The sequence below is a fragment of the Lutra lutra genome, chromosome 4, assembly GCF_902655055.1.
Source record: "Lutra lutra chromosome 4, mLutLut1.2, whole genome shotgun sequence".
Lineage (NCBI taxonomy): Eukaryota > Metazoa > Chordata > Mammalia > Carnivora > Mustelidae > Lutra > Lutra lutra.
Genome location: NC_062281.1, coordinates 79,791,336 through 79,863,424, shown reverse-complemented (window position 1 = coordinate 79,863,424; position 72,089 = coordinate 79,791,336). Strand labels below are relative to the sequence as shown.

General features: G+C 37.1%; 1 long non-coding RNA gene across 3 annotated transcripts; it reads left to right on the top strand.

Moving 5' to 3' along the window:
- The first annotated feature begins 23,388 nt into the window (after window positions 1-23,388).
- On the top strand, window positions 23,389-68,530 carry LOC125098036 (uncharacterized). Of its 3 annotated transcripts, XR_007126685.1 has the most exons (7): window positions 23,389-23,428; window positions 38,174-38,332; window positions 45,603-45,697; window positions 47,342-47,424; window positions 49,135-49,232; window positions 53,551-53,619; window positions 53,714-54,304. It is a non-coding gene; the product is annotated as an uncharacterized LOC125098036 (long non-coding RNA). The 3 variants fall into 3 exon arrangements; XR_007126687.1 differs by lacking the exons at window positions 53,551-53,619; window positions 53,714-54,304 and adding an exon at window positions 68,442-68,530; XR_007126686.1 differs by lacking the exon at window positions 47,342-47,424.
- Window positions 68,531-72,089: the final 3,559 nt, after the last annotated feature.

The window sequence follows — 72,089 nt, the reverse complement described above, 5'->3', positions numbered from 1 at the left end:
TACTATAATTTGCTCCAATATACTTTCTGCCCCTCTCTCTCTTTCTTCTTCTTCTGGAATCCCAATCATTCTAATATTGTTTTGTCTTATGGTATCAGTTATCTCTCGAATTCTCCCCTCGTGGTCCAGTAGTTGTTTGTCTCTCTTTTGCTCAGCTTCTTTATTCTCTGTCATTTGGTCTTCCATATCACTAATTCTGTCTTCTGCCTCATTTGTCATGAAGCAGTAAGAGCCTCCATTTTTTATTGCACATCATTAATAGCTTTTTTTATTTTAGCTTGGTTAGATTTTTAGTTCTTTCATTTCTCCAGAAAGGGCTTTTTTTTAAGATTTTATTTATTTATTTGACAGAGAGAGATCACAAGTAGACGGAGAGGCAGGCAGAGAGAGAGAGAGAGAGGGAAGCAGGCACCCTGCTGAGCAGGGAGCCTGACGTGGGACTCGATCCCAGGACCCTGAGATCATGACCTGAGCCGAAGGCAGTGGCTTAATCCACTTAGCCACCCAGGTGCCCCCCAGAAAGGACTTTTATTTCTCCAGAAAGTGTTTCTCTAATATCTTCCATGCCTTTTTCGAGCCCAGCTAGCACCTTGAGAATCGTCATTCTGAACTCTAGATATGCTCTATTACCAATGTCCGTATTGATTAGGTCCCTAGCCTTGAGTACTGCCTCTTGTTCTTTTTTTGTGGTGAGTTTTTCCACCTTGTCATTTTATCCAGATAAGAATATATGAAGGAGAGAATAAAATGCTAAAAGGGTGGCAAAGATCCCAGAAAAATGTGCTTTAACCAAATCAGAAGAGACCCCAAATTGTGGGGAGAAGAAAGGGGATAAAAAGGGGCACCTGGGTGACTCAGTGGGTTAAGCCTCTGCCTTTGGCTCAGGTCATGATCTCAGGGTCCTGGGATCAAGTCCCACATCGGGCTCTCTGCTCAGTGGAGAACCTGCTTCCTCCTCTATCTCTCTCTCTGCCTGCCTTTCTGCCTACTTGTGATCTCTCTCTGTGAAATAAATAAATAAAATCTTTTAAAAAAAAAAAGGGGGGATAAAAAGAAGTTCAAAAAAATTTTTAAAAAAAGAAAGAAAATGTAGTTATTAGACTGGTGAATAGAACAGAGGCACCCACTTAATTTGGGGAGTACTTTGGTCTCTTAGAAGAAACTACCTCCCTATATTTTAAAGAAAGAAATACATATACATATATGTATTTCTTTCTTTAAAATATATGTTTATATATATATATATTTGTATATATATATATAAATATATATATGTGTGTGTGTGTGTACATATATATACACAAAAATAAGGGTAACACAGTGAAGGGATGGAATATGACTGTAAAGATGAAAATTTTTTAAAAACTCTTAAAAAGGAGTTTAAGATAAGTTGGCTGAAAAAGAAAGAAAAAGAAAGTGGAGAGAATTTGCTCAGGCTGGAGATGAGAACAAAGCCCTATGCTAGATTTAGGGTATATTTTGATCTATTAGAAGAAGTTTTATCCCAAAATTTTTTAGAAGAAAAAACCCTATGTGTATACAAAAAATAAAGTTAGATACAATGAAGGATAAAATATGACTATAATAATGAAAGTTCAAAAACATTTTTTTGTGAAAGGTATTGTTAAGATTAACTAATTAAAAAACATCAAAATAGGAAAGAGTAAAAGTTAAAAAACTTAGAATAAGAAAAAAATAAAAATAAAATTTAAAAAAATTAACTAGCTTTGTAAGACTAAAGAATCATGCGGAGAAAGTCATGAATTCCATGCTTTGCTTTCTCCTCCTCTGGAATTCTGCTGTTCTCCTTGATAAGTGAGCTTGGTCTTGGCTGGATTTCTTGCTGATATTCTGGGGGAGGGGCCTGTTGTAGTGATTCTCAAGTGTCTTTGCCCCAGGCAGAATTGCACCGCCCTTGCCAGGGGCCGGGCTAAGTAATCTACTCTGGTTCACTCTTGGGAGCTTTTGTCCCCTGATCACTTTCCACAGAGCTCTGGAGGATGGGAATGAAAATGGCGGCTCCCAATGTCTGGCCTGGAGGAGCAGGGAGCTCAGAGCCCCACTCCTCAGTGCACCCTCAGAGAAAAGCACTTAATCACTCCCGTCTCCCTGGCCTCTGGCTGTGCCCTGAGTTCACCTGACCTGTGACCCAGCATCTCTGTCTTGGGCACACAGCTCTGCCTGGAGTCTCCAAATTGAGCAGATCCCTGCCACTCTTCCAGGGAGGTCTCCCCACTTGTAGGGTCTCTGCTCAAAGAGCAGTGGTCTGACGGCACCACGGATCACAGTTTAAGGTAATCCCGAGCTGAGAGATCACTCTTCAGCTCCATCTCTGTAGCAAGCTTACCTGCTCCAACACCTGCAAGCTCTGTGATACTCAGACATCCGTGATCCTTCAGTGACCCCATGGGACCTGAGACCACGCTGTCCCCATGACGTCTCCACCCCTGCTTAGCTTCTGGAGTGATGTCCCTCAGTGGAGCAGACTTTTAAAAGTTCAGATTTTGTGCTCCGTTGCTCCACCACTTACTGGGAGCTGGCCACTCCCCCATGGTCTATCTTCCCATTGCTTTGGATTCACTTCTCTGCAGGTCCTACCTTTCAGAAAGTGGTCGATTTTCTGTTTCTAGAATTGCTGCTCTTCTTTTCGATCTCCTGTTGGATTTGTAGGTGTTTGGAAAGGTTTGATAAACTATCTAGCTGATCCCCTACTACCTGATGTCATTTCAGACTGCTACTCCTCTGCTATCTTGACTCCTCTCTCCTGTTTCTGTTAATTTTGAAACTGAAGGTCTGAAATGTTACCCATTTGGCTGCATCATAAGGCCTACAAGTGAGAGAGATTTTAGTTACTCAGAATCTCTTGCATCTATTCCTCACACTCCAGGCCCCCACTAGGCTAATGTAATAAGATATCACTTGTGTATCACCATGTATGCAAATGTTCCATGCCACAGGAGGGGAGCTCTGGAATTGTGACACCCAAAGCTTTTATACAGTCACTTATAAGGGACAACAGGCACAGTTGCCCCTTCTTCTGGAGACAGATTAGAGAAATAGATAAATATATAAATAATTAGATTGACACTTCATATTTTACACAGAGAGATAAATAAATCTTATTTGGAGAAAGGAAGGGACTGTCCCTAGGTTTTTCAGGCTAGGTTCCAAGTTTTATTATACCTTAATTGGGAGCAGATAGTGGCTCTGAGGAAGAGGAGACATTATTTTTATAGTGTGTCAACTTCTTTTGCTCAGAAGCCTATACTGTGCAGAAGTATGAACATATTCATGAAGCATTGTTTCCTGACAGTTTTACTGCTTGATTCCACAGGGAATGACTTCTGGCAAATTTTTCAGTCTATATACCATCCCACCAGCTATTCTGAATAATCTGACAAAGGCTGGACCTATATTTGCCTGAAACATATCATGCAATTTTTAACTAAGACTATTAACAGAACTGAGAATACCAGGATGAGAGCAAGCTATAGTATTAATCTAGACCAATCTCTTTTTTTTTTTTTACCACTCCCTACCCCCACCTCAGTGTTCTGGATCTAATCAGCAAAATAAATTCTATCACATTCTTTATTAGAAAGTAAGGTGGCTTTCTACTTTAGATCCTAAATGGAAATTTTCACCTAGCCTGAGGCATAATCCAGGTTCAGCAGAATGTGTTCATACTCTACACAGATTTTCCTTGGCCCAGAGTGGAGGAAATTTCAGTCAATTCTGTCATAACAATCTGGCCAATGGATTGAGGCTGATTTGATTTGCAGGGCCTAGAGGTGTCATTGATTACTTCAGCTGGAGTCAAGGACAAATTTCAAACCACTTTTCCTAATTGAATGACTCTACTTATAAGTAAAATGCTCATATAATATGTGATTGAGAGCTTTTTAATTTCCTGGGGGTGCTTCCTTAAATACTTAAAAATTTCTTGTAACTATAACCACCCTTAGCTCATATCACAGTGTTTCTCCAAGAGAGATGTTAATACCTGCTTTTCAAACAAGAAGGCAGAATGTATAAAATGTGGAAATAAAGTGTTTATAGTTACAGTTGTCACTATCTCTTGCACCCCTGGTAAAAATACAACAGATAGAATGCACAGTTGTCAAGGGCCTTGAGTGGGCTTCCACCCTTATCCTTGGGGTACTTAGTTCAGGCTGAATACTTGAGCCTTGTTTTTAGAGGGACTGCTTAGGTTTAATTCACCCACTACATCTATCCACATATATTTTTCACAGCTCATATAAGAACTGAGGCCATTCTCTGCTGCCTTGTGGCCAGACCTGTCTATGGGGAGGTGACAGACTAATGTGTAGTTAAATTCAAAGTGCTCATAACAGTTTGGTAAAGCACCACCATGGCACTTTCTAATGGAAAAGTCTACAGAAGCAGTTCAGAAATACAGAGTATTAATGCATTATCTCTTGTACCTTCTGCATCTAAGGTATTCCCTCCTCAGGTGCTGGATGGCTGCTCTCTCTCCACTGCCACAAAACCTATGTGTCATTTTCCAGTAACTACATATATTGACTATATTTTCTTATTTTATATAATCCTCATGCTGCTCTGGCATTTGGGATCTTGTTGACTCTGGAGGGAATGCCCCTCCCAGGATTAGCCAATTCCTAGAGAAAACAAATGACTATCCTGTAAAAGTGTCTTTGGTATAGAAACAAACAAATCCAGAGTTCACACCCCCAACCATTTCTTTTATCAAGATTATTTAGGGTGATTACTCTAAATCACCATAGGGCCAGATAGGACACAACTAGAGACCATCCTAATATCCCATAATTTACCACAGTATAAAAACTCCAATCTTGGTCTCTTCAACAAATGATATTGGGAGAACTGGATAACCACATGTAGAAAACAAAATTGGACCCCTATCTTACACCACTCACAAAAATTAACTTGACATAGATTAAATACTTAAACATAAGGCCCACTACTATAAAACTAGAGAAAACAGAGAATAGTTCTTTAGCATTGGTCTTAGTAATGATTTTTTTAAATATGATACTGAAAGCACAAGCAACAAAAACAAAAATAAGCAAATAAGACTACATCAAACTAAAATGCTTCTGTAGAAGGAAATAAAAAGGTAGAAAAAAAAGAAAAGTCCACTACAGAATGGAAGAAAATATTTGCAAACCATACATCTGATAAGGAGTTAATATCCAAAATATATAAGGAACTCATAAAAACTCAATAACAATAGAAACAAGCAACCTGACTTTAAAAATGGGCAAAGGAACTGAAAACACGTTTTCAAAGAAGACATCTAAATAACCAACATATCACATGAAAAAATGCTCAGCATCACTAATTATGAGGGAAATGCAAATCATAAGCACAATGAGATATCACCTCACACTTGTTATTATGGCTATCATAATAACAAATGTGAAGAAAAGAAACCCTTGTGCAGTATGGGTGGAAATGAATATTGGTTCAGATACTATGAAAAACAGCATTGAGGTTCCTCAGAAAGTTAAAAATAGAACTACTATGTCATCCAGCATTTCCATCTCTGGGTGTATATCCAAAACACACAAAACAGTAATTCAAAGAGATGTATTCATTGCCCTATATTCATTGCCTCATTATTAAAAATAGCCAAGATATGAAAACAGCCTATGTCCATCAATAGATGAATGAATAAAGAAGTTGTGGATTATTATTCAACCATAAGAAAGAAGGAAATCCTGCCACTTGTAACAACCTTTTGTCCTTGACAAAATGGACCTTGAGGACATTTTGCTAAGTGAGATAAGTCAGACAGACAAGGACAAACACCATTGAAATCACTGACAGGTGGAATCTAAAAAAGCTGACTCATAAAACCGAAGAGTATAATGGTGTTTACCAGAGGCTGGGTAATAATTATCTTGAAGAAGTTCAACAATTTATAAGAGGACATAAATAAACAATTAAACAAAATCAGGAGAATGAGTCAGAGGAGCAAAAAGGAAAAAGACAATAAAGAAATGTGAAAAACCTAAGGGATTTATGAGACAACAAACAAGTGGACCAATATATGTATTACAGGAGTTCCAGAAGGGGGACAGAGAGAGAAAGAGACAAAGTGCTTACTGAGAGAAATATGACCCAAATTTTTCCAAATCTGAAGAAGATAATGGACAGCAAAATTTCAGGAGCCAAAGCAACTCCAGTGAGGAAAAGCCCAAGAGGTCCACACTAAGACACATTATAAATAAACTATAAAGAGCCAAAAATAAAGACAGAATCTTCAAAACAATAGGGAAAAGTGACTCATCACATACAGGGGAGCTCCTTTAAGAATATCAGTGGTTTTCTCAGAAGAAACCACACAAATGAGAAGAAGAATGTATTTAAAATACTGAAAGAAAAAAACTGCCAACTAAGAATACTGTATCTACAAAACTGTTCAAAAAGAAGGAGAAATAAAGACTTTCCCAGATAAGCAAAAACTGAGGGATTTCATGAACATTTGGAACTACCTTATGAAAAATGCCAAAGGGATTCCTGGAAGTTGAAATGAAAGTATACTAGACAGCAACATGAAAGCATATGAAAATTTAAATCTTGTTGGTAAAGGTAAATGTATAGGCAAACACAGAATGCTGTAGTACTGTAATAGTGGTGTGCAAAACACTTTTAATTCTGGAATAGAACTTAAAAGATAAAGCATAAAAATAACAACTGTAACTGTATATTAATGGACATGCAATATATAAAGATGCAATTGTGACATCAACATAAAGTGGGTATAAGGAATGTAGAATAAAGAAAATTTTTCATATAATGGAAGATAAGTGGTTTTCAGCTTAAAATAGACTGTCATAACAATAATATGGTTTATTTAAGCCTCATGGTAATGACAAGGAAATGGCTATATATATACAAAGAAAATGAGAAAGAAAGCAAAGCATGCCAATATGAAATAAACACAAAAGAAGGCAACGAGAGGAAAAGAGGGACAAAAGTGCTATAAGAGAGACAGAAAGCAGTTAGCCTGACAATAGCCAGTCCTTCCCTATCAGAAATTATTTTGAATGTAAATGAATTAAACCCTTAATGGAAAGACATGGGGTATCTGAAAGGATTAAAAAGACAAGATGCAATTATAGTTTGTCTACAGAAGACTCATCTTAGATGTAAAGTCACATATAGTTTCAAATGAATAAACAAAAAAAGACATTCCATGCAAATAGTAGGCAAAATAAAGTGGGTGGGCATTTTTATTTCAGAAAAAAATAGATTTTCGGGGACAATTGTCATAGGAGATGAAGGACATTATATAAGGCTCATTCACTAGGAGGATAAAACAATTATAAACATGTGTACACCTAATATCAGAGGATCAAAATGCATCAAACAAACAGAATTCAAGAGAGAGAAAAAAAAGAGTCTTACTAGACTAAGAAAAAAAAGAGAGAGATAACTCAAGAAAAATTTCAATACCTCATTTTCAGTAATGGACAGAATAACCAGATAGAAGATCAATAAGGAAACAGAAGACATGAACAACACCATAGACTAGTTAAATTTAACAGATGTATACAGAACACATCATCTAACAGCGGTAGGATATATTTTATTTTTAAACACAAATAGGAAATTCTCCAGATGACATGTTAGGGCACAAAACATGTCTTGACAAATTTAAGAATATTGAAAGCATATCAAGTATCTTTTCCAACCACAACAACACAACAACAACACAAGGGAATGAAATAAGAAATTAATAGAGTATGAAAATTGGAAAATTCACAAATATTTGTAAATTAAAGATTCTTGAACAACCAAAAGGAAAATATCTTGAGACAAATGAAAATGGAAACACAAAATACAAAAACTTTGGGGATACAGCAAAAACAGTACTAAGGGGAAAGTTCATGGCAGTAAATACTTATTTTTGAACAGAAGAAAGATCTCAAATAAGCAGCCTCACTCTATGCCTCAAAGACTAGGAAAAGAAAGACAAAACAAATCCAAATTGGTAGAAGAAAAGAAATAATAAAAATTAGAGCAAAAAATAAATGAAAGAGAACCAGAAAACAACAGAAAATGTTGACAAATCTAAGAATTTGTTTTTTGAAAAGATCAGCAAAATTTATAAACATTTACTAGACTAAGGAAAAAAAAAGATAAATAGTAAAAATAAATGAAAGGTGACATTACAATTTATACCATAGAAATAAAAAAGAATTATGAGTACTATGAACAACTTCATGGCAACAAATTAAAACACTGGAAGAAATTCATAAATTTCTAGAAACATACAATCAACCAAGGATGACTCATGATGAACAGAAAATTTGAACAGCCCTATAGCAAGTAAAAAGATTGAATTAATAATAATAATATTAACAACAACAACAACAACAACAGAAAAGACCAGAGCTAGATGATGTCACTGGAAGAATTCTACCAAATATTTAAAGAATCAATGCCAATTTTTTTCAAAGTCTTCAAAATATTAGAGGGGAAGGGATAATTTTATTAGAGGAGATCATTTTATGAGGCCAGCATTACTCTGATACTAAAGCCAAGCAAAAATACTGCAAGGAATATTGTAGACTGATACCCCTGATGGATACTGATGCAAAAATTCTGAACAAAATACCAGCAAACTGAATTCAACAGCATATCAAAAAGATAGGACGCCATAAGCAAGTGGAATTTATCTCTTGGATACAAGAATAGTACAATGTATGAAAACCTATAAATGTAATACACCACATTAACAGAATGAATAACATGATCATCGCAATTGGTGCAGAAAAAGCATTTGACAAAATCCAACATCTTTCATGGTAAAATAATAGAACAAACTATATACAAAATGGATCTATAGATGAAAGTTTGTATATAAAAAGCCACAGATATCATACTCAACATGAAAAATTGAAAGCTTGTCCTGTAAGTGTCAAACAAGAAAAAAATGCCCACTCTTACGACTTCTATTCAACATCTTACCGGAGATCTACTCAAAGCAATTAGGCAAAAATAATAAAGTAAAATAAAATGTAAATAAAAATAAAAAAAAAATAAAATGCATCTAAATCAGAAGTAAAATTATTTTTTTATTTCTTTTCAGTGTAACAGAATTCATTGTTTTTGCACCACACCCAGTGCTCCATGCAATACATGCCCTCCTTAATACCCACCACTGGTTCCCCCAACCTCCCACCCCCCCCACCCCTTCAAAACCCTCAGGTTGTTTTTCAGAGTCCATAGGCTCCATAGTTCACCGCCTCTTCCAATTTCCCTCAACCCAGTTCTCCTCTCCATCTCCCTATGTCCTCCATGTTATTTGTTATGCTTCACAAATAAGTGAAACCATATGATAATTGACTCTCTCTGCTTGACTTATTTCACTCAGCATAATCTCTTCCAGTCCCATCCATGTTGCTACAAAAGTTGGATATTCATCCTTTCTGATGGAGGCATAATACTCCATAGTATATATGGATCACATCTTCTTTATCCATTGGTCGTCTATTGAAGGGCATCTTGGTTCTTTCCATGGTTTGGCGGCCCTGGTCATTGCTGCTATAAACATTTGGGGTATGGATGGCCCTTCTTTTCACTACATCTGTATCTTTGCGGTAAATACCCAGTAGTGCAATTGCAGGGTCATAGGGAAGCTCTATTTTGAATTTCTTGAGGAATCTCCACACTGTTCTCCAAAGTGGCTGCACCAACTTGCATTCCCACCAACAGTGTAAGAGGGTTCCCTTTCTCCACATCCTCTCCAACACACATTATTTCCTGTCTTGCTAATTTTGGCCATTCTAACTGGTGTAAGGTGGTATCTCAATGTGGTTTTAATTTGAATCTCCCTGATGTCTAGTGATGATGAACGTTTTTACATGTGTCTGATAGCCATTTGTATGTCTTCATTGGAGAAGTGTCTGTTCATATCTTCTGCCCATTTTTATTGATTATCTGTTTTGTGTGTGTTGAGTTTGAGGAGTTCTTTATAGATCCTGGATATCAACCTTTTGCCTGTACTGTCATTTGCAAATATCTTCTCCCATTCCGTGGGATGCCTCTTTGTTTTGTTGACTGTTTCCTTTGCTGTGCAGAAGCTTTTGATCTTGATGAAGTCCCAAAAGTTCATCTTTGCTTTTGTTTCCTTTGCCTTTGGAGACATATCTTGAAAGAAGTTGCTGTGGCTGATATCAAAGACGTTACTGCCTATGTTCTCCTCTAGGATTCTGATGGATTCCTGTCTCACGTTGAGATCTTTTATCCATTTTGAGTTTATCTTTGTGTACAATATAAGAGAATGGTCAAGTTTCATTCTTCTGCATATAGCTGTCCAGTTTTTCCAGCACCATTTATTGAAGAGACCATCTTTTTTCCACTGTATATTTTTTCCTGTTTTGTCGAATATTAACTGACCATAGAATTGAGGGTCCATATCTGGGCTCTCTACTCCGTTCCACTGGTCTATGTGTCTGTTTTTATGCCAGTACCATGCTGTCTTGGTGATCACGGCATTGTAGTAAAGCTTGAAATCAGGTAACGTGATGCCCCCAGTTTTAGTTTTGTTTTTCAACATTTCCTTAGCGATTCAGGGTCTCTTCTGATTCCATACAAATTTTAGGATTATTTGCTCCAGCTCTTTGAAAAATACTGGTGGAATTTTGATTGGAATGGCATTAAAAGTATAGATTGCACTAGGCAGTATAGACATTTTAACAATGTTTATTTTTCCGCTCCAAGAGCATGGAACAGTCTTCCATCTTTTTGTGTCTTCTTCAATTTCTTTCATGAGTGTTCTGTAGTTCCTCGAGTACAGATCCTTTACCTCTTTGGTTAGGTTTATTCCCAGGTATCTTGTGGTTCTTGGTGCTATAGTAAATGGAATCGATTCTCTAATTTCCCTTTCTGTATTTTCATTGTTAGTGTATAAGAAAGCCACTGATTTCTGTACATCGACTTTGTATCCTGCCACATTACTGAATTGCTGTATGAGTTCTAGTAGTTTGGGGGTGGAGTCTTTTGGGTTTTCCATATAAAGAATCATGTCATCTGCGAAGAGAGAGAGTTTGACTTCTTCCTTGCCAATTTGGATACCTTTTATTTCTCTTTGTTGTCTGATTGCTGTTGCTAGGACTTCTAACACTATGTTGAACAAAGAGTGATGAGAGTGGGCATCCTTGTCGTGTTCCTGATCTCAATGGGAAGGCTGTGAGCTTTTTCCCATTGAGGATGATATTTTTTTTTTTAAAGATTTTATTTCTTTATTTGACAGAGAGAGATCACAAGTAGACGGAGAGGAAGGCAGAGAGAGAGAGAGAGAGGGAAGCAGGCTTCTTGGTGAGCAGAGAGCCCAATGTGGGACTCGATCCCAGGACCCTGAGATCATGACCCGAGCCGAAGGCAGTGGCTCAACCCACTGAGCCACCCAGGCGCCCCGAGGATGATATTTGCTGTGGGTCTTTCATAGACAGATTTTATGAAGTTCAGGAATGTTCCCTCTATCTCTATACTTTGAAGAGTTTTAATCAGGAACAGATGCTGGATTTTGTCAAATGCTTTTTCTGTATCAATTGAGAGGACCATGTGGTTCTTCTCTCTTCTCTTATGAATTTGTTCTACCACATTGATTGATTTGCGTATGTTGAATCATCCTTGTAACACGGGGATGAATCCCACCTGGTCATGGTGGATAATCTTTTTAATGTGCTGTTGGATACTGTTTGCTAGTTAAGAATCTTAGCATCCATATTCATCAGTGATTCTGGTCTGAAATTCTCCTTTTTGGTGTGGTCTTTGCCTGGTTTGGGGATCAGGGTAATGCTGGCATTATAAAAAGAGTCTGGAAGTTTTCCATCCGCTTCAATTTTTTGAAACAGCTTCAGGAGAATAGGTGTTATTTCTTCTTTGAGAGTTTGGGAGAATTCCCCAGGGAATCCATCTGGTCCTGGGCTCTTGTTTTTTGGGAGGTTTTTGATCACTGCTTCAATCTCATTCTAGATATCAGTCTATTCAGGTTGTCAGTTTCTTCCTGGTTCAATTTTGGGAGTTTATAGTTTTCCAGGAATGCATCCATTTCATCTAGGTTGCTTAACTTATTGGCATTTAACTGTTGATAACTTCTGATGAGTGTTTCTACTTCCTTGGTGTTAGTTGTGATCTCTCCCTTTTCATTCATAATTTTATTAATTTGAGCTTTCTCTCTTTTCTTTTGGATTAGTGTGGCCAATGGTTTATCGATCTAATTGATTCTTTCAAAAAACCAATTTCTAGTTTCATTGATATGTTCTACTGTATCTCTGGTTTCTACCTCATTGATCTCTGCTCCAATCTTGATGATTTCCCTTCTTATGTGTGGAGTTGGTTTGATTTGTTGTTGATTCTCCAGTTCTTTAAGGTGTAGAGACAGCTAGTGTATTCTGGATTTTTCAATTTTTTTGACAGAGGCTTGGATGACTATGTATTTCCCCCTTAGGACCGCCTTTGCTGTATCCCATAGGTTTTGGACCAAAGTGTCTTCATTCTCATTGGTTTCCATGAATAAGTTCTTTGATCTTTTGGTTGATCGAAGCATTCTTAAGTAAAGTGGTCTTTAGCTTCCAGGTGTTTGAGTTCCTTCCAAACTTTTCCTTGTGATTGAGCTCCAGTTTCAAAGCATTGTGATCTGAGAATATGCAGGGAATAATCTCAGTCTTTTGGTATCGGTTGAGTCCTGATTTGTGACCCAATATGTGGTCTATTCTGGAGAAGGTTCCATGTGCATTCAAGAAGAATGAGCATTCTGTTGTTTTAGGGTGGAATGTTCTGTATATATCTCTGAGGTCTATCTGGTCCAATGTGTCATTCAATGCTCTTGTTTCTTTATTGATTTTCTGCTTGGATGAACTGTCTTTTACTGATAGAGACATGTTAAGATCTCCTACTATTAATGTATTCATATCAATATGACTCTTTATCTTAATTAATGATTGTCTTATGGAATTGGCTGCTCCCATATTGGGGGCATAGATATTTACAATTGTTAGATCATCTTGATGGATAGTCCCTTTAAGAATTATGTAGTGTCCTTCTGTATCTCTGACTACAGTCTTTAGTTTAAAAATCTAATTTATCTGATATGAGAATCCCTACCCTGGCCTTCTTTTGAGGCCCATTGGCATGAAAGATGCTTCTCCATCCCTTCACTTTCAGTCTGGCTGTATCCTTAGGTTCAAAATGGGTCTTTTGTAGACAACATATGGATGGGTCCTGTCGTTCTAGCCAATCTGCAACCCTGTGTCGTTTTATGGGCACATTTAGGCCATTCACATTGAGAGTGATTATTGATAGATACGTTTTTATTGACATCGTGTTACCTTTAAAGTCTTTCTTTCTGTAGATTGTCTCTATATTTCTGTTCAATGATATTCTTAGGATTTTTCCTCTTTTATAGAACCCCCCTTAATATTTCCTGCAATGTCAGCTTGGTGGTTGCATACTCTTTTAAGCCTCGCTGGTCTTGGAAACTCTTTATCTCTCCATCCATTTGAATGTCAGTCTTGCTGGATAAAGTATTCTTGGCTGCATGTTCTTCTCATTTAGTGCTCTGAATATATCTTACCAGCCCTTTCTGGCTTACCAGGTTTCTGTGGACAGGCCTGACGTTATTCTGATGGGCTTTCCTCTGTACGTAAGGAACTTCTTTGTCCTAGCTGCCTTCAAGAGGGCCTGTCTACAATTATAATTGCTCATTCTTACTATCAGGTAATATCTCGAGGACTTTCGAGAATCTATAATCTTGGGGGGAGACCTTTCGGCCTTTAGTACATGAATGCTGGTTCCATTGGTGAGATTGGGAAAATTTTCATGGAGAACTTGTCCCACTATATCTTCTAGACTTCTTTCTTTCTCCTCCCCTTCAGGGACTCCAATAATTCTGATGTTGGAACGTTTCATGGCATCATTTATTTCCCTAATTCTGTTTTCGTGACTTCTAAGCTATTTGTTCCAGGCTTCCTCCTGATCCTTTCTCTCTATCTGTTTGTCTTCCAGGTCACTAATTCTATCTTCTGTCTCAGTTACCCTAGCTTTTAGAGAATTTAGATTAGATTGGAACTCATTGAAAGCATTGTGAACATCATTGCTAATGGCTTTCAGTTCTGCCCTAACATTGTGAACATCATCCCTGGTGGCTTTCAGTTCTGCCCTAATCAATTCCATTTTGTCATCCATGGCTTTCTCCATCCTAGCTATTGCCTGGATAATTGTTAGCCTGAATTCCCTTTCTGACATACTGTCTATGTCGATAGTTGTTAGCTCTGTTGCAGAAGGCCCATCCTCTGAATTTTTCTTCTGTTGGGCATTCCTCCTCCTAGTCATTTTGGTGAGAGATGGCTGAAAGAATGTAGCGGGATGTATTGACCAGGTGCAGTCAAGGTGCACCTGGAATTCTTCTGAGCAATCAAGAGTCCCCACCGAAATGAAAGATAAAAGAGAGAAAAAAGAAAAAAGAGAGAGAGAAAGACAGGAAAAAAAAGAAAGATAAAAGAGAAGGCTCAGCCCAAATGGGCCCCACGGTAAGATTTATGAAGTATACAAACAAAAACAGACAAACAAAAAGACTGATAAAAGTATATGACAAGAGAAAAATATATATATATATAAGCAAAACAAAACAACAAAACAAAACAAAAAGAACCTCGTAAAAAAGAACCCCAAGTATAAGATTTATATACAATCAGGACAAACACAAATACACAGAAACACTGGTGGACGAAAAAGATGGGAGAGTGATTATAAACTCTCACTGTGGGCGAGGAAGGTTATTTTGATTCTTCCTGGATGTATCTTGATATCTTTGTTAAAGGACTCAACTTTCCTAATATAAAGGTGGATTAAAAATTCGTTTACCTATAGGGGTAACATTGATTGGGATAAGGGGACTACCTTGAAGTTTAACTATATATGAATATTAAAAAATAAAAATAAAAAAAGAATAAACTAAACTAAAATAAAATAAAAATTTAAAAAAAATTTAAAAATAGAAAAGCAAAAGAAAAACAAGGGTATATGTATCAAAAAGTTCAGGTTAAAAGGTTATTATGGAATTTGATGTATTGGACATCTCACTGTGATGGTAAATAGGTTAAAAAAATTATCTATATAAAAAAATTAAAAATAAACCAGAATGGCGGGAATGAATTAAAAATAAAAATTGTATCTATGAAGTAGTCGTCGTTGTTCTCTTGTCTCCCCCCCCCCCCCCCGGGGTTGGCTTTCTGAGGGAAGGGCCTGCTGCGTGGGTTTTCAGGCAGTGTTCCCTGAGTTAAGTCCTCTCGCTCCCCTCAAGGGGGTGGGCTCTGAGGAAACCAGTTTTTCAGGCTTTTGTTCTCTGGAGGTTTTTATGTTTGTTTGTTCGTTTTTTTTTTTTCTCTTGCCTTGACAGTTTTTGATGGTTTTTGGAGGTTTAGAGGAAAGCAAACTGCACCCAGACCTCCCTCTCAGAGAGAAGCCTCAGTCTGTTCCCCTCTGGGTGCTCCAGAGCATATAAGGTCCCCCTTGGCCACTGGCAGAGCATGTTCTGAGTCGTGGTCCCTGGGACACAGGAACTCCTGCTTGTACCCAAAACCGCTACAGCAGCAGCTGTCTGGGTAGTTCCTGACCACCAGAGAGGTCCCAAGCAGCAATCGCACACTGAGATTTTCCCACTGGCCCAGGCTGGGAGTTCCTAGACTTTCCGGGTCCGAGAGCGCCGGGCTGGCGCCTGCGCATATCTCTCTCAGGGGAGGGTGTGGGGTGCGACCCAGGCTCTGATAGCATGGCATGGCACATGCATGGGGACTGCAAAAAGGCTGTGCTTCTGCTGGCTGGCGAGGCTCCCAGCCCCTCACAGGAGCCAAACCCCACATGCTCTCAGACGTGCTCGCAGCTCAGGGACCAAGACCTGGTTTCTTCACCGCACTCTCTCTGGCTCAGCATCAGGGGTGGCTGTCCTGGGTCCGGGGACTTAAGCCCCTGCCCCTAACCACCCCGATTCCCACAATTTCCCCCCACAATCCTTTGCTCTTTTTGAGTGCTTTCAACCAGACTCCAAGTTAATGCTGGTCCCCAGTCGCAGGGCACTCTCATATTGGGGTGTTACTTTCCAATGGGTCGCTTCTGGTGGCTCCCTCCCCCTTTTGTTTATCTTCTGATATCAGTCCAACATTCCCACTCTGCTTTACCTCCCCACTGGCGTCTTTGGCCCCTGTAGAGATCCAGACGTGTATAATTTTAATCTCAGGCTGATTTCATGGGTGATCAGAGTTCTTTGATAGGTAATCAGCTCACTTTAGGGTATGAGTTGAAACGGCGCCTCCTCCTACTTCCCCTCCATCTTGTCTCCCCCCCAGAAGTAAAATTATTTCTGTTCATAGGTGACATGATCTTTTTTTAGGATTTTATTTATTTATTTATTTGAGAAAGTGTGTGCATGCACTTGTGTCCTCAAGAGAGCACAAGCAGGGGAAGCAACAGAGGTAGAAGTAAAGGTGGAAGCAGGCTCCTGACTGAGCAGGAAACCCAACTTGGGGCTCCATCCAAGGACCCTGGGATCATGACCCCAGATGAAAGCAGATGCTTAACCACCTGAGCCACCCACACACCCCACAGATGACATTACCTTATATGTAGAAAACCCTGAAGGTGGGGTGCCTGGATGGCTTAGTTGTTAAGCATTTGCTTTTGGCTAGGGTCTTGATACTGGGGTCCTGGGATCCCACCCAACATCTGGCTCCCTGTTCAGACAGGAGCCTGCTTCTACCTCTACCTCTGCCCCTCCCCCAATCTCATGCATAGTCTATATCAAATAACTAAATAAAATCTTTAAAAAAAGAAAGAGAACCCTAAAGTTTCCACAAAAGACTGCTAGAACTAATGAATGCAGCTAAACATTCATTTATATGGAAATTAACATAAAAATATAAAAATTTGTATAAAATCAACATACAAAAACCTATTGCAGTTTTGTACACAATGAACAAGCCAAAAAGGAAATTAAGAAAACAATTTAATTTATGATAGTATCAAAAAGAATAAAACATTTAAGAACAAGTTTAACCAAAAAAGTCAAAGACTTGGGGCGCCTGGGTGGCTCAGTGGGTTAAGCCGCTGCCTTCGGCTCAGGTCATGTTCTCAGAGTCCTGGGATCGAGCCCCGCATCGGGCTCTCTGCTCAGCGGGGAGCCTGCTTCCTCCTCTCTCTCTGCCTGCCTCTCTGCCTGCTTGTGATTTCTCTCTGTCAAATAAATAAATAAAATCTTTAAAAAAAAAAAAAAAAAAAAAAAAAAAAAAAAAAAAAAAAAAAAAAAAAAAAAAGTCAAAGACTTATACACAGGAAGCTACAAAACATTGCTGAAAAAAATTAAAGAAGTTACAAATAAATGGAAAGACATTCCATGTTCATAGATCAGAAGTTTTAATATTATTAAAATGTCCACGCTACCTAACGAAATCTACAGACTCCATGCAATCCCTATGAAAATCCTGATGACATTTTACAGAAATAGAAAAAGAAATCTTAAAATTCATATGAAATCCCAAAAGACCCTGAATAGCCAAAACAATCTTGAAAAAGAAGAGAAAAGCTAAAGGCTTCATATTTTCTTGATTTTCCAACCTATTACAGAGCTACAGTAATCAAAATTGTATGGTACTATTGAAAGATGTACATAGAATAGAGTCCAGAAATAAAACCTCATGTATGTATCAAATGATCTTTGGCAAGGTTGCCAAGATGACAAAATGGAGAAATGATGATTTCTCCAATGGTAGAGTTGAGGAAACTAGATGTCCACATGCAAAAGAATGAAGATAGACCCTTATACTATAAACAAAAATTAGCTCAAAATGGATTAGAAATCTAAACACGAGACCTGGAACTGTAAAACTTAAAAAAGAGCATAGAGAAAAAGCCTCATAATATTGAAATGGGCTATAATTTCTTGGATATGACACCAAAAGCACAGACTACAAAAGCTAAAATAGACAATGGGACAATGTCAAGCCCTCAAAACATCTGTGAATCAAGGAAACAATTAACAGAGTAAAAAAATGAAATTTATGGAGTGGGATGGGACAAAACATTGTAAACCAGGGCGCCTGGTTGGCTTAGTGGGTTAAAGCCCCTGCCTTCAGCTCAGGTCATGATCCCAGGGTCCTGGGATCGAGCCCCGCATCAGGCTCTCTGCTCAGCAGGGAGCCTGCTTTCTCCTCTCTCTCTGCCTGCTTCTCTGCCTATTTGTGATCTCTGTCTGTCAAATAAATAAATAAAATCTTTAAAAAAAATTGTAAACTGTATATCAGCTAAAGGGTTAATATCCAGAATACATAAAGAACTTTTATAACTCAATGACAAAAAACCCACAAATCATCCAATTAAAATATGGCCATAAGACTTGAATAGATACTTCTCTAAAGGTGATTTACAAAGATCAATAAGCATATGAAAAAGTGCACAATATTATGAATAATTAATGAAATGCAAATTAAAACCACAATGAGTTACCAATTAGGATGCACACTATCAAAAACCAGAAAATAACAAGGATTGACAAAAAATGTAGAGAAATTGGAGTTTTTGAACATTATTAGTGGGACTGTAAAATGGTGCAGATGCTATGGAAAATAGTACAACAAGTCTTCAAAAAAACTAAAAATAGAACTACCATTTGATCCAGCAATCTCATATCTGGGTACATATCCAAAGGAAAAAGGCTCTCAAAGAGATATTTTCACACCCCCTGTATTAATAGCAGCATTATCCACAATAGCTAAGATGTGGAAGCAATCTAAATGTTCACTGATGGATGAGAAGAAAGGGAGCTGGTATATACATGCATATGTACATACATACATACATACAACCATTAAAAAAAAGGAAATCCTTGCATATGAAATAAAGACAAATTCACACAAAAAAGCAAATACTACATGGTTTCACTTATATGGGGTATCAAAGGTAATCCAGCTCATAGAAATAGAAAGGGAATGGTGGTTACCAGGATTGGGGGTTATTCAATATGCATGGAATTTCACTAATGCAAGATGAAACAGTTCTGAAGATCTGTTGTACAACAATGTATGTAGTTAACAATACTATGCTGTGTACTTAAAAATTGTTGAGAGGGTAGATTTAAGTTATATGTTTCTTGTCACAATAAAAGAAAGTAGTAACTCTGAAAAGGCTTTGTATTATAATGTATGACTCCAAACATATGACATTCTGGAAAAGGCAAAACTATGGAGACAGTAGAAAGATCAGTGGTTGCCAGGGGTTGAAGGGAGAGAAGGATGAATAAGGATATTACAGATGATTTTTTTTATGAAAACAAATTCTGTATGATACTGTAGTGATGGGTATATACCATCATATACTTGTCCAAACTCATGGAATGTACAATACCAAGAGTGATCCCTAGTGTAACCTAAGGACTCAGTGATTATATGCCAATGTAGGTTCATCAATTATAACAAATGAACCATTTTTTAAAGATTTTATTTATTTATTTCACAGAGATCACAAGTAGGCAGAGAGGCAGACAGAGAGGGAGGGGAAAGCAGGCTCCCTGCTGAGCAAAGAACCCGACGCGGGGCTCAATCCCAGGACCCTGAGATCATGATCTGAGCTGAAGGCAGAGGCTTAACCCACTGAGCCTCCCAGGTGCCCCACAAATGTACCATTTTGATGAAGTCTTTGCTAGTGGGAAAGGCCATGGTGTGTAAGGGAAGGGGTTATTTGAACACTGTACTTTCCATTCAATTTTGCTTCAAACCTAAAACTGCTCTAAAAACAACTTGTTAAAACATTTAAAAGCAAAACAAGGACAAAACGCCCCACTCTATCAGAATTAAGTTTGTATCTTCTAAGCCCCTTTTTTGACAGGCTGCCGCACTAAGGACGTGACTAATTGTCACTGTTAGGAGAAAGAATTATATATCATGCTCTGGTATAGTCAGGGAGAATCCTGAATTTTTAAAATTTTCACAGTTAATCTGTACCGCCCTCCCACCTTTCACCACTGACCATGATCCAGTAAGCAACCTGGAGGAGTGTGCTCCTTTCTGGGGATAGCTGCTTTATTGGATGATCCCAACTGCCTTACTAAGATGTGTGTACAGGGAAGTGAGGTAAGCTGTCGAACCATCAGCTCATTATTGAATAGCTTCTGTCACAAAGGCACATTGTTATCAAACCACGTCTGATCACAAAGTCCAGTACTTCACATAGATGTGAAAGGAAAGCAAATTCAGACTTGGGTAAGGGAGATGATTCAGTAAGGGAGGGAAGGGGACTACTTCAAAAGGGAAAACACTCTAACAATAGGATATGCAAGCATCTTAAAGAATAGACAGGAAGGTTTTTCTTTTCTAAGTAAGGGTAAGCAAGGCTAGAGAGAACTGAGAGTGTTAGCTGGGATGAGTGGGTAGCCTGATGGACAGTTGGTCAGCCATCAAGGAGGGCTTGGTTGTTCTGTGCTTGGGGCTCAAGGGTAGGCCAAAGTTCAGGCCCTGGGGGAAAGGGGGACAGTAGGGACTTGAACACATCACAATAATGGCATGTAGGCAGTGATGTGGGGATAAACAATGTCGCAGCCTCCATCAGGGGCCAGATTTGAGCAAAAGCCATTCCTGTGGGCATCTGCAGGAGTGATCCAAACAGTCTGATAGATGACCACATTCCATACCCACAGTTTCCGGCCCAGGAAGGGGACGTCCTACATCTGCAAGAGTCCAGGAGTCAGAGCAGAGCTAACATGTCTGCTTTCCATCTGACAGTGCTGGACAGCCACAGTGCTCACCATGGGGATTCAGCTTACTTAACACCAGTGTAGCAGGCTCAAGAGCTTAGGGGACCTCTGTGAATTGAGGATCCTATAGAGTCAGCATTTTGCTTTGGGCAGTGGAGTGGAAGATGCAACTCTTTCCCCTGCAGGAAAAGCTATCGCTTCAGCAAAGCTGAGATGCTACTTTGACAGACATTCTTAACTGTATCATATCCAAATGACCAAGGAAGCTTTTGGAGCCCTTTTCAGTTATCAATCAAAGTAAAGTCAAATGAGCCTTTCCTTTCCTCTCCTTACCCTATAAATGGGCATGTCAAGCCAGGGATTCAGCAGACCTCTAAGGGTTAGCATTTAATTTCTACAGATGCTTTAGTAGCAAACCCATAACTGCTTTCTAAAAGGAGAAAACCAAGCAGACATATCAGAGGCCCAAGCCCAAAACTCCAAAAAATCTCCCTCTAGCTGGAGGCCACATGCTTTTGAATGCTGCCTCTCTTTTTCAGGGGCTCTTCTCAGCAAAAGTCTTCATCAGTTACAGGAACTGGTTCTGTCCACAGTACTTCTGAGGGTCCTCTGTCTCCTCTTAGGCACAATGGGCTATGATACTTGGGTAAAATCCTAACTGTTTGATGTTTATTTCAACTTCATGATATCTTTTACCCCTCTGAACAAAACATTACTTATAGTCTCTATCTTTCTTTTTAAAAAATCACAGTATGTGCCTTAATATTTAATATAAATCTTCATGTGGATTTGTCTTGCCTTTCCTGAGAACTACTGGTCATATATGCATTCTTATTATTTGGAATTCTCAAATAAACAGATAGTTTTCTATAGATAACTAACCACTAAACTTAAGCACACAAAATTTAAACAGTCTTTGAGAAATCAAAGCCCAGAGAGGGCAGCCCTAGTCTTCCTGGCCTATGTGACTTTCTGTTGCTCTCCTCTGATAACAATGACCTTAGTTTCTAATTCAAATATCAAAGCTCCTGGATTCACAAAAGGCATCTGTATCCCTTTGGCAAATGAGAGATAACTTGGGAAATCAGTCAGGGGAAATTCTAATACATCTTTTTGTTTTATGAGGGCAGTGTAGCAATGCAATTGAAATTGAGACTGCTCCCAAAAGGGAACTTGTACTTGGTAATTGCTGAATAATATTTTTAATGGAATCAAATGAAATAAAAACAGATAAAGTTAATCTGGGCTGTGACCTATAGTTTTGTGGGTTTTTAAAAAAATTTTTTTTTATAGTCACCATATCTCTGGTACCTCCAGTACCACTCCCAGAGTAGACTAAGGTCCCTGAGAATGGGTGGTAAGGGAAATACAGTCAGCAAGGACTTTCACACCAAAAACTATTTTTTTCCCAAGAAAACACTGCATTCCAGTATTCCCTGACCATTTGTCTTTATGCTTCTCATCTCAATACATTATTTCAGAGACTGGTTTCTGTTAACATCCTAGGCACAGAGACATGAGGGTTCCACAGATGGAGAGAATACTTCTAGTACTAAGGACTCTGATATGCACAGATAGCTGGAAGGAAAGAGGTGAATTGTTAAGAAACTCTCTTTCTTACGAGGCATCTGGGAGCATCTGCCATTTGCCGAGCATGAATATTTGTGGGCAATGACCAGGTCTGACTGCCTGCCAGCAACGACTGAAACAACACAGATGAGAGCAGTGACTGAAACACCATGAGTGGGCACCCTGGGGAACCTGGTGTGTCTGAGTATTGTGTTTCTGTCAAGGATAACGAATCCATTTAATCTCACTGTGAACAATTTCTCCTGACATTTAACCACAAAAAATATGTCCAAATATTTAAAACAGTTGTTACCCATTAAGTAATTTCTTACACAAAAATGCAGTAGAACAATATGACCAAGAATAGTCAGTAATCTGCAGAAAAAACACTAACACTGTTTTCCATGCAAAGAGCACTCATAAAAGGGGAGTCTAGATCAACAATCCGATTTCACTTAGTTGAAGTTCTTTGTGTGACAGACTTCAAAATCCTTTTTTCTGTTATGAACATGACATTAATTTGATACTTTTTTAGTACTGTTCATAAATGTTTAATTCTAAATATAATATCCTTGGAAGAAAACACTCTTTAGAGTCTTCTAAATATAAGTTTATAAATCACAGTTTATAAGCATTAACAATTTTTATTTTAATTCATTTAATATTATCTGTGTTCTCATATGATAAGAGCATCTAGGCCAACAGGTTAAACTATATCAATTTTTTTAAAGTAATCTCCACACCCCATATGGTGCTTGAGCTCATAACTCCAACACCAAGAATCACACATTCCTGAGTGAGCCATCCATGTGATCCTAAACTATATTGGATTATTTAAAAAAAAAAAAAAAACCAACAAGGATCTGCAGATAATAACAAACTAAGCCAATCCTAAATTATTTTATCTTTTTAAAAAAGATTTTACTGGGGGAGGAGTCAAGATGGCAGAGAAGTAGCAGGCTGAGATGACATCAGGTAACAGGAGATCAGCTAGATAATTTATCAAACCATTCCGAACACCTACAAATCCAACAGGAGATCGAAGAGAAGCAGAGCTGTTTCTAGTTCTCTAGAAACAGAAAATCAACCATTTTCTGAAAGGTAGGACCGGCAGAAACGTGAATCCAAAGCAATGGGACGATAGACCATGGTGGGAGAGGCCGGCTCCTGGCAAGCGGCGGAGCAATGGAGCACAAAATCAGGACTTATTAAAGTCTGCTCCACTGAGAGACATCACTCTGAGGTGAAGCCCACACAGGGACAGCATGGCCCCAGGTCCCGCAGGGTCACAGAAGGATCGGGGGTGTCTGAGTGTCACAGAGCTCACATATATTAGAGCGGGGAAGCCGGCACAGAGACAGAGCCAAGGAATGAGCTCTCAACTTGGGGTTACCTTGAACCATAATCTGTGGTACAGACCACTGCTCTGTGAGTGGGGTCCCCACAAGATCAGGGGAGATGCCCCCCCAAAGAGCTCAGGGATCTATGAGGTTTGGAGACTCCAGACGGAGCTGTGTGCCAGAAACAGAGACACTTGGTCACAGGCTGGGTGAGCTCAGAGTGCAGCCAGAGGCCAGGGAGACAAGAGTGACTGAGTGCTTTTCTCTGAGGGTGCACTAAAGAGTGGGGCCCAGAGCTCTTGGCTCCTCTGGGCCAGAGATTGGGAGGCTGCTATTTTCATTCTTGGCCTCCAGAACTCTAAGGAAAGTGTTTAGGGAACAAAAGCTCCAGAAAGCAAACCAGAGTGGATTACTCAGACCAGCCCCTGGTAAGGGCGGTGCAATTCCACCTGGGGCAAAGACACTTGAGAATCACTACAACAGGCCTCTCCCCCAGAAGATCAGCAAGAAATCCAGCCAAGATCAAGTTCACTTACCAAGGAGAATTGCAGAATTCCAGGGGAGGAGAAAGCAAAGCATGGAATTCATGGCTTTCTCTCCATGATTCTTTAGTTAGTCTTGCAAAGTTAATTAATTTTTTTAAATTTTATTTTTTTCTTCCATTAATTTTTTTTAACTTTTACCCTTTCCTCTTTTAATGTTTTTTAACTAGTTTATCTTAACAATACCTTTCATAAAAAAAAAATTTTCTGAACCTTCATTATTATACTCATATTTTATCCTTCATTGTATCTAACTTTATTTTTTTGTATACATATAGGGCTTTTTTTTTTTTTTTACGTTTTCAACAACAGCTGCTACATTTTAATATGTTGGAGCTGTTTCAAAATCCCATTGCTCCAACTGACTTTCTGTGCCTTTAAGTCTCTTTTTTTAATCATTTTTTAAATTTATTTTCAGCATAACAATATTCATTGTTTTTGTACCACACCCAGTGCTCCATGCAATCCGTGTCCTCTCTAATACCCACCACCTGGTTCCCCCAACCTCCCACCCCCCCACCTCTTCAAACCCTTCAGATTGTTTTTCAGAGTCCATAGTTTCTCATTGTTCACCTCCCCTTCCAATTTCCCCCAACTCCCTTCTCCTAACTCCCATGTCCTCCATGCTATTTGTTATGCTCCACAAATAAGTGAAACCATATGATAATTGACTCTCTCTGCTTGACTTATTTCACTCAGCATAATCTCTTCCAGTCCCGTCCATGTTGCTACAAAAGTTGGGTATTCATCCTTTCTGATGGAGGCATAATACTCCATAGTGTATATGGATCACATCTTCCTTATCCATTCGTCCGTTGAAGGGCATCTTGCTTCTTCCCACAGTTTGACAACCGTGGCCACTGCTGCTATAAACATTGTGGTACAGATGGCCCTTCTTTTCACTACATCTGTATCTTTGGGGTAAATACCCAGTAGTGCAATTGCAGGGTCATAGGGAAGTTCTATTTTTAATTTCTTGAGGAATCTCCACACTGTTCTCCAAAGAGGCTGAACCAACTTGCATTCCAACCAACAGTGTAAGAGGGTTCCCCTTTCTCCACATCCCCTCCAACACATGTTGTTTCCTGTCTTGCTAATTTTGGCCATTCTAACTGGTGTAAGGTGATATCTCAATGTGGTTTTAATTTGAATCTCCCTGATGGCTAGTGATGATGAACATTTTTTCATGAGTCTGAGAGCCATTTGTATGTCTCCATTGGAGAAGTGTCTGTTCATATCTTCTGCCCATTTTTTGATATGATTGTCTGTTTTGTGTGTGTTGAGTTTGAGGAGTTCTTTATAGATCCTGATATCAATCTTTTGTCTGTACTGTCATTTGCAAATATCTTCTCCCATTCCGTGGGTTGCCTCTTTGTTTTGTTGACTGTTTCCTTTGCTGTGCAGAAGCTTTTGATCTTGAGGAAGTCCCAAAAGTTCATCTTCACTTTTGTTTCCTTTGCCTTTGGAGACTTATCTTGAAAGAAGTTGCTGTGGCTGATATTGAAGAGATTACTGCCTATGTTCTCCTCTAGTATTCTGATGGATTCCTGTCTCACGTTGAGGTCTTTTATCCATTTTGAGTTTATCCTTGTGTACAGTGTAAGAGAATGGTCGAGTTTCATTCTTCTACATATAGCTGCCCAGTTTTCCCAGCACCATTTATTGAAGAGATCTTTTTTCCACTGTATATTTTTTCCTGTTTTGTCGAATATTCACTGACCATAGAGTTGAGGGTCCTTATCTGGGCTCTCTACTCTGTTCCACTGGTCCATTTTTTCTTTTAAAAAATCTGGGGTACAACTTCTTTTAATAGATCAAAATATACCCTAAAATTAGCACTGGGCTTGTTTTAGTCTCCAACCAAACAAATTCTCTCCACTTTCTTTTTCTTTATTCTCCCAACCAACTCCTTTTTTAGAATCAATTTATCACCTCCGTTTTTAGAATTTAAAAAATATTTTTTTCATCTTTATAGTCATATTCCATTCCTTCATTGGGTTTACCCTTATATACGTTTTACATTCTTTAAAATTTGGGGAGGTAGTTTCTTCTAAGAGAACAAAAGTACTCCCAGAATTAAGTGGGTGACCTTGTTCTACTCACCAGTCTAATATATATATATATTTTTTTTCTTTTTTATATTTTTTTCTTTATTTGTTTTCTTTTTTTAATTCTTTTTTCTGAACTTCTTTTTACCCCCTTTCTTCCCCCCATGATTTGGGGTCTCTTCTGATTTGGTTAAAGCACATTTTCCTGGGGGTCTTTGCCACACTTTTAGTATTTTATTTGTTCCTTCATATATTCTTTTCTTTTTTTTTAAGATTTTATTTGTTTATTTGACAGAGAGAGATCACAAGTAGACAGAGAGGCAGGCAGAGAGAGAGGAAGGGAAGCAGGCTCCCTGCTGAGCAGAGAGCCCAATGCAGGACTCAATCCCAGGACCCTGAGATCATGACCTGAGCCAAAGGCAGTGGCTTAACCCACTGAGCCACCCAAGTGCCCCTCCTTCATATATTCTTATATGGACAAAATGGCAAGGTGGAAAAATTCACCACAAAAAAAAGAACAAGAGGTAGACCAAAGGCTAGGGACCTAATCAATACGGACATTGGTAATATATCAGATCTAGAGTTCAGAATGACAATTCTCAAGGTGCTAGCCAGGCTCTAAAAAGGAATGGAAGATATTAGAGAGACCCTGTCTGGAGAAATAAAAGCCCTTTCTGGAGAAATAAAAGAACTAAAATCTAACCAAGTTGAAATCATAAAAGCTATTAATGAGGTGCAATAAAAACTGGAGGTTCTTAGTGCTAGGATAAATGAGGCAGAAGAAAGAATTAGTGATATAGAAGACCAAACGACAGAGAATAAAGAAGCTAAGCAAAAGAGAGACAAACAACTACTGGACCACGAGGGGAGAATTTAAGAAATAAGTGATATCATACGAAACAACATTAGAATAATTAGGATTCCAGAAGAAGAAGAAAGAGAGGGGGGAGCAGAAGGTATATTGGAGAGAATTATTGGAGAGTGCAGAGATACCCCTCAAAATCAAGTAAATAGGTCCACACCCTGTCATCTAATAGTAAAATTTGCAAGTCTTAGTGACAAAGAGAAAATCCTGAAAGCAGCCCAGGATGAGAAGTCTATAACATAAAATGGTAAAAATATTAGATTGCCAGTGGACTTATCCACAGAGACCTGGTAGGCCAGAAAGAGCTGGCATGATGTATTCAGAGCACTAAACAAGAAAGACATGCAGCCAAGAATACTATATCCAGCTAGGCTATCATTGAAAATAGAAGGAGAGATTAAAAGCTTACAGGACAAACAAAAACTGAAAGAATTTGCAAACACCAAAACAGCTCTATAGGAAATATGGAAAGGGGTCCTCTAAGCAAAGAGAGAGCCTAAAAGTAGTAGATCAGAAAGGAACAGAGACAATATACAGTAACGGTCACCTTACAGGCAATACAATGGCACTAAGTTCACATCTCTCAATAGTTACCCTGAATGTTAATGGGCTAAATGCCCCAATCAAAAGACACAGGGTATCAGCATGGTTAAAAAAACAAAACCCATCAATATGCTGCCTACAAGAAACTCATTTTAGACCCAAAGACACCTCAAGATTTAAAGTGAGGGGGTGGAAAATTTACCATGCTAATGGACACAAAAGAAAGCTGGGGTGGCAATCCTTATATCAGATCAATTTGATTTTAGGCCAAAGACTATAATATGAGTCTTTGGCCTAAAATCAAATTTGGCCAAAGACTATAATATGAGATGAGGAAGGACACTATATCATACTCAAAGGGTATGTCCAACAAGAAGATCTAATTTAGTTTTAAATATATATGCCCCTAACATGGGAACAGCCAACTACATAAACCAATTAATAACAAAATCAAAGAAACACTTCAACAATAATACAATAATAGTAGGGGACTTTAACACTCCCCTCACTGAAATAGACAGATAATCCAAGCAAAGATCAACAAGGAAATAAAGGCCTTAAATGACACACTGGACCAGATGGACATCACAGCTATATTCAGAACATTCCATCCCAAAGCAACAGAATACACATTCTTCTCTAGTGCACATGGAACATTCTCCAGAATAGATCACATCCCAGTTCCTAAATCAGGTCTCAACCTGTATCAAAAGATTGGGATCATTCCCCACATATTTTCAGACCACAATGCTCTGAAGCTAGAACTCAACAAGAGGAAATTTGGAAAGGACCCAAATACATGGAGACTAAAGAACATCCTTCTAAAGAATGAATGGGTCAACCAGGAAATTAAAGAAGAATTGAAAAAATTCATGGAAACAAATGATAATGAAAACACAACAGTTCAAAATCTGTGGGACAACAGCAAAGGCCGTCCTGAGAGGAAAATATATAGCGATACAAGCCTTTCTCAAGAAACAAGAAAGGTCTCAAATACACAAACTAATCCTACACCTAAAGGAGCCAGAGAAAGAACAAGAAAGAAAGCCTAAACCCAGAAGGAGAAGAGAAATCATAAAGATCAGAGCATAAATCAATGAAATAGAAACAAAAACAAAACAAAACAAAACAAAACAACAAAAAAACAACAGAACAAATCAACAAAACTAGGAGCTGGTTCTTTGAAAGAATTAATAAGATTGATAAACCCCTGGCCAGACTTATCGAAAAGAAAAGAGAAAGGACTCAAAGAAATAAAATCATGAATGAAAGAGGTGAGATCACAAGCAACACCAAATTATAAGAACATATTTTGAGCAACTCTACACCAGCAAATTTGACAATCTGGAAGAAATGGATGCATTCCTAGAGACAAATAAACTACCACAACTGAACAAGGAAGAAACAGTAAACCTGAACAGACCCATAACCAGTAAGGAGATTGAAGCAGTCATCAAAAATCTCCCAACAAACAAGAGCCCAGGGCCAGATGCCTTCCCAGGGGACTTCTACCAAACATTTAAAGAAGAATTAATTCCTATTCTCCTGAAACTGTTCCAAAACAGAGAAATGGAAGCAAAACTTCCAAACTCATTTTATGAGGCAAGCATTACCTTGATCCCAAAACCAGACAAGGATCCCATTAAAAAAGAGAATTACAGGCCAATATCCTTGATGAACACAGATGCGAAAATTCTCACCAAAATACTAGCCAATAGGATCCAACAGTACATTAAAAGGATTATTCACCACAATCAAGTGAGATTTATTCCAGGGCTGTAAGGTTGGTTCAACATCAGCAAATCAATCAATGTGATACAATACATTAATAAAAGAAAGAACAAGAACCATATGATACTCTCAATAGATGCTGAAAAAGTATTTGACAAAGTACAGCATCCCTTCCTGATCAAAACTCTTCAAAGTGTATGGGTAGAGGGGACAGACCTCAATATTATCAAAGCCATCTATGAAAAACCCACAGCAAATATCATTCTCAATGGTGAAAAACTGAGAGCTTTTTTGCTAAGGTCTGGAACACCACAGGGATGTCCATTATCAACACTGCTATTCAACGTAGTACTAGGAGTCCGAGCCTCAGCAATATGACAACAAAAAGAAATTAAAAGCATCCAAATTGGCAAAGAAGAAGTCAAACTATCATTCTTTGCAGATGATATGATACTATATGTGGAAAACCCAAAACACTCCACTCCAAATCTGCTAGAACTTGTACAGGAATTCAATAAAGTGTCAGGATATAAAATCAATGCACAGAAATCAGTTGCATTTCTTTACACCAACAACAAGGTAGAAGAAAGAGAAATTAAGGAGTCAATCCTATTTATAATTGCACCCAAAACCATAAGATACCTAGGAATAAACCTAACCAAAGAGGCTAAGAATCTATACTCAGAAAACTATAAAGTGATCATTAAAGAAATTGAGGAAGACACAAAGAAATGGAAAAACGTTTCATGTTCATGGATTGGAAAAAGAAATATTGTGAAAATGTCTATGCTACCTAAAGCAATCTACACATTTAATGCAATCCTGATCAAAATACCATCCATTTTTGTTTCAAAGAAATGGAACACATAATCTTAAAATTTATATGGAACCAGAAAAGACCTTGAATAGCCAAAGGAATATTGAAAAAGAAAGCCAAAGTTGGTGGCATCACAGTTCTGGACTTCAAGCTCTATTACAAAGCTGTCATCATCAAGACAGTATGGTACTGACACAAAAACAGACACATAGGTTAATGGAACAAAATAGCCTGGAAAAAGACCCTCAACTTTATGATTAACTAATCTTTGACAAAGCAGGAAAGAATGTCCAATGGAAAAAAGACAGCCTCTTCAATAAATGGTGCTAGGAAAATTGGACAGTCACATGCAGAAAAATTGAATTGGACCATTTCCTTATACCACACATGAAAATAGACTCCAAATGGATGAAGGACCTCAATGTGAGAAAGGAATCCATCAAAATCCTTGAGGAGAACACAGGCAGCAACCTCTTCAACCTCAGCCGCAGCAACTTCTTCCTAGGAACATCACCAAAGGCAAGGGAAGCAAGGGCAAAAATGAACTATTGGGATTTCATCAAGATCAAAAGCTTTTGCACAGCAAAAGAAACAGTTAACAAAACCAAAAGATAACTGACAGAATGGGAAAAGATATTTGCAATCGACATATGAGATAAAGGGTTAGTATTCAAAATCTATAAAGAGCTTAGCAAACTCAACACCCAAAGAAAAAATAATCCAATCAAGAAATGGGCAGAGGACGTGAACAGACATTTCTGCAAAGACACCCAGATGGCCAACAGACACATGAAATAGTGTTCCACATCACTTGGCATCAGAGAAATACAAATCAGAATCACAATGAGATACCACCTCACACCAGTCAGAATGGCTAAAATTAACAAGTCAGGAAATGACAGATGCTGGCAAGGATGCAGAGAAAGGGGAACACTCCTACACTGCTGGTGGGAATGCAAATTGGTGCCGCCACTCTGGAAAACAGCATAGAAGTTCCTCAAAAAGTTGAAAATAGAGCTACCCTATGACCCAGCAATTACACTACTGGGTATTTACCCTAAAGATACAAATGTACAAACATAGTGATCCGAAGGGACACATGCACCAGAATGTTTACAGCAGCAATGTCCACAATAGCCAAAGGATGGAAAGAACCTAGATGTCCATCAACAGATGACAGGATAAAGAAGAGGTGGTATATATATGCAATGGAATACTATGCAGCCATCAAAAGAAATGAAATCTCACCATTTGCAATGACATGAATGGAACTAGAGGGTATTATGCTTAGTGAAATAAGTCAATCAGGAAAGACAACTATCATATGATCTCCCTGATATGAGGAAGTAGAGATGAAATGTGGGGGGTTTGGGGGGTAGGAAAAGAATAAATGAAACAAGATGGGATCAGGGGGAGACAAACCATAGGAGACTCTTAATGTCACAAAATAAACTGAGGGGGCTCCGGGGGAGAGGGGTAAGTAGAGGGTGGTGGGGTTATGGACATTGAGGAGGCTATGTGCTACGGTGAGTGCTGTGAAGTGTGTAAACTTGGCGATTCACAGACCTGTACCCCTGGGGCCAACAATACATTATATGTTTATAAAAAAACAAAACGAATTAAAAAAAAGATTTTGTAGTTTAGTCAGACAGATGGCATGAACGAACACAATTATGGGGCTGACAAGTCAAATCACTTGAGCATAAGCGAGGTTTATTATTTCTGGTAATGGTTGACCCATCAGTGTGTAAATTTCAGACTTCACTCTTTTTTCATAGTGGAGTTTAATATCTTCAAGAGATAGTCATTAAAAGCATATTTTCTTATTCTACCAAAATTAGATTTTAGAGAAGTTAAAGGATTAAATCTATAAATATTGTTATTTTGCCATCCTGAATATTTCATAAGTTTGCATGGATAGAAAACATTTGACTCTCTGGCTTATGATGTTACAGAGCTCTTGGCCATGCCAAAGGGTTCACAATGACACCCTGAAATCTCAGTTTCCATGTAATAGTGTATTTTGGGAAGAGGGTAAAATGAACATGGTCCCTGAATCCATTTTATACAATGCCACTCAGACATTAAGGAAACTTAAATAATGAACAGAAACCATTACCTTATTGCCAAAAACCTTAAAGATGTCATATATTTAAGATGATCCTTACTGGATGGGGAATTATTTAATTTTAATTTTTATTGACTATATTTTAGTCAAGGTAGTGTAAATAGCTGACTTGATGGCTGGAGGAAAGAAAGGAAGCCTCAAGATTAAACTAGAGCTCTCTAGCCATTTCTATTCAATTAGTTTTGTTTTATGTCACTTTGTTCAACAAACCATCTCTTGTGAATTTCTCACTGTTAGCGCTTACCATTATTGAACATGGTTCATATGTTTCTTTCACTAGATAACAGCTTTTTGAAACCAGAGACTATGAGATATCTATGACAGAAGCACTGAGGGGATGGTGTAGTGGTTCCCCCAAATATGCTTGCTCAAAGTCACCTGGAGACTATACCTATATTGAAAAATTCCAGCCTAACCTGCTATGTAAAACAATATGAGAGTTATGATACAGCACAAATGATGTCACTAAGATAGCAGAGTATGAGACCCCAGGATTCAAATTTTAAAAGTAGAAGTAAAATGTTCTGTTTGCTGATGACATGACTTTGCATATAGAAAACACTGAAGACTCCACCAAAAAAAAATGTTCAACCTGATGAATGAATTCAGTTGTTTCAGGATACAAAATTGACACACAAAAATCAGTTGCATTTTTATATACTCATAGTGAATAAAATGAAAAAAAATCCTATTTATGAGCTCATCAAAAATAAGAAAATACTTAGGAACAAATTTAACCAAAGAAGTGAAAGATTTATATATGAAAAACTATAGAACATTGATGAAAATAACATTGAAGTAGACACAAATAAATGGAAAGATATCTTATGTTCATGGATTGAAGGATTAATATTGTTAAGTGTCTATACAACCCAAAGTGCAATCTCTATCAAAATTTGAATGAAATTTTATTCAGAATTAAACCAAAACAATCCTAAAATTCATAACAAAACACAAAAGACCCCCCAAAGCCAAAGCAATCATGAGAAGAACAAAGTGGGAGGCATTGTATTTCCTGATTTCAAGCTATATTATAAAGCTATAATGCATAATCAAAACAGTATGTCACTGCTATAAAAAAAGACACATAAACCAATGGAACAGAACAGAGAGACCAGAAACAAACCCCACATATATGGCCAGCTAATATGTCACAAGGGAGGCAAGAATACTCAATGGTGAAAAGTTAGTTTCTTCAATAAATGATGTTGGGGAAAATTGGATATTCAAATGCAAAAAAATGAAATTTGGCCCCTATGTTATACCACTCACAAAAATTTTAACTCAAAATGAGTTAGGATGCAAACATAAACATGAAACTGTAGAACATCTAGAGAAAAACATAAAAATTTCCTTGACATTGGTCTTGGCAATGATTTTTTTGGTTAGGACAAGAAAAGCACAAGCAATGAAAGTAAAAATCGACAAGTGAGACCACATAAAACTAGTTTTTTTCTCCTTTCCTTTTTTTTTTCTTTTGTACAACAGCAACAAAAAAAGGCAGCATGTAGAATATGAAAAAATATTTGCAAACCATATATTTGATAAAAGGTTAATATCCAAAAAATACAAGCAACTCAAAGAACTCAATAGCATAAAAATAAGCAATAAAAAAGTGGGCAGAGCACCTGAACGGACATTTTTTCAAAGAAAACATAAAAATGGCCAAAGGTATTCAATGTCACTAATTATCAGGGAAATTCAAATAAAATATATATATTTAATTGAACATCATTCAACTATTAAAAAAAGGGAAGGAAATCCTACCCATTGTAACAACATGGATGAATTTTGAGGGCATTATGCTAAGTGAAAAAGTCAGAGAAGCAAATACTGTATGAGCTCATTTATATGTGGAATCTAAAAACACTGAACTCACAGAAACAAAGAGTAAAAAGCTGGTTGCCAGGGCCAAAGGATGGGGGAAGTGGGGAGGTGCCAGTCAAAGCATAAAAACTTTCAGTTAATAAGATAAATATATTCTAGGTGTATAGTGTACAGTATGGTCTCTATAAATAACAATGCTATATTGAATACCTGAAAGTTGTTGAGAGTAGTAATACATAAAATAGTAATTATATGAGGTGAAGGATTTTTAAGTAACCTTATTGTGGTAAATAGTTCATGATATACATGTATATCAACTCATCACATTGTATACCTTAAACTTACATAATATTATATGTCAATAATATCTCAATAAAGCCAGGAAAAAAGTTTCAACACACCAATATGAGGCAAAAATTCTAATTCGTGTACTTTATCCCGGTTTTGCCTTCTAATATGTCCTGAAATAGATGGGAAGGAGTTGGAGTTAAGATGGAGGAGTAGTAGGGGACCCTGGGATTGCCTCACCCCTTAAACATAGCTGGATGAATATCAAATCATTTTGAACAACTATGAAATAGATTTAAGGATTAAGAAAATAATCTGGACAATTAAAGGGACAGAACATGGCAGATGTGAGGTTCTAAGACATGGATTGGGAGAGAGAAAAGCCATGGTGCTGCAGAGGAAAGGGAGCTCTTTTCATGGACAGAGGTTAGGGAGAGAAGACGAGACAGGAAGAGAGAGTGGCTCACAAGGTTCATATAAGGTGCCATGGTGTGGGAATCCCTGAGTAGCACTGGAGGAGAATATTCCCCTTCCTGGTGTACATTTGGAAGAGTGTATATTGCCTCTCCAAGGACAAAAGACCCACCGTGCACTGTTGAGTGACCATTCAACAACAGGGCTCAGAGGCACATGCAGAGGGCAGATAATCTGTTTGCAGCTTTTTTACTGTGCTTCATCATAGACTCCAGATATCTGCATGGCCCATCAACTGCTTTTCTGGGACAAAGCAATGCTAGGTGCAGTGCTGTGAGGCTTTCCTCCAGGCAAGGGAGCATGTCTGTGACTTGCAGGGTCCTTTAAGATTTGGAGTTTTGAATCCTAGCCCTGAGCCAGAGATAAAGCACAGGAGCACCCAGTGGTGCTGGGCATGCACCTAGCCTGGGCATGGACAGGTTGGGGGCAAGGACCTGACAGAAGCCTGGGGCTTTGGAGGGGAGATAATTTGCCTTTCTTTGAGTGCCTCAGGTGGGCATGAGTTCCCCTACCCTGGGGACAAGAGAGCAGGATGATGCTATCTTCTACCTCTGCCCACAAGCTCAGTTGGACTTCAGTGAGCAACACAGTGCCAGTGGAAGCTGGAGCCACTTACACCAAATCATGATCCCTTGTGCTCTGCAGGAGCATCTTTACTAGGGCAGATCTGACTGTGAGCCAGCATAGTGGGCCAACCCCAAGAGAATCAACAGAGGCTCCCTGCATGTACCAAGTCTACTGATCACAAAGTGCTCTGAAGGGTCAGCTTCAGTTCTGGTGGAAATAGGACCAGGCTTTTTTTTTTTTTTCCACCCTCTTTGGATCCAGGCTTATAGTTTTTTGTCCATTTGTTTGTTGTTTGTTTCCTTTACTCATTTCTTGGATCAGGGTTTCTTTTTTTTTTTTTTTTTTTTTTTTTTTTTTTTTGGGTCAAGCTTCTTTTTAAAATTTTTATAACTTTTTTTTATTTATTTGAGAAAAAGAGAGAGCACAAGCAGGGACAACAGCAGAGGGAGAGGAAGACTCCCCACTGAGCAGGAAAGCCAGACATGGGGTTTGTCATAGGACCCTGGGTCAATGAGCTGAGCCAAAGGCAAAGGCAAATGCCTAACTGACTGAGCCAAACAGGAAAACCCTCCTTTTTTTTTTTTTAATTAAAATCAGACTTATCTTAACAGACAAATCAAAGCACACCTATTTAAATGTCCAAACACACCCCAAGCAAGGAGGAACTCTACAGAGGGCTGACCTGTGGCATATAACTGCCAAACACAACAGCAGAATCCACACAGCATACACCAGAATCACCTCCTGAAGCTCCAGGCCCTAGACAACATATTACCCCTTTCTAATATAGTATTACTCTCAGGAGCAGGAAACATAACAAGCTTTCATAATATGCAAAAGACAGAAACTTAGACATAAGTTTAAGATGGAGGAATTCTGCCCAAAAGAAACCAAGAAGAATTCACAGCCATGGATTTGCTCATAATAGACATAAGCAATATATCCAAACAAGAATTTAGAACAATGGTCATACGAATACTAGCAGGGCTTGAAAGAAGCATAGAAAACACCAGAGAAACTCCAGCTGCAGAGATAAAAGACCTAAAAACTAGTCAGGCCATAATAAAAAATGCTATAACTAAGATGCAACACTGACTGGATGTAAACACAATGAGGATGGAAGAAACAGAGGAACAAACAGGTAATAAAGAAGATAAAATTATGGGGGTGCCTGGATGGCCCAGTTGGCTGAGTAACTGACTCAATTTCAACTCAGGTCATGATCTCAGGGTCATGAGATTGAACCCAATGTTGGGTTCCCTGCTGGGTGTGGAGCCAGCTTGAGATTCTCTCATCCTTTCCCTCTGCTCCTCCCCCTCCCCTTCTTAAAAAAAAAGAGATAAAATTACAGAAAATAATGAAGCTGAAGAGGGAAAGAAATCTATTAGATCATGAATATAGATTTAGGGAACTCAGCAATTTCATAAAGTGCAATAATACCTGTATCATAGGAGTTCCAGAGAGAAGTGGGGCAAAAACGGACAGAAGGTTTATTTGAACAAATTGTACCTGAGAACTTTCCTAATCTAGGGCATTCAAGTCCAAAAGACACAGAGAAATCCCCTCAAAATCAACAAAAACAGATTAACACCAATACATATCATAGTGAAACTTGCAAAATGCAAAAGTAAAGAGAGAATTCTGAAATCAGCTAGGAACAGAAGGTCCTTAACCAACAAAGGTAGATACATAGCAGAGACCCATCCATACAAACCTGGCAGGCCAGAAAGCAGTGACATGATATAGTCAACGTGGTGAATGGGAAAAATATGCAGCCAAGAATACTGTCTCCAGCAAGGCTGTCATTCAGAATAGGAGGAGAAATAAAGAGTTTCCAAGGGAAGCAAAAACTAAAGGAATTCATGAGCACTCAACCAGTTCTGTAAGATCTATTAAAGTTCTATAAAAACTATTAAAATTAAATTAAAGGGGACATTTGAGTGGGAAAGAGAAACCAAAATCAACAAAGACTAGAAAGGAACAGAGACAATCTGCAGAAACAGCAACTTTACAGGTGATACAATGGCACTAAATTCATATCTATCAATACTTATTCTGAATATAAATAGACTAAATAGTCCAATCAAAAGACATAGGTTATCAGAATGGGTAAAAAACAAGACCGATTGATATAGTGCATTTTAGACCCAAAGACACCTCCAGATTGAAAGTGAGGAGGTAGAGAATCATTTACCAGGATAGTAGACATCAAAAGACAGCTGGAGCAGCCATACTTATGTCAAACAAATCAGAATTTAAGCCAAAGACTTCACTAAGAGATCAGGAAGGGCACTAAAATGCCCTGGAATGAACATTATTTCAAATAACAGTAAACTGGATTAAATAATAGCAATATCAGCACACAAAGAGTGCACTACAGTTAAAAAACATAGAAATATTTGATCTTTGTTCCTGACTTCTTAAAGACTTGGAATCTCTACTGTAATGAATCTCTTTTGTATGCTAACAAAATAATGGGTGGTTGGTGGCCCCTACTTAACTTCAAGATGGCTGCTGGTTGCCAGAAGAACCAACAATGTGATGAGAAGGTTGGAACTTTCAACTGTCTCCCTCCTATCTCCTCTAGGAAGGGGAGAGTGACTGGAGATGAGTTCATTTAATCAATCATGCCTGCAAAATTGAACCTTCATAAAACCCCTTAATAACAGGGTTCAGTTTCAGGGTTAGTTTCCTGGTTGGTTAACACATCAAGGTGTTATGACAGTGATGAGCCCAGACAGGCCAAACTCCATCCTCCTTCCCCTATACCATGGACCATGCATCACTTCAATTTAGCTGTTCCTGAGTTGTATCCTTTATAATGAACTAGTTATGGTAAGTAAACCATTTTTCCCAAGTTTTGTGAGCCATTCTAGCAAATTAGCAAAAAGGAATGGGGTTGTAGCAGCCACCATCTTATAAAGAATAAAAGAGGCCCAGGAATTGGGATTAGTGTCTGAAGTGGGAGCAGTCCTATGGAACTGAACCCTTCACCTGTAGTTAGTTTCAGAATTGAATTGTAGGGTACCCAGCTGATGTCAGGGGGTTGGAGACTGAGATGATGCAAGGGAAACCCACGTGCTTGGTGGCAGGCAGGAACATGGTATTGGTAAATAGGAAGCAGAGTGTGGGGTCTGTGCTTACAAGATCTGCTTTGGTGATCCCCCTGAGAACCACAGGTCTAGTGGAACACACACACATACACACACACACAATCCAGTTTTAATGTTGCCTCGGTTTTTTATAAACTATCACTTAGGTGTACTTAGGTGCTTAACATTTATGTGCCTTGTGATTAGAACCTGAGAGAAACTGTGCAGTCACATAAAATAAAACCAGGCCCCCATTTATCAATGGTTTGTTGTCTAATTTTTTGTCATTTGTTCTGAAATTTAAGCACAGGAGCTATGTGTGTGTGTGGGAGGTGGGAGGAAATTCCTGCCAGCCAGTCTGCAGTGCAGAAAAGGACCAGCATCCCCATCATTCTCCTTCCTGGTCCTTTGAAGGTCATGTCAACTTAGCACAATCACACTAATCAACATGGAACTTCTCCCCCTTGAGATCATCTAAACCTTAAACACCAAACTCTTTCTGAGGTTTTCCAACAGCTTATTCTCACCCCTGGGCTCCTTGCTAGTGTCTCAGCAGAGAGGAGACCCCATTCACAGTTAACCTGCAAATATCAGTGCTACCACATAGGGGAGACTACAGGCTGGAAGCTAGAAGTGCAGGAAATGGGAATCAGAGTGCACACTAAATTCAGAGATTAGTGAGGAAAAAGTTTTATGAGGAAGAGTTTTATGAGTTGGCTATTTCCAAGAACATGGCCTGCCTCTTTCATTGAGTCTTCACTTTTGCTTCTTGGGCACATGAAGAATTTTCTTCCTATAGATTTGGCACACATGATATCTGTACATATTTTGGTTTTGCCTAAGTATTTATCCCCAAGTAAGTTTATTCCAAAGTATTGAATTACCTTTGTAGGTATTGTCAATAAAGTATTTGCTTCTAGTATATTATATGATTGTTATTTTGTTGTTAATTGCAAAAGACTTTCAGTTTTTATTCCTGGGATTTTTTTCTGGTACATTATTAATTTGAAAACAATATATAAGTTAAATAAAATTGAATACAGAATCCTTATCTTGATTCTGACTTTAATGAGACTGTTTCTGATGTTTCTTCATTATCTACAATACTTAATGGTATGTATTACTAGGTTTAAAATGTTTCCAAATCTTTATATGTCACTTAAAAGTTTTTAATTAAAATAGATGGCAAATTTTAAAACTTTCAATATGAAAATCTACATTTTTCTGTTGTTTAATAATAATACAGTAAATATTATAATAGATTTTTAAATGGATATATTTTTTCAAATGAAAATACCTTGATATCCTTGAAATAAAGGCTACTTATTCTTTGTACATTACTTTTTAAATTTATTATTTCTTGTGGATTTTTAGCTCATTATTACCCTCATTTTATGAAAAACTTAGAAAGTACTTTTTTTAGGAAGTATATTTTTTAATGTTCTGGAATTATTTGAATAGCACCAGAACCATCAATTCCATAAAGATTTTGGTAGCATTTCATTCTAAGATCTGGTGATGATATTTTACATGTGTATGTGTGTGTCTGTGTGTATTTCTATGTGTCTGGTGAAGGGAAGGGGCTGTCAAAAATCTATGGGTGTCATAGATTTATGGCAACCTTTTCCATTTCTTCCAAGTATTTAATACATGTAATTTATTTTTTCCATTACTCATTTCATTTAATTTTTGTGTACTGTACAGAGTTATTTTATACTGCTAAATATTTCTTTACTTCTATTATCTAGTTTATGAGCTTCAAATAATATCTTTTGTACCTCAATTATTAAAAATAGGGGCACAGGGGTGGCTCAGTCAATCTCAGCTCAGGTTTTAAAGATTTAAATGTAGGGATCCAAAGAGACACATGCACCTGAATGTTTATAGCAGCAATGTCCACAATAGCCAAACCATGGAAAGAGCCTAGATGTCCATCAACATATGAATGGATGCATAAAGAAGAGATAGTATATATATATATATATATATATATATATATATACACACACACACACACACACACACAATGCAATACTATACAGCCATCAAAAAAAACCAAAATCTTGCCATTTGCTATGATGTGGATGGAACTAGAGGGTATTATGCTGAGCGAAATAAGTCAATCAGAGGAAGACAATTATAATATGATCTCTCTGATACGAAGAACTTGAGAAGCAGGGCAGGGGGTTGTGGGGGTTGGGGGGGGAAATGAAACAAGATGGGATTGGGAGACAATCCATAAGAGACTCTTAATCTCAAGAAACAAACGGAGGTTTGTTAGTGGGTGGAGGGGAGGAATAGGGTGGCTGGGCTATAGACTTTAGGGATGTATGTGCTATGGTGAGTGCTGTGAAATATGTATGCATGATGATTCATAGACCTGTACCCTTGGGACAAATAATACATTATATGTTAATAAAAAAATTTAAACAAAAGAGTAAGAATTTGACTTGTAAATTTGAATGCCTTTTATTTCTTTTTGTTGTCTGATTGCTAAGGCTAAGACTTCTAGTACTAAGTTGAACAACAGTGGTGAGAGTGGACATCCCTGTTATGTTTCTGACCTTAGAGGGGATGCTCTCAGTTTTCCCCATTGATAGTGGTATTCACTGTGGGTCTTTCACATATGGCTTTTATGATATTGAGGTATTTTCCCTCTATCCCTACACTGTAGGGAGTTTTAATCAAGAAAGATTGCTGTATTTTGTCAAGTGCTTTTCCTGCATCTATTGAGAGGATCATATGGTTCTTGACCTTTCTTTTATTAATGTGGTATATCACAATGATTGATTTGTGGATTGAATCACTCTTGCAGCCCAGGAATAAATCTTACTTGGTCGTGATGAATCATCTTTTTAATGTACTGTTGGATTCTATTGAGTAGTATTTCGGTGAGAATTTTAGCATTCATGTTCATCAGGGATATTGATCTGTAGTTCTCCTTTTTGGTGGGGTCTTTTCTGGTTTTAAGATCAGGGTAATGCTGGCCTCATAGAATGAGTTTAGAAGTTTCCCTTCCATTTCTATTTTTTGAAACAGCTTCAGAAGTGTAGCTATTAAGTCTTCTTTAAATGTTTGGTAGAGTTCCCCTGGGAAGCCATCTGGCCCTAGACTTATATGTTGGGAGTTTTTTTATTACTGTTTCTATTTCCTTGTTGATAGTTATGTGTTTGTTCAGGTTTTCTATTTCTTCCTGTTTCAGTTTTGGTAATTCATATGGTTCTAGAAATTGCTCCATTTCTTCCAGATTGCCCAGTTTGTTGGTGTATAGTTTTTCATAATATTCTCTTTTAATTGTTTGTATCTCTTTGATGTTGGTTGTAATCTCTCTTGTTTCATTCAAGATTTTTTATTTGGATAATTTCTCTTTTCTTTTTGGTAAGTCTGACTAGGGGTTATTGATCTTATTAATTCTTTCAAATAATCCAGTCAAGATGGGCAGAAGACATGAACAGACATTTCTCCAAAGAAGACATACAAATGGTCAATAGACACATGAAAATGTTCAACATTACTTGGCATCAGGGAAATAAAAATCAAAACCACATTGAGATACCACCTCACACCAGTCATATTGGTTAAAATTAACAAGTCAGCAAACAACAAATGTTGATGAGGATGCAGAGAAAAGGCAACCCTCTTATACTGTTGGTGGGAATGCAAGCTGGTACAGCCTTTCTGGAAAACAGTGTGGAGGTTCTTCAAGAAGTGAAAAATAGAGCTACTCTATGATCCAGCAATTGTACTACAAGGTATTTACCCCAAAGATACAAATGTAGTGATCTGAAGGGATGCCTGCACTCCACTGTTTATAGCAGCAATGTCCACAATAGCCAAACTGTGGAAGGAGCCCAGATGTACATTGACAGAAGAATGAAAAGAGAAGATGTGAGATATATACACATACACACACACATACACACACAAATACATACACACACATACATACATACATTCAATGGAATATTACTAAGCCATCAAAGAAGATGAAAACTGACCATTTACATTGACATGGGTGGAACTGGAGGGTATTATGCTGAGTGAAATAAGTTAACCAGAGAAAGACAATTATCATATGGTTTCATATGTGGAATATAGGAAACAGTACAGATGATCATAGGGAAAGAGAGGGAAAATTGAATGGAAAGAAGTCAGAGGGGAAGATAAACCATGAGAAACTCTTAACTATAGAAAACAAACTGAGGGTTGTTAGAGGGGAGGTGGGTGGAAAGATGGGGTAACTGGGTGATGGGCATTAAAGAGGGCATGTGATGCAATGGGCACTGGGTGTTTTGTGGATCTGATGATTAGCTGAACTCTACATCTTAAACTAATGATGTACTATATGTTGGCTAATTGGATTTAAATAAAAAAGTATTAAATTGAATTTTGAGTTTTTAGTTGATTTTAACATTAATAGCCTTAGAATTTTCTAACACAAGCTCTCTTATGTATGGGCATAGATGAACTCAAAATCACCCCACACATTCAGATGAACATGAAGAAAGAAATTGGGATAGTTTTCTATGATATATTTCAGGAATTCGTTCCCAGGAAAATATTCTGAAAGGTGATGACTGAAGGAAGACTGTGTCTTGCTAATAACAGTACATTACCTTGGAGCAGAAGGTCTATATTCAGATCCTGATTTTGCCACTCACTGGCTATATAACCTTGAGATAGTATTTTACAACTTTGCATTCATGTTAGGCTTCTAGTTAAACCATCCTTTTTAAGGACAATTTCTTCTCTGAGGAAGAGGCAAAGACAAAATTCAAAGGACAATTTTGAAAGTTTTAAAATTCCAGTCATAATTTTCATTGTAAATTATAGAATGAGATATGAACCATAGCAAATCCAAACTAATCACAGTTTGAACATAAGAAATGGCCTTGATGGAAACTATTATTTCTGGTGAAAACCTTCCGTTAAGTAAGTATGCTCTGTCAAAATAATATGGCAAAAGGATTTAAATATTTTTTTCTTGTCTTTTATTTTGAAATCTCATAGTTTTATTTTTTTTTAATCTCAAGCCATTACTAGTTGGATTACTGAAAACCCATTCTCTGAAAAAGCTGACATTTCATCAATATGATGGAAATTTGAGCTCCTATATATAGTTCCTTAACTGGGATAAAAACAGGCTTTTGAAGAAGAAAGCTTAGCTAGGAAGTTTGATAGTTAGAAAGCTTGGCTGTGAAAAAAAAATATTTTTGTACGATGAATTTTCTTGGTATTAAAAGGAAAATTCTGCCTGCTAATGATTTAAGAATTCCCAACTGAAAAAACAACTAATCTTTGCAAAAGTTGTTTGCAAAATGAGTTTGGAATGTGAGATATTTTATCCTAGAAAAAGTACTAATGGTTATATATCTATAAAACCCACAAAACTTATGTAATTGCTTGTATAACCAATGTTAACTTTAAAAAAATTCATCTAGGGGCACCTGGGTGGCTCAGTGGGTTAAGCCGCTGCCTTCTGCTCAGGTCATGATCTCAGGGTCCTGGGATCAAGCCCCGCATCGGGCTCTCTGCTCAACAAGGAGCCTGCTTCCTCCTCTCTCTCTGCCTGCCTCTCTGCCTGTTTGTGATCTCTGTCTGTCAAATAAATAAAATCCTAAAAAAATGCATCTAGAAATTAAGTGATCAAGGAAAAATTTGATAAATTAAACAAAGATTAAGAAGTTATATCAATCATTATTCTTGGTTGCAAGACCCAGCAATGGATCCTGGTTAGCTTCAGAATTTATTGGAAGAGCACTCTGTGGTTTAAGGGATCCAACACCAGGATAGAAGGAGGCTTGGAAGCAAGATAAGAACATGGACAGTAAGGCTTGAGGCAAGGACACACCCCTGGGAATGATCCTGAAGGTCATGACACTCCTAAATCTCAGCACTGCAGACCCTGGACTACATACATTTGTCATAAATAATTTGACTCTGATTTTGTTCATTTAGAAAAACTTTGAGTTAATGGCATTGATTACTTTGGAACCTTTTCTTTTAACGAAATATTTTTAGGAAAGTCTAGAAAGTTACCTCCTTATGTAAGGGTAAATTCTTTATTTTTGTTTTTGTTTTTCAGTTGTTTTTTTTTTTTATTTTATAATATTATTGGCATCAAGTATTAGTAAATATATGATATAGACTTGCAATAAGGAAGGGAATAAGATTGGAGGGATAATTTGACTCACCAGAAAACAGCAGCTTTACAGATATTCCCAAGTGGAAAACAGGAAAATAGTAAAACATATTGAAATAGTCTAAATGATTTTACTGTGACCATTTAAACCCAACCTGAGGGCATCTGAGTGGCTCTGACAGTTAAGCAGCTGCCTTCAGCTCAGGTAATGATCCCGGAGTCCCAGGATCAAGTCCCAAACTGGGCTCCCCATTCTCCCTTGGACTCTCCCCTCTCTCATGCTCTCTCTCTTTCTCACATTCTATCTCAAATAAAAAAATAAAATCTTTAAAGCCAGCATGAGAGGGTCATATTTTATGTCTCCAAGAACAACATAGAATAGAATGGTGGCATCTCATGTACTCTGAGCCCTTAGTGGGAGAAGATCCCCCTTCAAAATCACAACTTGTTGTCTCTCAAGGGCAATTCTGGACTCAGCTCCTTTCCCTAAAAATTATCTGGTATCACAACGAGCTCAGTAGATGCAGAATTGAAGCATAACCACAATAGCATCTATGAATTAAGCATCTTCTCTGTGCCAAGTAATTTCCATAGGTCCAAAATATCACTAACTTCTCATACCAGCTCCATAATTAGATGGAATTTCCCTGTTTATAAGAAACCAAAGACCTACAATTTACAGTACTAAAACCTTAGGCTTCATGATGCTTTTGAGAAATCAATTAAGAAATTCATGGTTGTAACAGAAATTAAGAGTTGCCATTTAGTTCTTATTTAGAAAATCATTAGCCAACTAAAATATATATTTAGATTTTTATGCACATGGACTGAGTTTCTAATTGTATATGGTTTATCTTATTTAATTTTTCAGAAGTCCATTTTCTAAGGTCTGTACTATTATAAACATCATTCTATATTTGCAGAAGTGGAGCACAGAAAGATGAAGTGATCTTTCCAAACTTATGAGTAAGTAAAGGATTAACTTTTACTGGAATGTAATAAAGTTATTTTCAATTTTCATGCTCTAGACCAGTGGTTGCCAACTAGGGAAAATTCTTTTCTAACATGAGAGGTAATGAAAACAGTTGTGAAAAACAAACTAACAGTTGAAATCTTGCTCTTAAGATATGGCTACTTAATCCTCCTAAAAACCTCCTACATTTTAAGTTGGAACAATTTTAGGTGGTGGCTTCTCAGCTGACACCCCTGCAGTTCTCTTTCTTGCAGACTTTGGCTCCTCAATCCATTGCATCCAACTCACGAGGCTCATTATTCACCCCAAATTAGTTTCCTTCATCACTTCAGTTGAAATTTAGGTGATATTCTTGCATTGTCTCAAACTGCATTCTGTTAACCTTTAGCAAAATGAAAGCACATATTTTTGTTACTCTCAACTTTCTTTTATGACTTTATTCCAAGATTTTTCAGAATACTTGATTAAAATGTGCATGTTCTGATTGTTCCAAAATTCATTAGGCATTATCTTTTCTCTCTCTCTCTCTCTCTCTCTGTCTCTTTGTTTGTGTTTATCCATGTCCAAATTTGTCAAAGAAACAGAATAGAAGGGTGGCTGCCAGAGTGAGGAAAATGGGGAGATGCTGGTCAAAGGGTCCAAACTTCCAATTTAAAGGCGAATAAATTCTGGGGATGTACTGCACGGCATGGTGACTACAGTCAGTCTGAACATTGTTAAGAGAGTAGGTCTTAAATATTGTTACCACATACACACATTATAATTATGTGAGGAAATGGATGTTAACTAACTTTATTGGAGCAATCATTTTGCAATATATACCTCTATCTGAGCATCATGTCGTACATCCTGAACTTACAAAACATTTATATGTCAATTATATCTCAAAAACCTGAGCAAGGAAAGCTGTAATCCTTAACTGACTATGCAACCTCTTGGTACAGTGGCTCTAATAATATTTGCAAACTAGGAAGACCACTTTTTGAAAAACTGGATCTCTTGGTTGGTGTGTTATAGATTAGAGATTCCTAACATTATCTTAGAGAATGAGACTGTAGAAATTTTCAGCATAGAATTAAATGACAACATGTTTTGTGACTACAGTGTCCTGCCTAAAAGTAAACTTGCACACATGATTGTATTTTCAACATACCCATTTAAAAGCAGCTGTAGTCTAAGGCAACACAAAGCATGTTAAACACAAGTTATACTGTTTGAAAAGACAAGAGCCTAATAATTCTCTTAAAGTTTCAGTATCTAGAACTGCTCCATTTATTCTGGAATTCTAGGATGTTTATGGTCGAGAGGACTCCAGTCTGCCGGAAAGCACAGATACTTCTTTTCACATTCACTTCAAGTTTCTGGTTTCTTACGCCCTGTGCGTAGTTCATTCTTATGTAAGAGAATTGGTATCTTCACATGTAATGAACTTTGGTCATTTTGGGAAATTACTAAATTCTATCAAATTCAGAGATAACTCCTAAAACCTCTATGTTATGTAACACATGTTAGTTAGGGTTCTCCAGAAAAATAAAACTAATAGGAGATGATAGATGGTAGATAAATAGATAGATGATAGATGGATAAATAAATAAATAGATGATAGTAAAAAGTAAAATAATTCCTGTTCCCCTAAGGTGTTGTCAACCAGATTGGCCCTATGATGAAATACAGATGGATCAAGTGATGTGTGGGACCCCACACATGGCTCAAGCCCAGGGTAGGAATCATACCATTATTAGTAAGTAGTATAGAAATCTGGACTCATCCTGTGTCTGATTTGAAAGTCATCCAAAATCAGCATGTTAGTACTATCTGGTGGCCCAATCTTGCATGAATATGCAAAAGAAGCAACGCACTAGCCAGGACATCCCCCATGAACTAAGGCTTAGCAATACGGCTTCAGATTTCTCATAGGTGTAGGCCTGAAGGTCTTTGGGCATCTGGTCACCTCCCACTCAGTGGGGTTAGAAAGTCTGCTGAAGGAGAGAGATGGATACCAAGGCCCATACTGCACAGGTGGTATTATCAGAGCAGAACAATCCCAGATATCAGAGGAGAACTTAGAACTCCCAAATGAAAGCACTCTGAAGTGGGAGAGGGTTGTATCTGATGTAGGGGCTGGAATCAGAACCTCTCTTGCTTACATCAAGCATGGTGTTGGTCGGATAAATTAAATTATTCAATTTAATCAATATTCAGCCAAAGCAGTTAGACTCCAGAGAATGTTGTCTTTACAACTCCACTGAATTATTTAACAAAGAAAATGATTTTTTGATAAGAGCAAATAATCATTCTGCAATTTAAGAGTATGTATAACTCTGTTTACTTGTAATAAATATTATTAGGAGTTATTACCTAATTTATCTCTAAAGCTAGAAAGTTAGTTTCTTTCTAACTATTCCTTTGTACTTTTTTATTTGAAAGTGATTTTTTCCTTTTTATGAAAATAAATATTAAAGTGAATCAATAAGGCAATCAATTACATTATATGTATTATGAACCTTAAGCAAGGAAAAGGTTATATGCTTTCAGAAACAAACTTGGCATCACTTCCATTTTATATTTTAGAATATCTAGAATACTCTGAAGATTCCACACAGTTCAAAACATAATACTCAAGCCCTTAGTGTGGTGCAAAATCCCTTCACAAACTGCCTTACATACATCTGAGCCTATCCTCAGTATCCGGGTGAGACTCTTTGCCTCTGTGCACCCCACTCCTGCCATGAACAAACATTTTTCTGGCCCTGAGAACCTGGCTCTTTTCATAGTCCAATATAACAGTCATATTTACTAGTGTTTTACTTTCAGAAATAGGACAATGTATTTTCTTTTCTATTTTTCAGTACTATCTAAATTTTCTTTGAAGAAAGAAAAAAAAAGTTGTTTGTAATGTGAACACTATAAACTTAAGGGTACAAATATGGACAATATATATTTTGTTAAATTATTGACCTGTAAGCATTTTTGAAATTTGAAAAGGAATATAACACTGAAAAGTGCACAAAGTATTTAAATAGACTTTAGATACTGAATAAATCTTTTATTTTAATTTCTTTGTTATTATGAGCAGACAGAGATCCTGAGAAAAGAAATATATTTCATTGACAATGACTCCAAATAAAGTAGTAGCCTTCATAAACCAAAAGCATGATGACGAGGAGAGAGGGGGGGGAAATATCCCAATTTTTTGAAGGCTCTTGTGGTAAGATAAATACTCTCATTTGTCATTAATGTAATGCTGTATCCATGTTGTTAGCAGTTTATGCCAAAATTTTGAGCCCCAGGTATGTTAGGTTATAGAGAATCCCTGTGGAGAAAATGGAAATGGCTTTTGTCTATGTTAGTATTGATTTCAGTTGTATGGTGAAAAATTTGACCTGTCTTGTGAAGTTCTTAATGGTTAATTCTACTGTTCTCATCACAGAACTCTTAGCACACACAAAAGATGTCTGATCAGACTGTCAACAACGCGTGAAGCACACTGAGGCATAACAGAAAGAGCACTGGACTCGGAGTCAGAAGGTATGGGTGTGATTTTAAAAGCTTCAGTATCCTGGGCTGTAACATGAAAGAACCTAACAAGATACTATCTGTTATCCTTCCAATCTACAAAATTTTAACTTCATTGATTCTTACAGTAATCAGAAGCATGGTATTCTTTCAGCTTCTGTGGGTCACATAATTTTTGCCTTCAAACTTATCTACATGCTCAAGCTTGTTGGTGTTGATTGGCATTTGCTTATTCATTGAGATTAGGTTCCACACATTTACATAAGTTTACTCTCAGATGAGTAAATTATAAAGTATGGCAGCTATCTTCAGTTAGATTACTTAGATGTTGCCAAATCTCCACTTCACTTGGCTCAATGAGCTAAACTCAAGCTCACTTTGTGATTAGGTATAGATTTATGACATACAGCTGACTTCCACAAACTTAGTCATCTTACATAAGAGACGCATGATTAATTGCATCATTATTGAATATATTTCACTCACATAGATGATCTTCAGGGAGAATCAGACTCAAAAGTTAATCTTGTTTGGATTGAACTTTCAACAACTTTCATAACTGCATGTTACTGAACTTCATCTATTTATTCCAAAAAAAAAGTAGTGATCAAAGTCATTTATGTGTGTTATGGTAGTTGCTGTGAAGGTATTTTTTGTCTATGTGATTAACATCTACAATTGGGTGACTTTAAAGGAAGGAGATTGCCCTCAGTGATGTGGGTGGGCCCCCATCCAATCAGTCAGAGACCTTAAGAGAACAAACTGAACTGTCTGTAAGAAGAGCTTCTGCTTCGCGAATGTAAAATAGAAAAATTCTGCCCAAGTTTCTAGCTTGCTGGCCTGCCTATCAATTTTGACTTGCCAGGCATCCCCATGAGCTGATTCCTTAAAAAATCTCTCCTATGGGGGCACCTAGTGGCTTAGATGGGTGACTGCCCCTCTCTTGATCTCAGCTCAGGTCTTGATCTCAAGGTCATTAGTTCAAGCCCCATGTTGCTATGCCCATGGAACTGGGTGTAGAGCCTATTTAAAAAGAAAATTTCATATACATGTATTTTTTAATACATATTTCTCCAGAGAAATAGAACCATAGGCTGCCTATATAGCATAAAAAGCATAACTGATGTCCATGGAATGATCACCTTAATTCTTTCAACCTACACAGGCCATTTAAATATAGTCAGAACCTCTGGATATGTGAAAAGTTGTTCTTTTATTTACTTCAAATGACAAGTGGGTCAGATAGCTCATTAAAAGCTGCTGTTAATAGTGGTGTTTACTCTTCTAAATCAGACATTGTGCAGGTTTTTTTTTTTAAAGTCGCATCTCAAGGTGGTGGCAACCAACGTTTTATCTATTCATTTCTCTGCTACTTTGCCAGCATGCAAGAAGATGGAATCACTGAAGTGTAATCCAGGATGTTTCCACAAGTCTTTAGTGATCACAAGCAGAGTGCCACCAAGACTTAGGACCTCAGCTCAAAGCTGAGCTCAGTTTGCAATATTTTGAACCAGAATTACATATATTATATGGTACATTTTATTCCAGAATTTAGAAAAAGAAAACTAGATAACAATTGCAAGTTCTCCAATGTCTAAAGAAACACAATCTAAGAAAATGAAAAACTACTTGATGAAATCAGAAATGATTTTGCAACAGTTTTGCCATGTAATCTGTGATTTGATTAAAAAAAACCTGAAGATTACAAAGACAAAAAATAATCTGATAACTGATCACTTGAACTCTATTTAATATGTCTTGGCTTCTTCACAGACATCAATGCATGTATTCAGTTCTAATTCACTGAATGCATACATTTTGTTTTCCATTTCAGTTTGCATTAATACTTGTATCAGTTAGCATTCTCCATAGAAGTAGAACCAATAGATTAGATATATACTCCAATTAGTTCTACTTCTCTGGAGAAATATATATATCATATATATATCATAGATTTATTTTAAGATGATTTCCTTTATGAAGATAGATTTAAAAGACAGATTTGTTTTAAGGAATCAGCACATGCAATTATAAAGGATGGCGTGTCTAAAAAAATAGGGCAGTCCAGAAAGCTCCAATTTTGGGCAGAACTTTCCTATTTTACAGTCTTGAAGCAGAATTCTATCATCCAGAAAGTTTCTTTTTCTGTTTCAGAACCTTGTTTCTGCCTTGTTAGGGGATCAATTTTCATTTTATATTGGTAACTGAGGACTGCCCTTATAACTTCCAGGTGCTGATTGATTTGCCTCTTACTGGCAAATTCATCCAAAAGTGAGTTAGGATTCAGATATTTGATATCAACAAACTTAATGTGATAATAATAAAAAAAGTAATGGGGTAATTTTGGAACTCAACAAACTATATTTAAATGTTATTTGGACCTGGTGGTGGGTATTATGGGAGGGCATGTATTGTATGGAGCACTGGGCATGGTGCATAAATAATGAATTCTAGAACACTGAAAAGAAATTTAAAAAAAATAAATAAAGGTTATTTGGAAAAACAAACATGCAAGAAGAGATAAGGAAAATCCTGAAATAGAAGAGCTATGAGGGAATTAATGCCAACAGATAACATTCATTAAACATCTAGAGTAAAATATCAGTTTCTCATTTCTTCTATAACAAATTACCACAAATTTAGTGATTTAAAACAATGTGAATTTATTGTCTTACAGTTCTGGAATTCAGCAGCTCAGAATGGGTCACCAGGGCTAGGTTCTTCTAGAAACAATTAGGGAGAATCTTTTTTTTTTTTAATTTGAAAAAAGATTTTACTTTCTTTTGCTCTAGAGAGAGCATGCATGAGCATGAACGGAGTGGGGATGGGTGAAGGTGATTAAGTTCTAGAAATCTGCTGTACTACTTAGCGCCTATAGTTAACAATACCATATTTGCAATTCAAAATTTGTTAAATGAGTCTATCTCATATTAAGTGTGCTTACCACAGGAGAAAAAAAAAGCAAGAAAAAAGCAAAGACATGAGGAAACTTTAGGAGATAAGGTATCACAGGCATATATATATGTCCAAACTCATCACACTGTGTACATTAAATATGTACTATATATATAGATAGACATATCTATATATAGATATCTATATATATCACCATATTTTAAAAATATACCGCCTGAGTCAAAATATGGAAAAATAGAAACTTACATATATTTTGGCTTGGAGTGTAAATCAGTACTTTTTAGGAGAGACATTTATCTCTTTCAAAGAGACTTTCTTTGAAAGTCTTTCAAAGTATTTTTCAAAACTAAATTTCAGGTGCTTTTTGATCTAGCACTTCAACTTTGTTATAAAACTCCTTAGGGAATTTCTCAAAAGGTGTCTGAAGCCCTGGGCACCATCCGACAGTGATTATCTCTTCTCTTGGGAGCAGGGGACTAATAGACTGTGACTATTTTGGCTTTAAACAAGCTGTGCCAGGTCTCTATGTCACTTTCAAAAATTACTCTTTATTTCTGTACTACTGGAAAATCCATAGCATTTGCAAATCTCTTTTTATTTAAAAATCCTGCTTTCATATTGATAGTTTAGTCTCAATACATGTATTAGAAATTTGTTCCTTTCTCTTCTAACAAGGAAAAGAAGGTTTTGATTGGATCCCACCCCTGGTTGCTCCCTGCAGAGAGTAACAAAAAACTATGCTAATTGTGTCACTTGACGGTTTCTCAGTTGCTCAATTGTAGGGTGAAGTGAAGCCCCTGACCTGTCTCCACCTGAGTGAACAGAGCTATTTCTATGGCTTGGGTGGAGGGAGTTCAGCTGACTGCAGACCTACCTTTCAGGTAGAAAGTTGGAAGCTAATATTATTTGACATTGCATTTGAAAAATGATAACTGATCTATGAAACATTTTGAGCAGCCTATGTCTCTTTGTTATATAGGATGATCTCCAAGAAATACTTTCACGTGAAAAAGCAAGGAGCATATTAGCATGCATAGTATCCTCCCAAATATATATAAAAGTGTGGATCTAGATTTTTGTATGCCCAGAATATTTTCATAAACCAATACACAAAAAATTGAAAACATTGTTTACATTTGAGGTGGGGGCCTGGGTTGCTGAAAGTCTGAAGTGAAGGGAGATACATATTTTGTCATATGTGTACAGTGTTTGAGATTTTTACCATGTGCTACTATATAAGTTAAAGAAAGTTAATTAATAAAAAGCAAATAAGTTCAATTATAGCTGGTATATCTCTTAGTTTCATCCATGATGTTGCAAGAATGGCAAAGTCTTCTTTTTTAAGGCTGAATAATATTCCATAGTGCATATATACCACAATTTTTTTTATCCATTCATCTCAATGGATATTTAGATGGTTTCGAGATCTCGGCTACTGTGAATTATGCTGTAATGAACATGGAAGTGCGGATATCTTTTCAAGGTACTAATTTCATTTCCTTTGGACATATATCCAGAACAGGGATTGTTGGATTATATAGTAGTCCCATTTTTTATTTGTTTTTGTTTGTTTTTAGACCATCATAAATTGTTTATTAGCTAAGAATTTTACAAACATGGCCTATGTTAGTAAAAGTAGAATCAGACAGTATTGGATCTTCTCCAACCTGAAGGACAAGACCCACCAAGAGTATGAGAGAACTGTAGCCCATCTTAACACCACAGTCCTTGCAGCCTGCGGATGTCAGCTCTCACATCTGCCTGTGCTTGTGGACTGCTTTGGTGATCCATTCTGGACCAAGATTTCTTCTGATAGTTTTATGCAATGAATCAATGAGGATACCCTCAAAGAATTTGTGCATGGAATCTTCACTAATTGAATAAGAACTCAAGACTCTAAGAGCCCCTGTAGTGGTGTCCTGTTCTCTCCTGGACAACAGACTGAAGGCTTTGAGCAAACTAGCTGGTTAACACCATGATGGACAGGCTTCCTGTAGGTTACATCCTTAGGAACTGGATGTCTGGAACCACCAAGGTACACACAAATCGGATATGTGACACAGCCTGGATCAGCTCATTCAGTGCGTGTTATGGCCTGGTGCGGCAGGGGTCTGCAGAGTGTGGAGAGCTGGAAGTACCCAGCAGTGCAGCCTGAGAATAAAGTGCATTATGCCAATAGATCCACAGCTCCTGGATTTAGTTATAAACACCCATTTAAGTTTACTAATTGCTGCTGCCCAAAAAAAATGAGATATTTTTAATTTTTTGAGGGATTTCATACTTTTTTCCATAATGACTACCAATTTACACTCCCATCAACATGGTACCAGAGTTCCCTTTTCTCTTCATCCTTGCCAACACTTATCTCTTATCTTTTTGATAATAGCCATTCTAACAGGCTTAGGCTAATATTGTGGTTTGATTTGCATTTCCCTGATGATTAGAGATGTTGAGCATCTTTTCATGTACCTGTTGGCCATTTGTATGCCCTTTTTGGAAAAATGTCTGATCAGGTCTTTTGCCCATTTTTCAACTGTGTTGCTTGCTCTTTTACTATTGAGTTGAATGAGTTCCTTATACATTTTGTATATTAACCCTTTACCAGATATATGATTTGCCTGTCTTTTCAGGTTCTCTTTGCTGTGCAGATGCTTTCTAATTGATTTTGCCCCACTTGATGATTCTTGCTTTTGTTGCCTATGCTTTTGGTATTATATCAAAAAAGTTATTGTTAAGGTCTATGTCAAGGAGCTATGTCCTTATGTTTTCTTTCAGGACTTAGACAGTTTCAGGCCTTACATTTAAGTCTTTGATCCATTTTGAGTTGATTTTTGTGTTTGATGTATTTTGCATATGAATATTCAGTTTTCCCAACACCATTTGTTGAAGAGACTGTCCCTTCCCTATTATGCAATTTTGGCTCCCTTGCCAAGGATCAGTTACCTCTATGTGCATGGGTTTCTTTCTGGACTTTCAATTCTCTTCCATTGTTCCACATGTCTATTTTTTATGCCAGTACCATACTGTTTTGATTACTACAGGTTTGAAATATCATTTGAAATAAATAAATAAGATGCCTCCAATTTTGTTTTTCTTTCTCAAGAACATTCTCTTCTTTCTCATTGCTTTGGCTCTTCAGGGTCTTTGTGCTTCTATATGATTTTTTTTTTATTTCTGTGAAATACCCCATTGAAATTTTAATAAGGATTTCATTGAATCTGTATATTCCCTTGGTTAGTACAGACATTTTAACAATATTAATTCTTTCAACCTATAAGTGTGGAATGCTTTTCTATTTATTTTCATCTTCAATTTCTTTCATCAATATTTGATAGTTTTCAGAGTACAGATTTTTCACCTCTTTGCTTAAATTTATTCCTAAGTTTTTTATTCTTTTTGATACTATTGTAAATGAGATTGTTTTCTTAATTTTTCTCTGATAGTTCACTGTTCATGTGTAGATATGCAACTGATTTTTGTATGTTGATTTTATATCATGCAACTTTACTGAGTTCATTGATTCTAACGGTCTTTTTGCTGAGTCTTAGGAGTTTTCTATATATAGATTATGTCATCTATGAACAAAGATCATTTTACTTATCCCTTTCTGATTTCTATGCCTTTTATGTCTCTTTCTTGTCTGATAGTTCTTGCTAGTATTCCAGTACTGTATTGAATAGAATTGGCCAGAGTGGGCATTTTTGCATTGTACTGAATCTTTTTTTTTTTTTTTTAAAGATTTTATTTATTTATTTGACAGAGAGAAATCACAAGTAGGCAGAGAGGCAGGCAGAGAGAGAGGAGGAAGCAGGCTCCCTGCTGAGCAGAAAGCCCGATGTGGGGCTCGAACCCAGGACCTGGGATCATGACCTGAGCCGAAGGCAGCGGCTTAACCCACTGAGCCACCCAGGCGCCCCTGCATTGTACTGAATCTTAAAGAAAATGTTTTTATTAGTTTTCCACACTATGCTATGTTGGAAATACCTGGGTATTTCCTGAGAAGAAAGGGGTAGAATTTATCATTAAAGTTTTATCTTAAAGGGTGTTCAGTTCTGAGCAACTTTGCTACTAGAAAATCTTCAGAACTTAGTCAAAATCAGGAAAATGGGAGTGATTCTTGAATATATCATAAAATTTGCCTCATTGCCTTTGTTGTTTTAAAAGAAAAAAAAATGAACTCCTTGCATTAAATGTTTTCCAGCAGATTAATTAAAATGGGGTCTTTTCCACTCTTGTTCCCTGAAGTCTCATCACAGGGACTGGCTCCAAATAAGTATTTGTTGAACAAATGAATGAATGAATAAATTTACTCATCAACATCTACCTTAAATCCTGGGATTTGCTATCTAAAAACAGAGTGGGAAGATGACAGTTCCCAAAACAAGTGTGGAGAACAAGATATAGCAGTGGGGTGGAACTCTTACATCACAAGTCAAAACTTCTTCAAGAGAAAGTGTATAATACAAATTCAAATAAGGAGTAAGGAATGAATGCTAGGAGTTTGCATACATTATGTATAGTATGAAGTCTGATCATTTCACCAAGACTCCAAACATACACATATACAGATAAAGACATATAGAGAAACACGCATATTCTTTTTTTTTCCCTAAGAGTACAGACTTGCTGACCATATTGAGATGGTTGAGACCTAAGTTTATTCCTTAGCTATTTTACTTTTATTTTATTTTTTAAAAAGATTTTATTTATTGATTTAAGAAAAAGATAAAGCACAAGCTGGGGGAGAGGCAGAGAGAGAGGGACAAGCAGACTCTCCATTGAATCTGGAGCCTGATGTGGGACTGGATCCCAAGACCCCAGGATCACGACTTGAGGCCAAGTCAGACACTTAACCAACTGGCCACTCAAGTGCCCCTATAGCTATTTTAACTAAATAATCCTAATCTATGAACTTCCCGTTTGATGTTGCTTAAATGTATTCAGGTTAAACAAATCAAAACAAGTGATGGAATCGTTTATTATAAAATAAAAGCAAATTTCTGTTGACTTCTGCAAACACCATATTGAAACCCTTACATATAGGGCTGAAGTTCAATAAAGAAGCCCTTAGACTGAACATAGAACATTACAACCAAATATTGGGGGCTTATCTTTTTGTCCAGTAACCAACTCTTTAATGAGGTCTTTGTGAAAGGGAACTTGCTCAAAGTAGTCTATCTGTTTGCTTTTTCTAGATGCATTCCAATAGAATATTTACCCGTTTTCTAGTAATTTATTTTTCAGATATCATCATGTCCACTAGCAAATCAACTGATGGTACCATAGTATGTTCATTGGGATTTCATCCATGTTATTTATTAACCAATTTGCTTTTTCCGGCAACAGTATACCCTACTGATTGAGAATGATTTGAATTAATTATAAAATTATTTATTGAATATATTAAAGTTTAAGTCTAAAATATTAGCTAATAAAACCAAGAATTATTTCCATATCAGTTAAAGGTAATGTTTAACCTTTAACAAAATATAGCAAGTCATTTTTATTATTGTTAAAATGGGAGTGTGATACATATCGTGATGGAGAGTTTGTCCTTCTTATGATCAGTGAAACTTCAGTTAAATATCCTTATCCCACATCTACTGCCTTCTCATCGCCCTCATCAAACATCAAAACAAAGGTTAAACTGAGTAGTAGTTTTATTTAAGAGTCTCTGAATGCATTTTTACCAATGGGAAGGCTTCAGTAAACAGATTTGTTTTCAAAATTACCTTTTTTTTCTGGGAGCTATTAGCTATTTTCATAGATATAATGATGGGGAAATTTCCTTGGCAACATCTCTGGGAATTTAGGTTATATTCATTGGTGTGCTTAGACTGTCACATCCAAATACTTGGGATTTATATTTGTGTCCAGTAGTCAGCTCCTTAATGAGGTCTTTTTGAAAAGAGAACTTATTCAGAAATGTACCTCTTTGCTGAGAAAGAGACTAGTGACTTGTGTCAAAATAACAGTTTAATTATCTATATCCCATGGGAGTTAATTATATATTCTTCTGTTCTCTATGAAATCTATCCTTATTTTTAACACAGAGTTTTAAAAATCTGATACAACCAAGGAATTAATTACATATTCCAGTGATGCTTAAGGCATGCTCAAGAACTGCCTCTTTCTCTTGAAAAGTAAAATAATAATAAAACAAAAAAGCTTTTTTTTTTAACTAGAAAATACCTGGAACCCTGAAAAATAATTGGAAACATGTGGTTCAGAGTGTGGAAAGATGTGACAATAGCACTACTGTATCATAGATTTTGGAACAAGCTGACAAAGTTTACACTCAAGACACAGTGTATACGTTAAAGGAAACCCACAATCTTTTGTTTGTAAAAATGGGAACAGAATAGTCTTTTGAAGTACATATGTTGCCATTACAGCATATAAGAATTTGATTAACCATTTGCAATAAATTTGAAAACAGCAATCTGAAAGAAATCCCATTTTAAAAAATATCAAAACTGCAAGATGCAAAAAGTCAGAAATGAAATGTCAAAACCACAAAACAAAATGCAGTAAGAGTTGACAAAGCTCAGGAAAATATTGGAAGCAAAAAATGATCATAAGAATGAGGACAAAATTGACAGTTGTGAACAATAAACACCACAGGAAACAAAGAAAATGGGAAAGATTAGAATGAACAGAAAAAAAAAACCAACTAAATAATTAGAGAAAAAATAATAGAGAAGCAAAAGAAACAAAGGAGGCTAAAAACATATGTAATTGTATCCCCACACCCTCAAAATAAATAATAATGGAACAGAACACTTTTGAAAGGCATAATTTAATAAAACAAATTCTTTCAGAAATAGACAAAGGCAGGAATCCACAGATTTAAAGGAAATACTCTGACATATGTAGCAAAGTTTCTGAACATCAAAAATAAAGACATATTTGGGGGCCCCTGGGTGACTCAGTTGGTCAAATGACTGACTTTTAATTTTGGCTCAGGTCAAGATCTCAGGGTTGTGATCTTGAACTCCACATCAGGCTCTGCTCTCAGTGCAATCTGCCTGGGATTCTCCCTCTTCCTCTGCCCGACCCTGCCCACTCTCTCTCTCTTTCCCTCTGTCTTTCAAATAAATAAGATCTTCTACAAAAAATAAATAAATAAATAAAATAAAGACATATTTGGTAACAAACAAAGATATTAAGTTGCTCAAATGAGAAAAATATTCTCTATAGCCCCATTTTTTAGAATATTAAGAGAGATGTGCAAAGTACTTAAAGAAAAAAGAAAAGATTTCCCAAATTTTATACCCACCTAAACTGTCATTCAAATGTGAAAGAAAGAGACAAACCATTTAATTATACTTAAAAAGAAATATAGAAACTATTGTTCTTACACACCCATCTTGAAAGAGCATAGGACAAACTCAGTCAACTAAGAAATGATTGAAAAAACTATACAGGAGTTCCCAATGAGCCCTGAATCTAGTTAACTACATACATTAGACTAAAACAAATGTAGGGATTAGAGAATATCATGTAAACGTAAGTTTCCAAATCACTATTTTGAAGAGATAAGGGATGGCCTTATAGGGGGTGATGTAAATATGATAATTTAACTATTTTTAAAGCATTTTTTTTACGTAGCTTCCATGCCCAACATTAAATTCAATGTGGGACTTGAAATCATGGCCCTAAGATCAGGGTAAATTCCCAGTAGTGCAATTGCTGGGTCATAGGGTAGCTCTATTTTCAACTTTTTTTTTAAGATTTTATTTATTTATTTGACAGACAGACCACAAGTAGGCAGAAAGGCAGGCAGAGAGAGTGGGGAGGGGGAGCAGAGAGCCTGATGTGGGGCTCGATCCCAGAAGCCTGGGGTCATGACCTGAGCTGAAGGCAGAGGCTTTAGCCCACTGAGCCACCCAGGTGCCCCTATTTTCAACTTCTTGAAGAATCTGCATACTGTTTTTCCAGAGTGACTGCACAAGCTGCTTTCCCACCAATGGTGTAGGAGGGTTCCCCTTTCTCTCCCCTCATCAACATTTGTTGTTTGTTGACTTGTTAATTTTAGCCATTCTGACTGGTGTGAGGTGGTATCTCATTGTAGATTTGATTTGTATTTCCCTGATGCTGAGTGATGTTAGCACTTTCTCATGTGCCTATTGGCTATTTGGATGTCTTCTTTGGGGAAATGTCTGTTCATGTATTCTGCCCTTTTCTCGATTGGATTATTTATTCTTTGGGTGCTGAGTTTAATAAGTTCTTTATAGATTTTGGATACTAACCCTTTATCTGATATGTCATTTGTGAATATCTTCTCCCGTTCTGTCGGTTGTCATTTGGTTTTGTTGACTGTTTCCTTTGCTGTGCAAAAACTTTTGATCCTGATGAAGTCCCAATAGTCCGTTTTTGCCTTTGCTTCCCTTGCCTTTGGTGATATTTCTAGGAAGAATATGCTGTGCTTGAGTTCGAAGATATTACTGCCTGCATTCTCCTCAAGGATTTTGAAGGATTCCTGTCTCATACTGAGATCTTTCATCCATTTGGAGTCTATTTTTGTGTGTGATATAAGGAAATGGTCCAGTTTCATTCTTCTGCATGTGGTTGTCCAATTTTCCCAACACTATTTGTTGAAGAGATTGTCTTTTCCATTGGACATTCTTTCCTGCTTTGTCAAAGATTAGTTAACGATAGAGTTGAGGGTCCATTTCTGGGCTCTCTATTCTGTTCTATTGACCTATGTGTCTGTTTTTATGCTAGTACCATGTTGTCTTGATGATTACAACTTTGTAACAGAGCTTGAAATCTGGAATTGTGATGCCACCAACTTTGGCTTTCTTTTACAACATTCCTCTGGCTATTCGGGGACTTTTATGGTTTCACATAAATTTTAGGATTATTTGCTCCATTTCTTTCAAAAAAAATGGATGGGATTTTGATAGGGATTGAATTAAGTGTGTAGATAGTTCTAAGTAGCATAGACATTTTCACAATATTTGTTCTTCCAATCCATGAGCATGGAACGTTTTTCCATTTCTTTGTGTCTTCCTCAATTTCCTTCATGAATACTTTAAAGTTTTCCAAGTACAGATTCTTTGCTTCTTTGGTTAGGTTTATTCCCAGGTATCTTATGGCTTTGGGTGCAATTCTAAATGGGATTGACTCCTTAATTTCTCTTTCTTCTGTTTTGCTGTTGTTGTATAGAAACACAACTGATTTCTGGGCATTGATTTTATATCCTGACACTTTACTGAATTCCTGTATGAGTTCTAGCAGTTTTGGAGTGGAGTCTTTTGGGTTTGCCACATCAAGTATCATATCATCTGCAAAGAGTGAGAGTTTCACTTCTTCTTTGCTGATTCAGATGCCTTTTATTTCTTTTTATTTTCTGATTGCTGAGGCAAGGGCTTCTAATACTACATTGAATAGTAGTGGTGATAGTGAACATCCCTGCTATGTTCCTGACTTTGGGAAAAGCTCTCAGGTTATCCCTTGAGAATAATATTCACTGTGGGTTTTTCATAGATGGCTTTGATTATATTGAGGTATGTATACTCTATCCCCACACTTTGAAGTGTTTTGATCAAGAAAGGATGCTGTACTTTGTCAAATGCTTTTTCTGCATCTATTGAGAGTATCATATGATTTCATTCTTTCTTTATTAATGTGTTGTTTCACATTGATTGATTTGCGGATGTTGAACCAACCTTACAGCCCTGGAATAAATCCCACTTGGTCATGGTGAATAATCCTTTTAATGTACTGTTGGATCCTATTGGCTAGTGTTTTGGTGAGCATTTTTGCATCCATGTTCATCAAGAATATTGATCTATAATTTTCCTTTTTCATGGGGTCCTTGCCTGGTTTTAGGATCAAGGTAATGCTGGCCTCATAAAACGAGTTTGGAAGTTTTCCTTCCATTTCAATTTTTGGGAATAGTTTCAGGAGAATAAGTATTAGTTCTTAAATGTTTGGTGGAATTTCCATGGTAAGCCATCTGACCCTGGGCTCTTGCTTGTTGGGAGATTTTTGATGACTGCTTCAATCTCTTTATTGGTTATGGGTCTGTTCAGGTTTCCTATTTCTTCCTGGTTCAGTTTTGGTAGTTTATATGTCTCTAGGAATGCATCCATTTCTTCCAGATTGTCAAATTTGCTAGTGTGTAGTTGCTTATAATATGGTCTTATAATTGTATTTCTTTGGTGTTGGTTGTGATCTCTCCTCTTTCATTCATGATTTTATTTATTTGGGTTGTTTTTCTTTTCTTTTGATAAGTCTGGCCAGGGATTTATCATTCTTATTAATTCTTTCAAAAAACCAGCTCCTAGTTTTGTTAATCTGTTCTACTGTTCTTTGTGTTTCTATTTCATTGATTTCTGCTCTGATCTTTATAATTTCTCTTCCCCCTCTGGATTTATGCTTTCTTTGCAGTCCTTTCTCTGACTCCTTTAGTTGTAGGGTTAGGTTGTGTACTTAGACCTTTCTTGTTTCTTGAGAAAGGCTTGTATTGCTATATACTATCCCCTTAGCACAGCCTTTGCTATGTTCCAAATATTTTGAACAGTTGTGTTTCATTTTCACTTGTTTCCATAATTTTTTTCAATTCTTCTTTAATTTCCTTGTTGACCCATTCATTCCTTAGTAGGATGCTCTTTAGCCTCTATGTATTTGAGTTCCTTCCAACTTTCCTCTTGGTTGGGTTCTAGTTTCAAAGCATTGTGGTCTGAAAATGTGCAGGGAATGATCCCAATCTTTTGGTACCAGTTGACACCTGATTTGATATATATCACCCAGGATGGGATCTATTCTAGAGAATATTCCATGTGCTCTAGAGAAGAATGTGTATTCTGTTGCTTTGGGATGCAATGTTCTGAATATATCTGTAATGTCTATCTGGTCCAGTGTGTCAGTTAAAGCCTTTAATTCCTTGTTGATATTTTGCTTAGATGATTTGTCCATTTCAGTTATGGGGTTGTTCAAGTCCCCTACTATTATTGTATTATTGTCAATGTGTTTCTTTGATTTTTTCTTTATTAATTGGCTTATATAATTGGCTGCTCCCATGTTAGGGACATAGATATTTACAATTGTTAGATCTTCTTGTTGTACAGACCCTTTAAGTATGATATAGTGTCCTTCCTTATCTCTGATTATAGTCTTTGGTTTAAAATCTAATTTATCTGATATAAGGATTGCCACCGCAGCTTTCTTTTGATGTCCATTATTATGGTAAATTTTTTTCCACCCCCTCACTTTAAATCTGGAGGTGTCTTTCGGTCTAAAGTGAGTTTTTTGTAGGCAGCATATCGATGGTTGCTTTTTTTATTTGTTTGGTTGGTTGGTTTTTTGTTTTGTTTTTGTTTTGTTTTGCTTTGTTTTGTTTTGTCCATTCTGATACACTGTGTCTTTTGATTGGGGCATTTAGTCCATATACATTCAGGGTACCTATTGAAAGATATGAATTTCGTGCCACTGTATTGCCTGTAAGGTGACTGTTACAGTAAATTTTCTCTGTTCCTTTCTGGTCTATGTTACTTTTAGGCTCTCTCTTTGCTTAAAGGACCGCTCTAAATATTTCCTGTATGGCTGGTTTGGTGTTTGCAAATTTCTTAACTTTTCTTTTCCCTGGAAGCTTTTTATCTCTCCTTCTATTTTCAATGACAGCCTAGCCGGATATAGTATTCTTGGCTGCATATTTTTCTCACTTAATGCTCTGAATATATCATGCCAGTCCTTTCTGTCCTGCCAAGTCTCTGTGGATAAGCCTGTTGCCAATCTAATATTTCTACTATTGTATGTCACAGACCTCTTGTCGTTAGCTGCTTTCATGATTTTCTCTTTGTCATTAAGACTTGTAAGCTTTACTATTAGATGATGGGGTGTGGACCTATTTTTATTGATTTTTAGGGAAGTTCTCTGTGTCTCCTGGATTTTGATGCTTGTTCCCTTCACAAAATTAGGGAAATTCACTGCTATAATTTTCTCCAATATACCTTCTCCCCCCTCTCTCTTTCTTCTTTTCTGGGATCCCAATTATTCTAATATTGTTTTATCTTGTGGTATTACTTATCTCTTGGATTCTCCCCTTGTGGTGCAATAGTTGTTTGTCTGTCTTCTGCTCAGCTTCTTTATTCTCCATCATTTGGTCTTCTACAACACTAATTCTCTCTTCTACCTTTCTTATCCTAGCAGTAAAAGTCTCCACATTTTATTGCACCACATTAATAGCTTTTTAAAATTTTCAACTTGGTTAGATATTAGTTCTTTTATTCCTCCAGAAAGGCATTTTATTTCTACAGAAATGGATTCTCTAGTGTCTTCCATGTGTTTTTTCAAGCCCAGCTAGCACCTTGATAATAGTCATTCTGAACTCCAGTTCTGACATCTTACTAATGTCCATATTGATTAGGTCCCTAGCTGTCAGTGCTGCCTCTTGTTCTTTTTTTTTGGGGGGGGGGTGAGTTTTTTGGCCTTGTCATTTTATCCACATAAGAATAGATGAATGAGAGAACAGAATACTAAAAAGGTAGCAGTGACCCCCCCCCCAAAAAAAATATACACTAGCCAAATCAGAAGAGACCCAAAACTGCAGGGGGGAGAAAAGGAGAAAAAAAATGTGTATATATGTATATATATATATATATATATATATATATATATATATTAGACTGGTGAATAGAACAGAGCTACCCACTTGATTTTGGGTGTATTTTGGTCTGGTAGAAAAAACTATCTCCCAAAATTTAAAAAAAAAAATGAAAGCTTATATATATACCAAAAGAAGGGTAAACACGATAAAGGGATGGGATATGATTATAATGATGACAATTTAAAAAAAGTTTCTAAAAAAGGAATTGATAAGAAGTTGGTTGAAAAGAAAAAAAGAAAGAGGAAAGAATGTGATCAAGTTGGAGACTAGAACAAAACTATGTGCTAGATATAGGGTATATTTTGATACATTAGAAGAAACTGTATCCCAAAATTTTAAAGAAATAAAAACTTATATGTGTAAAAAAATAAGATTAAATTCAATGAAGGGACAAAATATGACTATAACAATGAAAATTTTAAAAGATTTTTAAAAAGTTACTGATAAGATAAAATAGTTTAAAAAGTTAAATAGGAAAGAGGAAATTTTTTAAAAATAGAATAAGAAAAAAATAAATTTTAAAAAATTTTACTTTGAAAGACTAAAGAATCATGGGAAAAAATGAATTCTATGTGTTGCTTTCCTCTAGCTCTGGAGTTCTGCAGTTCTCACTAGTAAACTTGGTCTTGGCTGGATGTTCTTGCTGATCTTCTGGGGGAAAGCCCTGTTTCAGTGATTCTCAAATGTCTTTGCCTGAGCAGAATTGCACTGCCCTTACCATGAGTCAGGTTAAGCAATCTGCTCAGTTTTTCTCTTGATAGATTTTGTTCCCTGAATGCTTTAAATCTGGAGGTGTCTTTCGGTCTAAAGTGAATGCTTTCCATACAGCTTTGGAGAATGGGAATGAAAATGGTGACCTCCCAATCTCCAGCCCCATAGGAGTCAAGGGTTCAGGGACACACTCTTCAGTGTGCCCTCAGAGAAAATAATAATAATTCCCATCTCCCTGGGTGTCTCAGTCAGTTAAGTGGCCAACTCTTGATTTTGGCTCACATCATGATCTTAGGGTTTTGAGATTGACCCCTGCATCAATCTCCAAGCTCAGTGAGGAATCAGAGTTTGCTAGAGATTTTTTCTCTCTCACTCTGCCTCTCTTCCTCCTTGTGTGCTCTCTCACTCTATGAATTTCTTTTTTTTAAAGATTTATTTATTTATTTGAGAGAGAGATAGAGAACATGAGCAGGGAAGTGGGATAAAAGGAGAGGGAGAAGCAGATCCCTTGTTGAGCAGTGATCCTGACCATCCCCTTAATCCCAGGACCCTGGGATGATGACCTGAGCCTGAGGCAGAGGCTCAACTGACTGAGCTCGCCCTGTGTCCCAGTAAATAAATCTTTAAAAAATTATAAATTAATTAAATAAAAGAAGCCAAAATAAGTCAAAAGAAGGAGATGGAGGAGAAGGAGAAGAAGAGGAATAACATGATCTGGCTTGTATTTTAAAAAGGTAATTCTGAATGTTATATGGGGAAAAAAGAGTCAAATGGGTTGCTGGGGAATAAAAAAGGTAGGAGCTGGAAGACTAGTTGAAAATGTGCTACAGTTGTGTCCATGACAGATGGTTGTGGTGTCGACCAGATGACTGCAGTAACAGTGATAAGTAGGTTACTTTGAGGAAATAATTTGAGGATAGAACCAAGAGTATTTTCAGGTAGATTGGATGTATGGTATAATATGAAGAGAGGATTCGAAGAGGAGTCGAAGGATTCTGAATAAGTAACAGGAAAAATGATCCTGCTTTCAACTGAGATGGAAAATAACATGAGAGAAACAAAGCTAGGGTAAAGCCTTTGTGTACAATAGATTAAAATGTAGATGCTGAACTCAAAAGTAACCAATGCCATGTATCTTTGTGTCCTGTGGATGCCTGCAGTGAGTTTGAAGACAAAGAAGATGACCTGTGCTGGCATCCGGACATGAGATCCAGTACAGAAAATCGAACTCCTGAGAACTGGCATAAAAAGATTTAGTTTTCAAAGACATTTATTATTCAGTGCCATGGATCTGGACCATAGCTGAAGCGAAATAGAAGGTGCGCAATCCCACTCTGTCAGTGGTCTATTCTCTCATTCCCTCACTCATGGATCCATATATTTACTCAACTTCTCATTCATCAGGACAACGAAGGCAAATAAAGCACAGTCCTTTCTCTCAAAGCAGAGAGATATAGGGAAGCAGGTAAATAAAAATAAATTCCTCCTTCTTATTGATTAGTGCCGATGATATAAAACGGATTTTCTCCCAGAATCATATATAACATATTCTTGGAGATTCCATAAATTATCTATAAATTTCTACATGTTTGTAATTACAAGTGATTGTAACCTTTGAAACATTAATTCAAACCTATTCTGAGTCTGCTAGATCTCTCCTTACAAAAACTATTATTTTTTTAAATTTTTAATTTTTAAAATTTCTTTTCAGAATTGTTTATGCACCACACCCAGTGCTCCATGCAATACGTGCCTTCCATAATACCCACCACCAGGCTCACCCAACCTCCCATGCCCCACCCCTTCAAAACCTTCAGAATGTTTTTCAGAGTCCATAGCCTCTCATGGTTCATCTCCCCCTCCAATTTCCCCCAACTCCCTTTTCTCCATCTCCCCATGTCCTCCATGTTATTTCTTATGCTCCACAAATAAGTGAAACCATATGAAAATTGACTCTCTTTGCTTGACTTACTTCACTCAGCATAATGTCTTCTAGTCCCGTCCATGTTGATACAAAAGTTGGGTATTCATCCTTTCTGATGGAGGCATAATACTCCATAGTATATATGGACCACATCTTCCTTATCCATTCGTCTGTTGAAGGGCATCTTGGTTCTTTCCACAGTTTGGTGACCGTGGCCATTGCTGCTATGAACATTGGGGTACAGATGGCCCTTCTTTTCACTACACCTGTATCTTTGAGGTAAATACTCAGTAGTGCAATTGCAGGGTCATAGGGAAGCTCTATTTTTATTTGGTTTCTTTTCTTGCTTTTGCATTTGACTTCTGTGTCCCTTTCCTCGGGCTGTTGTCACAAAGTACCACAAACGGGGAAGCTTTTAACAAGAGAGAAACTTATTGTTTCACAGCTCCAGAAGCCAGGGTCCAAAATTAGGGGGTGGTCACGGCCATGTTCCTTCTGAAGGAAGTAAAAAGAAGGATCTGTTCCAGGCCTTTCTCCTCCTAGCTTCTGGTATTTCCCTGGCTTCTGGCAGTGTTCACAAGATATTTCCCTGTGTGTTTATGTCCCAGTTTCCCTTATTATAAGGAGTCCAGTCACATGTGATTAGAGTCCCACTTCACTCCAGTATGATCTTAATTATATCTATAGTGACTGCGTTTCTGCATTCTGAAATATTGAAGGTTAACACTTTAACATGTGAATTTTGGGGAGACACAGTTAAACCCATAACATGTTCACAATATTTTTGGTTCCAAGTGATCACCAAAATTGTCAGTATTTCTTTATTTGAGGATAATGGACTCCTACATCTGAGATTTCTTCTCCACGTCCATAAGGTCTCAAGTTTTAAAAAAAAAATGGATGTACAAAGACTTCTTTCACAGAATCCCCAGGGAGCTGATATTAGAAGGAACTGGGACTTTGTGTTTAGCTATTATAGCTGATTAATTGTGACTTCAGTCCAAGTTGACCTTGCCAAAATCAGCCAGAATAATCAGTCTTCTCCTCAGCCTAGGAAAGAAAAACCATGTGAGATGGAGCTGAAACAGTGAACGTGAAGTGAGAGCACTCAGCAATCTCATACTACTGAACCTAGTAAAAAAACAGTGGAAATAAGTGTCAATGTGGGGTAAAACTAGATCACAAATGGAGACAAAATGTTGGAGAGTAAAAACATTGGTGCTGTTTCCTAAATTCTAGGAACATCCAGTGGGTTGTTCTCAGCCTGATGTTGTGTCATGGGTCAGGTTCTTAGCCTGTGAAGTCACATGTTTCTTTAGTAGTTGGACCCATGTGGAATCATCTGAGGAGTTTGTGCTTATGTGAGGTATTCTCACAAAATGGTGGAACTTAATATGATTTTCATTTTGGGAAGAAGGTAGGGACTAACAGTTACATTTTTGGTGGATAGGAGTTGATGTTTCCAAATTCTGAAACACAGCAAAATGACAAATGCTTTGTTTCATTCTGTTTTTCCTAAGGCTATTTGAAAAAAGAATTCTTTAGGTAGGTCTAAAGTCAGAGGTAAGACCAAAATATAACAGTTACTACACTAAAAATACAGCTAATCTCCCACTGGTAATCAAAGTTACTAATATAGGGTAAAATAGAACAAAAAGAAAAATCCAACTTAATACTATTTACAAGAAATCTATGGTTTCACTCATATGTACAACACAAGGAATAGCACAGAGGACCACAGGGAAAGGGAGGGAAAACTGAAGGAGAAGAAATCAGTGAGGGAGAAAAACCATGAGAGATTCTGGGCTCCAGCAAACAAACCGAGGGTTACTGATGCGGGGGGCATGGGGAAATGGGGTAACCAGTGGTGGGTATTATGCAGGGCATATGTGGAAAGGAGCACTAGGTGTTATATGAAACTAAAGAATCGCTGAACACTACATCAAAAACTAATGATGTACTATGTGTTGGCTAACTGAAAATAATAAAAAAAAAGAATCAGGAAACATATAAAAATAAGTTATCACAGAAAGTTAAAGGGCACGGCTAGAAAATGCATATTAAGAACATTGTTTTCTTCTGTAATAAATATTAAAGTTTTTAAAAATCTACTTCCTATCAATAATGGTTACATAAAATATTAAACCTAAAGCAGAACAATTTATTTGTTTACCCTTTGTTAAAGTGAACTGACAGGTCAATATTAGCTGATACACATTTATAGCTGAAAAACAAAATCCTAAGCTAGAGAATGCTTTATATTTTTTTTTATATTTTCAAATAAAAAGATTGATATTCATAATCTGTGGAGCACAATTTGTTTCTAAAAATTCACTTGTCATTGCTATTAGGAGCTATGAAAATATCAACCAAGTCATCAGAGAGCACTAACACTGTACTTCCTCTTGAAGAGGAATGTAATGTTACTCATCTAAGGTGTAAGTTTTGAGTGGCTAAAATGTTGCATTTTTTCTGGCCAATAGCATATACAACATGGGTGGTTTTGAGGGAGAGGGACTCTTAGTTGGGTTCAGGTGGAGTACATAACCAGACTGTCAACTGCACTGAGACAGACATTCACAGGTATAAATAAGTGGAATGTGTTCTGCCGTAACCTATTGAAGTGAAATATGTGTCCTGAGTAGTTTCCTAAGTGAAATTAGGTTGATAATTGTCACTTCTGCCTCACACATTTCAAAGCAGCATAAAGGGCAACTACATAGATTAGAATGCCCTTAAGTCCAAGGGTTGGGGCTATTCTGAGTGTCAAATAACTTTCCAGAGTGTCCCTATTCCTACATATTGTATTTCTTCAAGTTAAGTAGACTTTTTGGTAAACCCTAGGTCTATGTATATCAATATGTGTCTGGTTTTGGTCTTCTGCCATTCAAAGTGTAATGAATTTTAATATTAGAGAGTATAGAAAGGTTATTGAAATGATATCTGATTCCACAATGATTGTATGTGACATTTAAGATACTACCACTTGTCCAATGTGGGTGTAGTATCAATAGAGATCCAATGTATGGAGAAAAGCTCACTGGCCTAGGACTCCATTCTCCATTTTGCAGTTAGAATGAACTTTAGAAAATACAGATGTAATCTGTGTGTGTCGTCCCCAACATGACCAGACTACAGACCTTCAGTGGGTATTCCTGTGCCTTTAGGATGCAGCCCAGAATTTCTGGTATGGTTTTTAAGAACTAAAATTTGATACCTCCTTACCTTTCAGTTTCATCTGTCATCTTTGCATTCTGTATTTGTCATTTCTCCAATGATCTATACCCTCAGGAAGCATTTTTTAAATTCTCACCCAAGTCTAAAGGAAATGTTTTAATTTATAGACTTCACTGATCTCATAATATTTATCATACACAAAGTGCTTTCCTAACTATTATTTATTTGTTTCTCACAAGAACACAATATATTATCCTATTACAAATATACAATTTAAGGGATTGACACTTCTAGGGCTTAAGTAATATCCCAAAGATCACAGTTGTTAAGTAAAAAAGACTGGTACTTAAGCATCAGCCTTCTGATCTCACTTCCCTAGGAAATAATACACTGCATTAATGTGGTCCCCAAAATGCCCAGGTTTAATACCTAAAGTTGTGTTACCCTTCTGTTAATCCTAGAATGTTGAGATTTTAATCAGTTCCAAATGATTCAACTGATTTTAATTGTTTTCCATCACCCATTTAATTTTACCAGGCTACCATAAAGAAATTTCCAGAACCTGACCAAATTTATCAGCTATTTTACACCTGAAGTTCAATGTCAATTCATTTAACATGTACTATTACTTCTATATGGTAAATAGACTAATATGATCTATGCATATATTATATTATCTAATTTTTATCTAATTACTTAAAAATTGTTCAGCCTAGAAAATATGAAGAACTATGTTTCTTGGGTGTTGCTTTTAATCCACAACGTGATGATTAACAATTAACATTTGAAGAACCATAACGGAGATAGACTCTTAGCAACAATCGCCATTTAAATAACCAGATCAAAAGCCCACACTTTACTGTACTGACCACAAGCCATTCAGGTACCTACAGAAGTCAATTTCAACACCAGAAATCTACAAATAGGCATAATGGATATTAGGAATGACTTTTCACCGGCAAAATGAATAGTTTGCATAAACAGAATGTAAAACCTTACCCAAATTATAAGGAATGGTGATTTCTCAAGATGCCCATCTGGTTCTAGATTCAGGGATTTTAAGGGGATTTTGCCTCTAATCTCTGGCCTGACGGTTAGCCAAACTGGCCAATGGAATATAAACTTACCTGACTTATAAGAGGCCTTTCCAAGGGTCACCTGGATGGCTTAGTCAGTTAAGCATCTGCCTTCAGCTCAGGTCATGATCTCAGGGGCCTGGGATTACATCCCCTCATAAGCCCCGCCACAAGACCTCCAGTGAACCCCACAAGGAGCATTTCCCTCCCCTTCTGCCTCTCCCCTCCATTTGTTCTCTCTCTCAAATCAATAAATGAAACCCTAATAAATAAATAAATAAATAAGAGGGCTTTCTTACATGGCACTCCCACCTAAAGGGATGGAACTTAAGACTCATTAGTATTGGTATGCATGGCAGGATTCAGCACAAGACATACCTTAATTGTTACCTATTTCTGGACTTTTATATTGTATAGAGAAAATCTATAACACTGGCACACTTCTAAGT